The sequence below is a fragment of the Theropithecus gelada genome, chromosome 4 (assembly GCF_003255815.1).
Source record: "Theropithecus gelada isolate Dixy chromosome 4, Tgel_1.0, whole genome shotgun sequence".
In the NCBI taxonomy this organism is placed as follows: Eukaryota; Metazoa; Chordata; class Mammalia; order Primates; family Cercopithecidae; genus Theropithecus; species Theropithecus gelada.
Window position 1 is genome coordinate 97,699,895 of NC_037671.1, and position 72,089 is coordinate 97,771,983.

Below are 72,089 nucleotides of genomic sequence, written 5' to 3' on the forward strand. Positions count from 1 at the left end.
TTGCTTGGTAAATCTTCCTCCATCCCTTTATTTTGAGCCTATGTATGTCTCTGCGTGTGAGATGGGTCTCCTGAATACAGCAGACTGATGGGTCTTGACTCTTTATCCAGTTTGCCAGTCTGTGTCTCTTAATTGGAGCATTTAGTCCATTTACATTTAAGGTTAAGATTGTTATGTGTGAACTTGATCCTGCCATTATGATATTAACTGGTTATTTTGCTCATTAGTTGATGCAGTTTCTTCCTAGCCTCGATGGTCTTTACATTTTGGCATGTTTTTGAGATGGCTGGTACCGGTTGTTCCTTTCCATGTTGAGTGCTTCCTTCAGGGTCTCTTGTAAGGCAGGCCTAGTGGTGACAAAATCTCTAAGCATTTGCTTATCTGTAAAGGATTTTATTTCTCCTTCACTTATGAAACTTAGTTTGGCTGGATATGAAATTCTGGGTTTAAAATTCTTTTCTTTAAGAATGTTGAATATTGGCCCCCACTCTCTTCTGGCTTGGAGAGTTTCTGCCGAGAGATCTGCTGTGAGTCTGATGGGCTTCCCTTTGTGGGTAACCCGACCTTTCTCTCTGGCTGCCCTTAAGATTTTTTCCTTCATTTCAACTTTGGTGAATCTGGCAATTATGTGTCTTGGAGTTGCTCTTCTCGAGGAGTATCTTTGTGGCGTTCTCTGTATTTCCTGGATTTGAATGTTGGCCTGCCCTACTAGGTTGGGGAAGTTCTCCTGGATGATATCCTGAAGAGTGTTTTCCAACTTGGTTCCATTTTCCCCCTCACTTTCAGGCACCCCAATCAGACGTAGATTTGGTCTTTTTACATAATCCCATACTTCTTGCAGGCTTTGTTCATTTCTTTTTCTTCTTTTTTCTTTTGGTTTCTCTTCTCGCTTCATTTCATTCATTTGATCCTCAATTGCTGATACTCTTTCTTCCAGTTGATCGAGTCGGTTACTGAAGCTTGTGCATTTGTCACGTATTTCTCGTGTCATGGTTTTCATCTCTTTCATTTCGTTTATGACCTTCTCTGCATTAATTAGTCTAGCCGTCAATTCTTCCACTTTTTTTTCAAGATTTTTAGTTTCTTTGCGCTGGGTACGTAATTCCTCCTTTAGCTCTGAGAAATTTGATGGACTGAAGCCTTCTTCTCTCATCTCGTCAAAGTCATTCTCCGTCCAGCTTTGATCCGTTGCTGGCGATGAGCTGCGCTCCTTTGCCGGGGGAGATGCGCTCTTGTTTTTTGAATTTCCAGCTTTTCTGCCCTGCTTTTTCCCCATCTTTGTGGTTTTATCTGCCTCTGGTCTTTGATGATGGTGATGTACTGATGGGGTTTTGGTGTAGGTGTCCTTCCTGTTTGATAGTTTTCCTTCTAACAGTCAGGACCCTCAGCTGTAGGTCTGTTGGAGATTGCTTGAGGTCCACTCCAGACCCTGTTTGCCTGGGTAACAGCAGCAGAGGCTGCAGAAGATAGAATATTTCTGAACAGCAAGTGTACCTGTCTGATTCTTGCTTTGGAAGCTTCCTCTCAGGGGTGTACTCCACCCTGTGAGGTGTGGGGTGTCAGACTGCCCCTAGTGGGGGATGTCTCCCAGTTAGGCTACTCAGGGGTCAGGGACCCGCTTGATCAGGGAGTCTGTCCCTTCTCAGATCTCAGCCTCCGTGTTGGGAGATCCACTGCTCTCTCCAAAGCTGTCAGACAGAGTCGTTTGCGTCTGCAGAGGTGTCTGCTGCTTTGTTATTGTTTTCTGTGCCCTGCCCCCAGAGGTGGAGTCTACAGAGACAGGCAGGTTTCCTTGAGCTGCTGTGAGCTCCACCCAGTTCGAGCTTCCCAGCAGCTTTGTTTACCTACTTAAGCCTCAGCAATGGCGGGCGCCCCTCCCCCAGCCTCGCTGCTGCCTTGCCGGTAGATCACAGACTGCTGTAATAGCAATGAGGGAGGCTCCGTGGGTGTGGGACCCTCCCGGCCAGGTGTGGGATATGATCTCCTGGTGTGCCTGTTTGCTCAAAGCGCAGTATTGGGGTGGGAGTTACCCAATTCTCCAGGTGTTGTGTGTCTCAGTTCCCCTGGCTAGGAAAAGGGATTCCCTTCCCCCTTGCGCTTCTCAGGTGAGGCAATGCCTCGCCCTGCTTCAGCTCTCGCTGGTCGGGCTGCAGCAGCTGACCAGTACCGATCGTCCGGCACTCCCCAGTGAGATGAACCCAGTACCTCAGTTGAAAATGCCGAAATCACCGGTCTTCTGTGTCGCTGGCGCTGGGAGTTGAAGACTGGAGCTGCTCCTATTCGGCCATCTTGCTCCAATAATTATTCTTTTTATCAATATGTTTATATTATATGTATATAATCAGAAATATATATTTTTTAATCTTAATGGAGCAATTACTTACATCAGTCATTGTGATAACTAGTAAAACCATACTATAATGTGAGCAGGATAATCTTCCTCTATGGCAGATGCAAGAAAGATGTGAAGTTTGGGGGACGAAAATGTATTTTGCGAATAGCTCCTGGGTATGTGGGCCAATCCCAGCCAATTAGAGGCTATTCATTAAGGCCCAAAAAGTGTTGCCTGGGTAGCAGATTAATAATGGCATAGACCTCTTTCAGGTTTCGTGACAGGGCCTATTCTTTGCCAAATGTATCACATTTGAGAGTTTGTAGCCTGTTAAGTGTACTCATTAGGAAAAAATAATTATAATTTCTCAAGTTTTTTGGATTAGTTCTTTGAAATTCTCTACAATATCTAATAAACTCCAACATCCCAATAACTTTAGAATACACAATAATGGTTTAAGTTTACTAAACTAGAAACTGTTTAAAAATATTTGCTATCCATACATTGGCAAATAGTTTGGTAAATTTGGAACACTGATTGCACTCTCAGGCATAATGTATGCTCTTCTACTTTCTGAATTTCCCTCCTCTCTTGCTTTTCATCTCCCCTTTGACTAAAGCAAGGGAAAAGTTTGAGTTAATACAAGGGCAAAGCTAGACCCAAGCTTGATTCTCTGCACTAGATTTTCCTTTTTTGTTGTTGTTTTTGTCTCTCTCCTCTCTTCTATTTCCTCCCTGGCTTCATCTCTTCTCTTGGTCTCTCCTCTCCATAGTAGTTATTGTCACTATCAAATGTATGCTGTCACTCTACCACATAATCTGTCACAGCAGGACACCAGGTGCCAGGGGCAAGGCAACAAAAGTGTAGCATGCCTTCTCTGCCCTCCAGGAGCTGGTTGCTTTTTCAGGAGACCAAATATATACACATATCCTTCACGCTTTCATTCCTTTACCCTACAAACATTTATTGAGCATTTACTATATGTCAGACTCTGTACTTTGTGATAAATAAAACAGAGCTCCCCTTACAACAACCATCAAAATAAAGTAGCTAACACAACAAAATATAACAACTGCCAAATGTCTCATAGATCAGAAGTGTTATGGACGTCCAAAAGAAAAGAGATTTCCAACTGAAGGGATCATAGAAGCTAAATAGAAAATATACATTAGAAAATGGAGTCCTAAGCCCGCAAATATTAAAATATGCTTTATATAGGTTTCAATAACTCTGTCCTTTCTTTACCATGCATCAGATAGCAAACACATTTGTGTGCTTGATTTGGAGTTGTGGATAAAGAACTGGACGTTTCAGTCCTAACTCTGCTTACTTCACTAGAATTAAATATAATTAGAAATTTTAAATTGCATTATAGGTGTATTTATTATTTGTTCCTTAAATGCTAAGTGATTTTGCAAAATTTCATTTATTTTCACTTTAAAAATAATACATATTGCTCTTTGAAAAAAGAATTATTGAGAGAGAAAGTAAATGCATTATTTTCAGGGGTTCCCCTAGTACAAGAAAGTTAAAGATCCTGTATTTACAATAACTAAAAGATATAGAAAAGAAACTCAAACTGTGAGTATACTTCATGACATTTTTCTTTCTCACAGATAGGTAGAAGACTACGTTAAATGACACATTCTTAAATTTCACGAGACATGTACACATTTGATCTGTGGGTACATCGCCAGACACCATTTTCTTGATGTAAAGATAAGTTAGTTTGTTTTTTAAAATCCTGACTCAGCTTCCTTCCGGTATTTTATAAGAGTCCTTGTGTAGTTTTCAATCTAATTATTTACCAAATAGAAGTTGGAGAGGATTCACTCTGGAAGAAATCCATTTTAATGTAATTGTTCTGGCATTTAGCACATCCTAATATTTGTCATCTGTTGCTCTTGCTGTGCATTCAAAGGGCTTGGATATGATGCCCTTTAAAAAAAAAAAAAAAGAAAGAAAGAAACCCTCGGTATTGTGTAATACAGCACCATTTCATTATAATGCAGAATGCATAGCTTCAAGTGTTTGCAACACTCTCCAGCCAGTTCCTTTCACACTGAAAATAGACATAGGGCCAATGTGAATGCAGGCTTTTTTTTTTTTTTTTTTTCCAGCTCCACTAATCTTGCAGCTGACATCTTAGCAAACAATTAAGCATTCAAGAAAGTTTACAAAAATTAAAGCCAAATTGCCAGCCACTCCCTACTGATAATCTTAAAGTCATATATTTTGCCAAAAACAAAATGCACCAAGGAAATATAGTCACTTTAAAGGGACATACTCAATCATTACTCAGCAGCAGAACCACCTGGACTAGCTACTTAATTAACCCAGGCTAGCTACTTAATTTATTCCAATTTTTTTTGCTGTTGTTACTATTACTGTTCTTAGAAACAAGGACATTTTGGGGAACCTTAGCAGGGCTTCATCTGAAATCTTTGTCATTTATAAACATTATGTATTTACTTTAAAATGATCTGTAAAAGCCACAGTGAATCCCCACACAGCTTTCTTTATAAAATTACAGGGAAAGAATGTTAAGTATAAAAGATTACTCTTCTAATTCTAGAATTTTGCATTCCCTAAAGGTTGTAAAGAGATTGTTACCAAATCCCAGCTTAGAAGAAGGGAAGAAATATCCTGTATCCGCTGTTTTCTTCCTAGACATGATGTATCCTGAAAGTGTTACACAAAACATGCCTTTTTGGATCACAATCTGGCCAGTCTTCAGCCACCCCAAGTGGTCCTAAAGACCATTGATGGGGATCTTTGGGATGTTGGGGGAAGCTCTTCTGACATTTATCTTAAGTGGTGGAAAAATAACAGTTCTCACTTCCTTCTCCTGCAATATTGAACTATATGCCTCACTTCTGCCTTCAGTCATTTGGCCATTTTCAATGATTGTGTCCAAGTCAGCCGAAGACAGTCCACCATTGCTGACAACCCTTCAGTGACTCCGCTGCCGCTAGCATAAAAGCACAAATCACAATTTGGGAATTCTGGTTCCAACCCTTCTGCATTAGATAAACAGGTTTACTCAGCATCAAAACTGCAATAGGAGAGTGAAGCCCTCTCTAGATGTTGCTGTGCAGATGGGAGTGTCTTTGTATAAGGTGCATACTGGGTTTTAACCACCTTTGCCATCTCTAACATGCCTTTGCCCTTTGCTCACTCGGGCTCTATTTTGCTTGCTTCGTCTATCAGGACATTCTCCAGAAGGTTCTTTTTATCTACTCAAGTTTTTGATATCGCCTCAGAATTTCAGCAGCATGCTACCTTAAATGCTAATTACATTTGTAAACATTTTTTTTCTAACTAAACTGTAATGCAGGACAAGGATCTATAAGTAGTTTGTATTACAATGTTCAGTAAAGTACATTCTTGGTATTTCAGAGAGCGTTATTAATAATATTTTCTAAAAGTGACATCCAAATAGAATAACAAATACATTGATTCAAAACTGATGATCTTGTAGTAACCCTAAAGTTTTCAGATGGAAATCACATAAAAATGTGTGGCATATGGAATGAGAAAAGCTCCTTCCTGGTTCTTGTTTTCCTGGAGTGTGTGGTCCTAAATTAACACCAATGCCCAAGTCATCATCATTCCTCAATCTTGATTCTCTCTGTCTGTGGTATTGGGGAAGTTGGTTTATCTTTACTTTATTTCAGTTTGCCCTTTTTCAGAAAAAAGAATGAAAGTGTACTTTTCTTGGAACTGTGGTGGCACATTATGGTTTTGGAGAAGTATTTAATGAAAATCAGGCTAAAAAAATGTTCATTGTGATTTTCAGAGAATATTTAAACAGAAACAAAATTGACTTATTCTTATTGAATTGACTTTACCCTGTGACTTCTTGTCTACCAAAATTCAAAGTTCTCAATCTTTTGAAATGAGTCTGAATCCCTGTCAGTTGCTTAGTTCTCCTTCACATTGTCACCGAGAGTCTGTTACAAGCGATCTAGCTGCTGCCAGGGCATTAAAAGATTTTATCTTTGTAAATCATTCTCTACATTCTGCATGTAACAATTTATTTTTTTTCACAAAATACTTACAGAGCTCTAATGGCATTAGGTATCTGACATTCAATAGGTTGGATGGCACTTGGTGGCACTGGCCTCTGAGTATTCAATGAGAATACTGTTTGGTTCTTTTTCATTTTAATTGCTGGAATGGCTGTGGATATAAGTTGTTTTGCACAAAAGGGTGACAAATAATGATGAAAGACACCAGAGTGCTCTCATGTGTGGCTTCGTCAAGAAGGAGAAAAGAGATTATTGCAGCTGAACTGATCACATGGAATTTGCTGGGCCTTCCTTTGCCCCCCACCCCCACCCCCATCACCACCATGTCCCTCTACTAAAATGCAGTTCTTACAGTCTATGAGCGATCCAGCTGAATAACACACAAAAATTGATCCTATTAACAATGATCTTTAGAATGTTCAAGGACATAACGCCGCTTTTGTAAGGCTCCAACGTAAGCGTTCTCAAATCCTTTAAGGAGCAAATTGTTTCTGGTTTTGCCATTTTCTTCCTAGCGAACTGTTGCCTTAAAACAGAGCTTCTGTGGGGTAGGGGGAGCCGCACAAGCCTCCAGTTTAAAACAATGTTCTCACTGGCCTTCCCAGCAACTGAGATGTCACTTATATTTTTAATAAACGTTTTAGTCCCCTAAAATCATTTAATACTAAGCAAATATGTTAATGATGTAAAAATCAATGCTAAGAAAAGTGACAGAAGAGATAATAGGTAAAATTAATTATTTTATGATAAACGGGGTTTTCAATGGTTCTTTTGTTTAAAAAAGAAAAAAAAACTTCATTACTCTTACAGGGAGTATTAGTGATCTTTAAGGAAAGAATGAGTCTGTGTCCCAAATTACTGAACATTTATGTGCCTGTGTAAGTCTGGATTTTTCACTCCCTTTTCTAGCATCTAAGTGGCTTTTATGTTCAGCAGCACTGAGGAAACTGTGGACTTCCTCCTCCTCCTGGTGAGGTTACTCCTTTTTCTTCTCTTCTTTCTGTTTTAGGGAATTGCCTCTGCTACCTCAAAGGCCGTTTTCCAAATAGCTACATCCCATGCCCTCTCTGAGCCTCGTGACTCGGCTTCACCTACTCTTTTCAACCAGCCCTTAGGCAATGAAGTCTGTGGTCCTAACTGCTGGCCCTTACCTCAAAGTTTCTTTGGTAGTTTTCTTACTTAAGCTGTGAGACACATCCAATGAAAGACTGTAATGCATAACTGTGTGCGTAATTGTGCAGACATTTCAGCAAGAGGATGCTGGCTGTTTCATACTCTGCTTTAGATCTTTCAAAATAGAAACTCTCTCTCTCTACTCTCCCCTCTGCCCGCCCCCAACTCGCCACCCCACTTCATTTCTAATCAAGCTGTTACTTGCAGGCATTTTCATTATTACACGAGGAGTGTAATACACAAAAACTTGGCCTTTGTAGTCATAATATGCTGCCAGTGGTTACAGAATCCAGAGAAAATTCACTGATGACTACAGATAAAGGTTGCGGTTTTGAACTTCTCACAATGGGCACTTTATGAATAACACCAGTGGTGACAATTCTACATTAAAAGAGAATGACTATAATTAGGCCTTGGACACACATGTTAATAAGTGAGGAATAGCTATGTCTTCCCACAATAGAGCCTGATCATTTCCATGAGGGACTGAGAGTCAGAAAAATGTTTTCCTTCATTAAGTTCTACTCATTCTGTGTTCGCTTTTTAAGTTCTTCAAAATCAAGGCAGGAGAAAATGTATCTGGAAGAAGAGCAGCCTCTCTATTCCCCTCCCCAAGTTAAATTCTGAGAGTAAAACGATGGGCCTTAACTTCTTTCTTTAACCTCCAAGTCCCTTTGTGTAGCAATATGGCTTTCTATTGAAAGTTCCAACAGTGGGGAAGGATTCAGATCTGTGTACAGACGAAGCCCCAGTGGCAGACAAAATGAAGTTTAGTATCATAGAATTGCAAGAATTTGAAAAAAAAAAAAAAGATGGAAGGCAGATAATGAAGATGAATCTGGTTAGAATTGAGAAGGGAGCTCTCAGATCTAAGAAAGCACCTTCCCATCACACCCATCTCCTCCTCATTGTGCTGCCACCTACATGACATAAAAGTCCTCAGGTGGAAGCCCCTATTTATCCTGAATGGCAACAGTTCACGTTTGAGATGACCACCTTCAGGGTCTGTAATCAGCCACTGTAAATAATATTTTATGTTTAAAAAGTATCTACACGTAGTTGTTGATAACGAGTTAGTTGAGAGGTTTCCTTGTTCGTTTTGTAATATCTTCAAAGAAAAAAGTTTAAGAATTAAAAATTTGATTTCATTAATCAGACTTGCCCCATTTCCATCTTTTGAAAAAGAAAATATAGAAAGACTTTGTAAGCTGAAAACAACTATAGAACAATGTAAGATGTCATCAGCATCCACCCTCCTATTGCTTTGGTCAGGCTCTTCTCTTTTCAGAAAAGAAAACCTGGTTTACTTGATGTTGTTGCTGTAGTTTTTAACAGAAGCTTTCAACACATGAACACTAAATGAAGTCAGTGAAACACTTCTAGTAATAATTTCTTTATCTGTTTAAATATAAATTTTCTTCTCCAGAAAAAAAGTGATTGATTTCAATAGTTTCAAAAAATTTTATTGAAAGTGGGAGGAGGGGCTCTTCCTGTCAAGAAAAGGTATTTTCTGAAGCCTCTGAAGAGTCCAGTATTTTATTCTTATGCCTCATGTACAGTGGGAGGGAAATTGAGAAGTTTGAATGGGGACTGAAAGAACTGTTCTTTGTGCAGCTCACTCTCTCCTGATGTGGTATGTGTTCCAGGAAAGAGGACAGGCACTGAGACTAAACACAAAAATCAAAATGGATTTTACTCCGCCTCCAGTAAACAGCATGGCACAAAAGTCCATTGTGCTATGAGATAACTGCTAAGATGAATGGAGTTGGCTGTCACGGAGGTGATTGTGGGGCCGGTCTCTATTGGATCACAGTCCAGGACTGAATTCCTTTCTGGTTCATCAGGGTCTGTTGGTACCACAGGAAGTGTCATGATCCTTTTTTTCACTAGGGCCAGATGGTGTCCTTTTTGAGGCCTTACTAATGCCCAGTTTTCCACATGTAAAACTCCTGGGAAAATGACCTAACTCACAGCTGCTTAGTGAGGCTTGAGCAGGTCTTTAGAAAGACTTCTGTCAAGAACAAGGAGATTGTACCACTACCAGAGTAAAGGGGGAGGCTCTGGCCAGAAATGTATCAATTACAAACTATTTTTAAACGACCATCATAATTTGAATTGTGATTTGCACAATGTATGTCTTCATAGGCAGTGGCTAAAGGATATTTCACAAAAGCAACTAATGGCTAGGGATGCTGATTGTTTTCCTAGCAGAAGTTTTACCTTCCTTGAGAGCAGATGGCCTGAATAAGAAGAGAAAATGTGGTCCAGAAGGGTCGGGAAAGGACAAAAAGTGAAAGAGTCCCTAGATAGCTGCAAGGAGCCTGGGGAGAGGGGAGGGACCCTAGTGTTAAAAAGAGCTGGAAAAACTGGAAACTTTTGATGCATGTGGGTTGTGTTTACCAATGAATTGAATGATTCCCAAGGGTGGACAACTGCAGGTGTGATATTTAGAACACAGGATGCCTTTTCTTTTAGCTGAGTTATAGTGAGAACACATCAAAGATGTTATAGGGGTCAGTGAGATTCATACTGAAAGTTACTGTAGGATATTTTCCCACCCTAAAAAGCATTAGCAATAATTACCTTTGGGATAAAGCTACTCTTAATAGCTTTATTCCTGCTTTTGAATCTTTGCTTATTTGTGTGCATTGAGCAGCAATTGGTCCTTACTTATTTGTGCGTGCATTTTATTTTATACAGGAATTTTTTTAATCCTGATTGTTTTCACCTTGTTTAAAGTGTTCTTTTTCTAGCTATAAGAGTTCTTAACTTTTTGATTAATTAATTTGTAACAAATGACAGATTTTTCATGTCATTTTTGGATAGTTTGTTCAAATTAAAAAAAAAAAAAAAGCCTAAAGCCATATAAAAGGAAGTTTGTATTTTTTTCATCCAAACTATAGCCAAAAAAAAAATTGCAAACAAGTGAAGCATCAGAATAATTACTGTGAGGATCTCTTTCTATAAGGTTACTTTTCTTTTTTAACCTACTTACAAATTTGCATAACTTTCAGGTCACAAAAATCTTACATTACTGGAGGGAGGAAGGAAAATTAATGTAAAACATTTGACTCATGTTTTCACTCAAGTGCTTAACATTAAGTCTATTGAAAGAAATGTTTCATCTCACATATTTAAACCTAACAATTGCTGTGTAGCAAATGAAAGATCAGCAACATAAGATGAAAGCAATACCTTCACAATTTTCATTGTCTAGGATTTTTGATAAAAAGACATAAGACAGTGATTAGCTATTTTTATTACTCTGATCCTAAAAAGCATCAATGTCCATAATTTGCAGATTATTGACTTTATTGTTTGTGATTGTTTCACAGAACCTTGCTTCCCATATCTAACTGATCACAGCTTATGCCAGAATGAGAATTGTCATAAAGTAAGGTAACATTTCATAAAAATATATCATTGAGAGGCTGCCAACTTCAAAGGGTGATTGATATTTTGCTCAAGTGGTGCCAGTTTAATTCACACTTTAAAATGCCTAGCTCCATGGGGAACTTGGAAATGTACATGTAGGACACTAATCTGAGAGGATAGGAAAGGAGGAAGTACATTCTCCTCTGGTTAGCAACCAGCAGCATTACAACAAAGATGCAACAATTTATTAAAGGCATAATTTTTTTATTTGCTTGTCATTATTTTTAAACAATAATAGAACCCAGTAGAAACAGTTTTAAATATAATTCTGCTGATTGGTAGTTATTTTCCTTTTGTTTTAAAAATGTGCCCCACTCAGAGCAAGACTCCGTCTCAAAAAAAAAAAAAAAAAATGTGCCCCACTGCTGGGACCCCAAGTCAGCAGAACAAACACAGGTATCTTGCATACCTGTATGATCCACATAGTGCAGCTAAGGAGCCCCAGAGACAGAACCAGGATTTCCTCCACTGGGTCAGTTACATGCAGTCTGGCTTTTAGCAGAAACTATCCTGTCTCCTTCTTTTCATGGGCAGGGTTACGTTTTGTTGTGGCACAAAGAAATCCTTTCCTCCCTTGTTCACAAAGCCGCACAGCACTGGCTCTCCTTTATCAACTGCTCTTTTCTTCCTCTGAATCTATATTTTTTATTTACATAAGAATTCTTGTAGATGTTTTATTCACATATGTATTCACTCATTTCAGATGAATGGAAGGAAGTGATGAAACCCTAAACCCAAATGCACATTTTTACAAGGACTAAAAACCATCTCTGTAGCTGTCACTGTGCCAGAAAGTAACTCTAATCTTGCTTTTATCTGTCTTAATTGTTGACAATTGTCTTAATTGTCTTACTCTTCAGTGCTTGGGCAGAAATTCATAGAGTTTGCAGTGCCTTTCCAAGAGTCAAGTTTGATGCCTAGTAGTTTCGTTGTGAGACAAAGAGGAAGGAAAAGGTACCATCTGAAGAAAGCCTCTCTGATTTGGGAGATGCTGTTCAGTTATTAGAATGGATCATCAAAGAAAGAAAGAACCATCTTGAGCCACATATGAGTAATCAGAATACATTTATGAATTTTTTCACATGACGACTAAAGAGCAAAGAATATTCTTTTAAAACATTCACAAATTAGTCTTTGACATTACTTATTTAAATAAAATTTTTTCAAGAATATCCATTCATACAGAGAGTAAAAATTCAAACTGACCAGTTCAATATTTATTTGTGGCAGAAACTAGAACTTTTGTATTTTTTCCATATTGTAACTTCTGGCAGTGGGAAGGGAGACTTTCTTGTTGAAAATTTTAATGTCATTTCCCAAACAAAAGACTTGGTTAATTTTGAAAATAAAAATCCTTCAGTTATCAGTTAGTTTTCTCATTGTGGGAATATATGTGAAATACGCTCTTCATACTTTTAAAACTGTACTAAATGAGAAATAATCCTTATTATTCCCTGAGGCTTCCTGCATGTTTGAAACTTGTGATATCTCAGAATTTATCCTATAAATTGTTGACATCTTCCAAAGTTTTACTCCTGTTTTTAGGGTTGTTATCAACAAATATTCATTGAAGTGTCTCCTTCATCCAAGTAATGAGGCTGGACACGAGCAGTTTAAAAAAAAAAAAAAAAGAAGGAATCAGACATAGACTTCTTCTATAAGATGTTTGTAAGAACCTTAAGTTCATTAGAACTTAAGTTCATTAGAAACAGGCAGTATGTGTGTTGGAGGATCTAGAAGGACCTCTTAGAAGGACTCTTAGATATTAGCATCCAAATCCCATCACATTCTTTTCCTGTCCTTTGATTTCTCGAAGACTGTATATACAATAGGAGCTCAACAAATGTTACTGTTGTTAAGACCTAGCTATTGTCAGCCAATCTACCACTATAAAAAATTTCACTTGACTCATTCTTTACAATATTTCTGGAAGACAAGGTTGCTATTGTGGCTGCTATTGTTTAATCTGTTTTCTTGGATTATTTGGATTACTCCAAAATCTTTTCATTAATTAAAATTGTAAAACTACTTTCAGTTAATTAAAGCCACAGATTTGTTAGTTCAGTCTGTGGTATGAAAGAGTCTGAACCCAGGTCACAGGGTTAGTTTTTGGCTCATGCATCTCTCGTTCAAAACATTCACTCACTGCAAGGTTTTAAGAAAGACCAGTTGACCATGTAGGTATCCCCATGACATGAGCATATATTAAGAAAGAAGTGGTTATAAATCCATAGATTTTGCAACTAGAAGGAAACTTGTAGACCATCCAACAATTTCATTCTTCATAGAAGAAAAGTCAAAGTGGAGAAGGGACTTTGTCTTACTCATCTATGGTACCTGAAGCACAGCAACATTACAATAAATTATAAATCTTAGTGCTTAGTATGGTGCTAAGTATTTGTATGCACTGTCTCATTCTCAACATAAAATCTGAAGGTGGTGCAAATTTCTAGATTTTTGTGAACGACAAAACTGAAACTTTTAGAGATGAAGTAATATGCTCAGGTTCCATAGCTAATAGAGTAAAATCACAGTGAATCTTACTCTGAAGCCTAAATTCCCTTCCTCACCCATTATTATAGGTGATTTTACGATTTTGTATTAGGTACTAAACAATGGTGTCGAATTTGTACTATTAAAATTTCGTGGTCAATAGATACAATGAATGGAAACAGAGAGAGAGAGAGAGAGAGAAGTGGGGAAGGGAAGAAGGGAGTAGAATGGAGCATAGGAAAAAGAAAGAAACCTCAGTACTGTAACTTTATGATTTTTGCATTTGTGTCCTTTGATTTCAGTCCAATATTATAATTCTTAAAACCAAGTTCTACCAGATTATTAGTCAATGACTCTTAATTAGTAAACTCAGATAAAGTAAACAATATTAGATCAGTAGGGTAAAAGTTACTACGTAATATAAGAAGCTTCTTAATATCAATCTAAAAGCATTAACATTACTGCCTCACCAAGCCCTGAAAAAAAATCACATTAAAACCTCTGCCGTTACATAAACATTACAAACTTTAAAATTCAGTAACCTGGATATAGTTTGAAAATCAGATATGGTTTTTTGTTTGTTTTTTTGTTGTTGTTTATTTTGGGTTTTGTTTTTGAAACAGTCTCCCCTGTCGCCCAGGCTGGAGTACAGTCGCGCGATCTCAGTTCACTGCAACCTCTGCCTTCCTGCCTCAAGAGATCCTTTCACCTCAGCCTCCCCAGTAGCTGGGACTACAGGCGCTTACCATGCCGAGATAATTTTTTTTATTTTTTGTAGAGGGGGGCCTCGTCATATTGCCCAAGCTGGTCTCACTCCTGAGCTCCAGCGATCAGTCCATCTCAGCCTCCCAAAGTGCTGGGAATACAGGCATGAGCCGCCACGCTCGGCCTTAATAAACTGCTTCTTTAAATGTACTGTTGTTGTTCATATTTAATAATTAATTCTATACCATGCATTAAGTAGTTACTATGTGCCTGACCCTGAGCCAGGTATTATAACATAGTTGAATAAAAGTCTTTATAAAAATGAACAATTCTGTTTTTTCCTTTGAGTTTTATTTGCTGATTCATTAAGTTTTCAATATTTTAAGGGTATAGTGTTTTAAGGACAAAAATGACAAAAACTAACAACCAATCTTTTGTTATTTGTTTCAGTTCAGTCTTTATCTCAAGCTAGATTTTTTACATTTTCCTTAGTGAGTGCACCTAACTAACTTGGCTTTCTAGACTTGGTTTAGAATGCTTTCTTGAAAAAGAGGAAATATGCTGCTTTGAATTAAGATAATTTTGAAACACCTGGTCCACAATGGTATGACTTTAGAAAGCATTTTATGAAGTTAGATCAATACTCTTGATTAATTTCTAGCTGCATTCATACTTTAGTCATATATTCTCCACATAAATTTTTGCATTCTTGTGAAAGCAAAACAACTATTTTTCTTTTAAATCACTTAGACAACCCTCTTTAACAAAATTAGAGAGACCTTAGCTCTAATTGTGGCAGTTTAAATGAGCAAGTCCATTATCAATTATACTCAGTCCAGAGAACCACATAACATGATGGAAACAAAAGCCATGCCTAAAGGTCAGTGGAATTGAGATGTCTTCACCTGAAAAAAGGGGGTCACTAAGGAAAAGGGCTACTGATTAATAATCTTCAGGAATATGCATACTTCTTCTCAAGTAAGGAAAAGATAAAGAGCAAATAGACTGGAGTTTCAAGAAAAGAAAATTTAATTAGAGATAAGATATAACATCTTGACTGTAAGATAATAAAATATTGCAGCAGATTAAGTTAAAAGGTATTTTGAAAACCTTCTATTAGTTAAGGCTTTGATCCACCCAAGAGCAGAGAAGTAAACCAGACAAGATCAATTCAACAAAATAATTATGTGAAATGTAGGTTACCTTTCCAATAAGTTTCTCTCTGGATAGAATTTCAGGGAAAATAGTTTTATTTTATATTAATGGTATCTATTACTTTGTTTTCTCTCATGTTGCATGTATTACTGTTAATGACAGTCTAGTCAAGTCATTTTTCATGGGTGACGAAGGACACAAAATTTGATCATAAATGTTTACCTTCCCCCTTGCCGTGTAAGTGAGAACTCCTTTGATGTGGATCTTATTTCCTCTTAGCCTATAAGTAATTGTAAACTCATCCCCAAAATCCCCATGCTAAAAGGTTTTTGTGGTTTAAAAGGGTCATGCCTTAGCAGGGGTTCTCAGACTTTTCCACTAATAAACCTTTGTATCAGTCAATGTCAGTCAAGAAAACAGAAACCACTCCAGGTATTTTGCACATCAGGATTTTAATACAGGGAATGGATCACAAACTAACCAGAAAAACTGAAAGAGCAAGAAGAGTATAGAAGAAAACTAGAAAAGCATAGGGCATAAGTGTGGTCTCATGGCCCACACTCACTGCTGAGCTCCCTGGAGGCATGACCTTTTCTGCCGCTGCTGCTATAGGAATCACACTATTGCCACAGTACAAGTAGCCAAGAACCCAAAATTACTGCTGTTGCTGCTGAAGCCCATGGCCAACTGCAGTCTCTCCTAATCATCCACACCTGCTACCACTGGACACTAGTAGAGGAGAAGGGGAATTTTTCCTTCTCCTCACCTTCTAGTTACCTGCAGTGCATCACATTAGTACTTAATAGCAAGTTAGATAGCAAAGGAACTGTGAACATAGAGTTTGCAGAATTCCAATCCTAGCAATACAAAGGACAGTATAAAATGGTGAGTGTGGATCTAAGCCTGCTAATGCCTAGCTAGGTACCTGTCGATCTGTGCAATCATACAGTTCAAATGAAGATAAAATAATACGACTCACTTAACAAGGAAGTCAAGACTGTTTTAGACCAAAGTTGTGTTACAATTAAGTCTTTAGATAGTTTATTTATGCCGGAAGTAGAATTGATAGATAAAATACAGAACACCAATTAAATTTGAAAATTATATGAAACTTCCTTATATTTCAAAATAGTGTATCTTTCTCTGAAATTAAAATTTAACTCTGTATCTATTTTTTTATCTGCTAAATTTGGCAACCCTTGGTCACGAATACCATATTTTCTTTTTTCTACTTTCTGATATTTAACATCACGAGATGGTGTACAGAACATATAGCAAGACTTATTACTAGTTCTGTATTACTAAACTAAATTCCTTTATTTGACTACAAAACCTTGGATCTCTGGATCCTTGGATATCTGAATCATTCCAAAGGGGAAAATATCATGATTCACATTTAATAGCATTTTACATTTTATAAATAATTTCTATATATTCTCATTTAATATTCATTGCAATCTTGTGAGATAAGCCTAATTATTGATATATTTCAAAATTTTTTTAAATGCCTGTCAGAATATTTAAGTAATTTGTCCAAGGTCACATGATTAACATACATGCTGCCACTTGAATATTCTTTCCCTTATCTCCATGAACTTTCTGCAGCCCAAAGACTTAGAAAACTCTAAAGCTAAAATTTGATTTCTATAAACATGAAAGATAAGCCCAGCAGAAAAAGAAAGCTAAGAGGGCAAACTGAACATTAAAGGAAAGAGAAGGAATTCTGCCTGCTTTGCCTTAGTAAACAACAGTAGTAGGGTTTATTGCCTGGTCACTTGGATGCCTTCAAGCCTATGTCTTTTTCAGAGCCAACAGGCATTGCACTACATGTTGAGAATGCAAAGACAGATAAGACATTATCTTTGAAGTTGTGACCATATGGTCTAAGGGCAAAGATGATGCTTATTGATGGAAAGTTGAATTATTCAGCCCTTCCATGTCATGTTGCTAGAGACATAAACTGAACATTGTTGATTAGTGTTGGTTGCATTGTTGCTCCCTAAGGGATCCTGTCTCCATAATTTCATTCATCAGTTCAGTATTCTTGTGTGTATAGAGCTAAAGACATTTTTTATTATGAAATATGTCATAATAGTAAATACATATGTAAATAAGCTCCTTTTCATTACTCAAGTATTTCAGAAACAGGATTAATACCCACTTTACAGCCCAACTGTATAATGATGGACTTTTTGTGTATGTAATTATTACAATTCTGATGGTGAAATTTCATCCATAGTATGTCAGAACAGTTTTATGATGAATCTCTACTGTACTTAGGATATTGCTACTAGGAATTAAAGTTCTCACAGGGACCTCACAGAGATCATCTCCTCTATTTTCCTGTCCTTAGGCAAAGCTAATTCTAATGAGTCAAGACTAAGGTTCTCTTCCCTGTGTTTAATAAATACCACACATAGTGATTTAGTCTACATCCTCCAAAGTAATCTCATATCGATACAGATCGTTTTGAAAATCCAGATTTGTTTTAAAAATATAAAAATGAGACAACTTTCAATCATTTAAAAGATGGGACATTTGTTGTCTTGAACAGCCATTTTAAACTCATGCTTAATCAAAACCTGTTCTAACACAAATGAACAAATGATCATGGTCAAATGTTTTTGAAAAAGTTGCCCTATTGTAATTCAATAAGAGTTAGCCATTTCAGGTTAGTTTTCTTTGGATGGTCCACTTGTGACTAAACAAACTACTTCTTCCTATTGCTACACTTCCTTTGTATTATATAATCATCTTGTGGTCACACAAGTTTATCTGAAAAAATTTATTGATTTAAAATTTTATAAGGTACTTATGTGTCAGTCACATTTTCCTGAGGTAAAGCAGCATTTTTTTTTTTTTTTTTGCTCATTTCCTAGGTAGATTGCAGCTGGTCTGAGGGTAAACACAGAGGAGTTTCTTTCTCTTCCCAGGCTCTATAATGAGAATACTCTGTCTGATCAGGTGCATGCACCCTGCTGTCATTTGCAGCCTGACCTGCAGGTCAGGGGTGATGTGAGCTGGCTCAGGGATGCATACAAATCACATCCTCTTGTCTGTCTATTTTGTTGACTGGTTCTCCTCAGGGTCGTGGCTATCTTAAGTAGCAGCCTGAAGGATAAAGTGTGCCCTGTCTGCGCTGTAAAACTTTGACTATGGACCAATCGTATCTGACATACAGCAGCATGAGGTTTGGTTTAGCCTTTGGATTCAGAACAAATCACTGGCTATCAATGGCTGATAGTGACATGCAGTTTACTGAAGCTCTCCTTTTTGACAGCTCTACGTGGGAAAGAAATGGATCGTTTTTAAGTTAGGGTGTTTGCGTTTCAAATTATGCTCTGCATGAATCATTTTTAACATGAAAATGAAACTATTAAATTACAAAATTTTAAAAAGTGAAGTATTTTGCTTCAGTGGTCTGGATTCAACATGCAATGTCTAGGCTACAAAAGATCACACATCTGGAAACATGAGGCTGTTAAACCTTCTCAGTGAGATTTTGCTATGTTGATGTGTATAAATTTATAACTTTTGCTGCTTTCACTAAAATGTATCTTTAATCACAGAATTTAACTAATAGACAAGTTTAATATCCTTTCAGTGTCATTCCACCTAGCATCAAAACTTGTTAATAGCAGATAAAATTAGAGTTTATCTATAATCTGCTTTAATATTTATAGAAGGTTTCTATAATTTGACTTTAAAACATTTGAACCTCTCACTCCTCATATAAAAAGGTATCCAATCAGTTGCTATGAGAAACACAGAAAAATAAATAAATGACATAATCAGGGCCCTCAAAAAGGTTACAATCTAGCAAGGGAGAAAAAGCATAAACATAAAGGAAAGCCTACTAACATAAATACTGTGAAAAAATATAAAAATTTCTGAGAGCTTAGAAGGGAGAATATTTACTCCTAGCTGGCCTTTGAGTAAATGGCAAGATTCCAAAAATGGAAATGAGAATGAGCAAGGAAAGGCATTCCAGAGAGAACAAGGTAAACAAACACTCTGGAGTAGATGAGGAGGTCAAGTATTAGGTGGGATACAGATACTGTCCTCCAGAAAAGATCATGTGGCCAAAATATGTAGGGTGAGTAATTGGCAGGAGAAACTGGAGCTTAAGAGACTTATTGCAAATAAGCCAAATATAAGGTAATATTTGACTAGGGTAACTGAAGCCATAGTAAAGAAGAAAGAATTATTTCCAAGAAGCATTTGAGAAATAGAGTGCTCTTTGTTTGAAAAGGGGAGTAAACATTTCCCGGAGTAATCTTCCTCAGACATGTACATACATAGGGTCCTTTAGTGTCTTTCCAGGATGACAGCAACTCACTGAGCAAAGATTTATTGTAAGACTTAGGGCACTGTTAGTTTTTCCATCGTACCTTCCAGTCTGAGGTCCTTCAGGAGGCCTACTCAGCCTCTTTGGTCTTTCTCTCCAGTATAATATATGCTTACATGATTATTGATTAAGTAAATGAATGAATACAAATACATCAATGTTTTCTTTCTAGATCATTAGAGAATTATGATATCTTTGATAAGAATTAAAAAAAAAAAAAAACAGAGGAAGAGGAGCAGGCTGTTCAACAGCATTGAGTTCAGTTATAGACCTCTTCACTCAGCTCAGAGCCCCACAAGCAGAGTCATTATGAAACCTCAAGGCAGCTTTCTGAGTCAGCTTTTTGTATTGTTTACAAAATCAATGTTGTAATCATGATATTCTAGTAACCCATTATTCTGAGATGTTTAGCTCAGTCTCCATATTCACAGGCGTTATAACTTCTCCATTGATATTTACAGTGAAATTAAATGACAATATCAATTATATGTGAAGGGTGAATTTGGATTAAAACATGCATCTTAGCTTCTAAAATTATATATTTCAAAAGCAAAAGCAAATAGAAAAACATTCAGCCCCAAAGGTTCTAGATTGAGTGCCTATGAATGTGGACTGGATTACAAGTTGGTTCCCAACTTTCCATGTCATCTAATTTTCTGATGTTTATATTTTCAGCAAACTACTCTGAAACTCATTTGTGTATACATGCTACATAGCAGGTTAGATTTTTATAAGAATATGAAGAATCCTTATAAGAGGAAATGCTTGATAGTTTATATTCATGATGGGATCATTAAGTCCTGTTGTTAAGTCCAATTTGTATCTTTAGAGTTTTATCAGCTTTGGTATCTGAGTTCTATTAAATAAACTTGCAAAGTTGTGTGAGTAATGCTAAAGGCATGCTCTATTTCTCATAGTCTAGAAAGTACTACAACCATGTTCACTCCAGAGCCATTTGTCAATTCTGGGAAAGGAGAAAGAATAAAAGAGAGAGATAAAACCTCCCTGTGAGATCACCATGGGCCTTTGTCAGCATCCAGCCCCTTAGTCTCTGGATTCTAGCAACTATTTCCTTCTTTTGCCCCTTCAGGCTTAGGGATTATAGCAATGCCTAAATCTCTAGCCCTAGGGCATGGCACTATCCTTTGTGTTTTCCTTGCCTTCCTCTTGATAAACTGCTTCTTCATTAAACTCTCCTTGAATTTTTTTCTTTTTGCTTTTTGGGTTTGTTTTTTTGTTGTTGTTGTTTTTGTTTTTGTCTTTGTTTTTAGACGGAGTCTTCTTCTGTTGCCCAGGCTGGAATGCAGTGCTATGATCTCAGCTCACTGCAACCTCCACCTCCCAGGTTCAAGCGATTCTCCTTGCCTCAGTCCCCTGAGTAGCTGGTACCACAGGCGCATTGCATGGCAACCAGCTAATTTTTGTATTTTTAGTAGAGATGAGGTTTCACCATGTTGTCCAGGCTAGTTTCGAATTCCTGACCTCAGGTGATCTGCCCACCTTGGCTTTCCAAAGTGCTGGGATTATAGGCAAGAGCCACGGTGCCTGGCCTTCTCCTTGAAATTTTTCAATTTGACCATCCTATCTCATTCCTACCAGGATACTAATCGATATAATAGTCATAGGAGATTAAATGTATTGGTTTCAAAAGCTTCCACAATTTTATTCATATTTAAATTCTACTCATATTAAAAGCATTTCTGCCTTTAACCCATGAATAAAATTGTTAACAAAATCACCTGTTTCAGTTCATCTGGGGTAGAAAAGGAAATTATTAGAAGAATCCCAGAAGAATCTGTGCCATCTGGAGTCCCATACTGAAATTGTTAATCAATTAATTGTTTGGAAAGAAAAAGTATAAATATTGGAAATATAACAAAAGTGGTAATAGGCAATTCAGTTGTAAAATATGGTCTTCTTAAGTACAATTTAATACCATACAGAATATGATTATTTTTCCTTGAATTTATGGATATCTTTCCATCTTTGGATCCTGCAGACTGCAGTATTCAATCTTCTCCTCTATTTCACTCACTCCTTTTTATATCTCAACCATTCTCATGACCTTAAATATTATCTGAACACTTCTTCCGGACAGCAAGGAGTGGATAGCAGAAGACCAACATTTTCACCAAGAACAACTGTGAAAACATTCACATTTAAATAAAGTTCACAAATAAAGTTCAAAAATTATCTGTTTAAGTCAGCACAGAGCTGCTGAGGCAGTAAGAACTGGAACTGCTTAACTTTGGAAGAGATATGAACTTACTGGAAGTGAGCTGACTTCTTTAGCCATTTTACTTGGCCCACTTATCTATTCCGGGCAAATAAAAGGTTTAGAATTCAGCCTGTCTACCTACAGGGGAGCTATTTCCAGGGACAAGGAAAACCAGCAGAGATTGTTTTTTTTGTTTTGTTTTTTTTTGTTTTTTTTGGGGTTTTTTGTTTTTGTTTTTGTTTTTTTTTTTTGAGACGGAGTCTTGCTCTGTCGCCTGGGCTGGAGTGCAGTGGCCGGATCTCAGCTCACTGCAAGGTCCGCCTCCCGGGTTTACGCCATTCTCCTGCCTCAGCCTCCGGAGTAGCTGGGACTACAGGCGCCCGCCACCTCGCTCGGCTAGTTTTTTGTTGTTTTTTTTTTTAGTAGAGACGGGGTTTCACCTTGTTAGCCAGGATGGTCTCGATCTCCTGACCTCGTGATCCGCCCGTCTCGGCCTCCCAAAGTGCTGGGATTACAGGCTTGAGCCACCAGGCCCGGCCCCAGCAGAGATTTGTAAGAGACTTGGGGTAACCTTATACACAGCTGGTTATTCTTTCAAGATATTTTCCAAGTCCTAGTGTTGAATGGGGCAAGGGACCCAAAACTTAAGCAGAAAGCCCCCCAAAGCAGAGGAAAGCTTTCAACGGACTCACAAGACAAAGACTGGAAATCAGGACCTATCAGGGAAAGGATTGGGGGTGAATTAGAGTTAGACTGAGCCTTACCAGTGGTGCAACCCAGCCTTATCAGTCATCATTCTATTGGCCTAGACAAAGGTGGGTTCAATCCTCTCTGGATAAATATATCATCTGCAGCCTCTGCAATGCTGACATTGTTGATGCTGTTCAATTCATATGTAGCATTCAACCAAAAATCACTAAAAATACCAAAAGAAAATACTACATTACTTTTATAAGGAGATAAATTTTTTTAAAAGACAATAGAAATAAATTCATAGAGGCTCTAGATATCTAGAAATAACTTCATAGAGGCTCTGGAGTTAGGTGAAAAATTATTTTAAAATAACTAAATATCATCTATATTGATTACTATTAAATTTTTACCACCAGTGTAGACTTCTGCCCTGGACTCCACACTTGTAGATAACTATCTACTCCATGTCTTCATTTAGATGACTAATACACATTTCAAACCCAAAAGTACAAATAAAATTCCTGATCCTACCACTCGAAACTCATTTTCTTTATAGACATTCACATTTCAGTAAATAGCAAGTTGTCGAAGCCAAAAAAAGTTGAAGTTATTCTTGCCTCTCTTCTTGCCCTCATACCCCATATCCAGCATATCAGTGAATTCTATATGCTCTCTTACAAATTATACCTACAATGCTAACATGTTTTACTACCTTACTTCTATTTCCTTGGTTGAGTCTTGCCTGGATAAGTGTAATAGTGTCCTTCTCATCTCTTGTATCTCTCTTTGCCCTCTGTGGACTATTCTTGACACAGAAGATGGAACAACGCACTTGTTATAGTAGTCAGATTATAACTCCTCTGCTCAAAAATTTCCAATGTTTTTCTATATAAATTAAAAGGAGCTCCATTATGCTACAGTAACAAACAGAGCCAAAATCTCAGTATCTTCAAACAACAGATTTATTTCTCATTCACATTATCTGTCCATTATAGGACAGATGAGCACTCCATTTCATATCATTTTACCTCAAACACCCCAGGAGTTAGGTCATTGTAAGAGCTACCAACTGTATCATTGTCAACTGCAGCTCAGAGGAAAAGAAGAGAACAGTGAGGAGCACATAGACTCTTTAGAATAACAGTCACTGCCACTTATATTCCATTGGCCAAAGCCAGTCATGTGGCAACCCAAATCCTATTTGATTGACAAGCCTCTGCATTATCCCATCTCTGTATCACCTTACCTTTCTCATCTTCTCCTGACTCACAGTGCTTCAGGCATACTAGTCTCTTTGATGCTCCTCAAACAGTCCATGCAAGCTCCAGCTTAGAACTTGCTGTTCCCTCTACTTAGAACAGTCTTCTCCCAGTTATCCCTCCCCTGGCTATTTTAGATCTTTGTTCAAAATTCACCATCTCACAAGACTTCCCTTACCATCCTATTTTAAATTTCAGCGCTTAATATGCACCTCTGTTGCTCTCTATCCCCCTTCTCATCTTCATTTTTCTCTGTTGGACTTATCATCATGAAATTCTATATTTTTACTTCTTTATTATCTGTTTCTCTTCACTAGACTATAAGCTTCATAAGGGCAGGTATTTTTTTTCCAACTGAGTTAGCTCCAATACCTACAGGAATTGCAAATACATAATGGGTGCTAAATAAATATCTGTTGCATAAATATAATGTCCTATCTTATTTTTATAGGACTTTAAAGTGTACAAACCATTCTGATATGCATCCTCTCATTCAATATTTACAACCACCAAGAGAAGGACTAGCATGTAAATATATCGACCCACCTTAATACAATGGCAAATGTGTAACTTGAGCAAGTATAGTCTGAAGTACCCACTGATAATCGCCAAGTTTAATACAATGAGAAGTGGATGAGAGGAGCAGCTCAAATCATCTACTGGAATGTAAACGCTTTACTGTCTGCACATCTCTAATAAGAATTGATGTGGTGTGTCATCTGTAATTTAATCACCAGCATTACATCTTGATAGTAAACAAGGATCACTAGACTATTCCCTATAAAGTTAGATTACCACACACACAAAATACACACTGAATTTGGGTAGTATTTCAGGTGTGACACAGATGATAAATGGAAGAAATTCAAACTAAATGTAGCAGTCTTATAGCTGATCCTATCATGCTTCTAAATTTTAGTGCTTGCTGCACTGTATCACCTGTCCAGTCCAACCTCACCCCAACTGTCTGAACACAGAGGAATAAATTAATTCCTGAGTTATATTTATGGATTTAAACTTATTTTTATTGCTGGGCATGTTGTTTTCATTGAGGAAACATTGTATTGCAGATTTTTTTCAGGAATTGTGATGTAATGGCAGTTGAAACAATTTATTTAAACAACACTACTATGAAGAGATCCAACACATATATGCATATATATGGGATGCTTTGGGCTTTTTAAAATATTTTTAAAGAAGTTAGTTTTTTACGAAGTTGACAAATTTTGCATGTGTGTTGTATGTAGAGCCTTTTATTGCCAATTATTTCATAGACTACTGGTATACAACAGAGTAAAAGAATCCATCTGAAAGCATAAGCTAGAGAAAAATATGAGCATCTCTCTCTACCTCTCACAGATACACATGCCCCAGATATTTACCATGCTATCATATTTACTAAATTATTAAATCATCAGAAGATGATTAATCTTAATCTTAATCATCTTCTGATGATTTCATAATTTATTTTATTGTTTTACAATTACACAAAGTTTATTTTTTAGCTATATAAAACTAGACAGCAAAATATATGACATTAAACAGTGTAAAAGGGGTTAATGGTTTACAGTCTATACAGGCCACAACTTTATATGCAAATGAATAAATAAAAAATTAAGCAAAATGTTCCTTCTTGAATCAAGTGGAAAAATAACTGATTATAAGAAGTTACTGCGCAGTGAAAGCTTCCTCTTGAGATTCTTAAATCTAGGATTTTGCTGCTCCAGTGTTATGCAAGCATAAGGACCATGGACAGCGTCTTGGGTTTACATATGAATACATGTTTCCATGGTAGGAAATAACAGTGGATTCTTAAAAATGCATTATAGAAAATGCCATTTGATGTTTCTTCCATTTCTAATAAATTAAAAATCAGTTGTTATTGAAAGGCTTCACAAATTCACAGAGGACCTTGAAGACTAACATATTAGATTCTTTTTTTGAAGACATGTCAAACCACATTTTACATGTTCCCATTTACAATAATGATCAAATAACCATTTTTAGAAGAAGATTATTTAATTTTCAACAAAAGAAAAGTCTGGACCATCAGTTGTTTGTTAGCTTGGTTTATGGGAGAGGAGGAGTGAAGAGAACGTGGTCACACATTATTTCCTCTGCTTCTTTCACCACCACTTCATTGTATTAACACATATTCTTAGACATAAAATGATCTCAGGCCACTTCTTCTCAAATTGTATGTCTATTACACTTTTTCTTACATTGATCTTATGATGTAGTCTTCTGATCTTGGTTCAAATAAGAAAAACGAACTTATTCTGAACTTACAGAATCAGGCATTCTAATCACAAGTCTTGTGCAGGGAACCTGATGTTTGATAATCTTCACCACAGAGCTGGTGGTGTTTGCTTGAGAGCATGTTAGCATTAATGTATTTGTCCTCACATTTAATTTAAAGCATCTTACACAGACACCATTAATGGTATTTTGCTAGCACTTTCAAATGACTTCTAATGTAATTTAAATCAATTCAATTTAACAGCCATTTATTGTGCAAAGATCTGCACTTTGTGTGTTTTAGGTGATACAAAAGCAAAGTCCCTATCCTAAAGGATATTGTGGTCTATAGAGGAGAATGAATGTGGACATCACTCACATGACACAATGAAGATTATAAAGAGTGCTATAATGGAGGCTCAGCACAGTTCTAGGTGAGCACAAAGGAGATGGATGGATTTTTATGGGTATAAAATAAAATAGTAAATGTTTCAAGGAACTGATTAAAGACTTGAAGCAAAAATAGACTTTCAAGAGCCACAGTCATTGTGGTGGATAAATTACTTACAAGGAAGGTTTCAAGTTTGAGATATGGAATGAAAGTTTTAACACAGTGATGTATGTAATGTGGAGGAAATAAAGTCATCTTGTGTAGGGCACATTGGGTGGAAACATGACTATCCTGGAAGATACACCTGGAGAGGTAAACTGGGACAAAGGAAAGCTTCAAACACTCGACTAGGGTATGAATCCTAGTACTTAGGTGATGCTGTTATTGGTGGGTTTTGAAGGACATTTTGATAACAAAAAAATAATCCTAGCATTGCATGATGGATGTACTGAGGAGGCAGGAAAGAATTTTGATTTAGAAGCTGAAGGAGACATTTTGAAAGATGCCTGTGATTTTGCTTCCAGGAGATTGGGATGATAGTACTGCAATTTTTAGATGTAAGGAATGCTGGAAGAGGAGCACATATAGACAGAAAGACGATGACTTCAATTTCAAACTCTGTGAGTTTGACCTTGCAGCCTGACATCTATGCAAAAATAACTATTGGGCATTACAAAATAATCATCAGTTTGGGGAAAAAAAACTGCTAAAACTATTTTTAGGTAGATTTGGTTTATTTCTTAAGAAAAAAAGGATTTTTTTACCATTTCTGGAATTTACCAATAACATTTACCAATTAAAAAATAATTATTTGAAGTCAATATTTAGGGAGAGGCCTTTTGTTAATTAAAGAAAACCTACTTCTTTCTTGTTATTTTTATAACTTGTTATTTTTATAACTTGTTATTTTATTTCTTGTTATTTTTATAATTTCTTGTTATTTTATAAAAATAACAAGAAAGAAGTAGGCATGCAAGTCTCACTGTAAAGTTTTGGAAAATTCAAATAAAAAATTAAAAAATTCATTTCATTCTATACCACAGACACAATGACTACTGACCTTCTGAGTTAGATGTTCACATCTTTGTTCATGAGTAAATATATGTGTGTGTGTGAGTATGTGCACAAGTACATGAATATGTATGGTAAATAAAATGGGATCATAGAATTCTGTGATCTGCTTTATTTAATCAATAAAGTGGGAGCATTTTTTCATGATATTAAATAATCTTTTATAACTTCATCAAAAAAATCTAATAGGCTTTTTAAAGAGTAGTTTTACATTTACATAAAAGTTGAGTAACATGAACATTATATAGGAGCTCTCCTATATACCCCTTCTCCCTAGACACACGTTTTTTTCTATTATTATCTTGTGTTAATATGATACATTTGTTACAAATGATGGACCAATTTTTTTGCTTTTATTACTTAGTTACGTATTAATACTTTTACCTTTGATGTTAGATCCAGGGGGATACATATGCAGGTTTGTTTCCTGGGTATATTGTGTGATGCTAAAGTTTGGGGCATGATTGATCCCATCCCCCAGGTACTGAGCATAGTACCCAATAGTTAGTTTTTCAACCCACACCTCTCTCCCCGTATCCCCTGTCTAGTAGTCCCCAGTTTCTATTGTTGCCATCTTTATATCCATGAGTACCCAATTATTACTTCCCACTTATAAGTAAAAACATGCGGTATTTGTTTTTCTGTTTCTGTGTTAATTCGCTTAGAATAAGGGCCTCCAGCTGCATCCCATGTCACTGCGAAGAATATTATTTCATTCTTTTTATGGCTCTGTAGTATTCCATAGTGTACACATACCATATTTTCCTTTTTCTTTTAACTTTTATTTTAGTTTCAGGGCTACATGTACAGGCTTGTTATACAGGCAAATTGCATGTTTCAGGTGTTTAATGTACAGATAATTTTGTCATCCTAGTAATAAGCATAGCACCTGATATTCCTATCCAGTTTTTCAATCCTCACCCTCCTTCCACCCTCCACCATTGCAGTGTTTGTTGTTCCCTTCTTTGTGTCCATGTGTACTCGATGTTTAGCTCCCATTTATAAGTGAGAACATGCAGTATTTGGTTTTCTGTTCCTGCATTAGTTCACTTAGGATAATGGCCTCCAGCTCCATCCATGTTACTGCAAAGGACAAGATCTTACTCACTTTTATGGCTGCATAGTATTCCATGGTGTATACGTACCACATTTTCTTTATCAAGTGTATTGTTGATGAGCATCTAGGTAGATTCCATGCCTTTGCTATTGCGAATAATGCTGTGATGAACATACGTGTGCACATTATGTTAAAAAATGTTATATTCCTTTGGGTATATATCCAATAATAGCCAATAATGGCATTGCTGGGTTGAATGGTAGTTCTGTTTTAAGTTCTTTGATAAATCTCCAAATTGCTTTCCACAATGGCCACATTCCTATCAGAAGTGTAAAAGCATTCCCTTTTGTCCACAACCTTGCCAGCATCTGGTATTTTTTGACTTTTCAATGATAGTCATTCTGAGTGATATAAGATGATATCTCATTGTGGTTTTGATTTGCATGTCTCTAATGATTTAAGTGGTGTTGAGCATTTTTTCAAGTTTGTTGGCCACATATATCTCTTCTTTTAAAAGTGTCTGTTCTTTTAAAAGTGTCCTTTGCCAACTTTTTAATGGAGTTGTTTGTTTTTCGCTTGTACATTTTTTGAAGTCCCTTACAGATTCTGGATATTAGACCTCTGTCAGATGCATAGTTTGCAAATAGTTTCTCCCATTCTGTGGGCTATTTACTCTGTTGATAGTTTCTTTTTACTGTCCAGATCTTTCGTTTAATTAGATCCCATTTGACATTTTTGTTTTTGTGGCAATTGCTTTTGGAATCTTCGTCATGAAATATTTGCCAGGACCTACATCTGGAAAGGTATTTCCCAGGTTTTCTTCAAGGATTTTTTTTATGGTTTTAGGTTTTACATTTAAATCTTTAATCTATCTCAAGTTGATTTTTGTATATGGTACAAGGAAGGGGTCCAGTGTGAATCTTCTGCATATAGCTAGTCAGTTATCTGAGCACCATTATTGAAAAGGGAGTCCTTTCTTTATTGCTTATTTTTGTCAATTTTGTCAAAGATCAAATGGTTGTAGGTGTGTGGCTTTATTTCCGGCCTCTCTATTCTGTCCCATTGTGCTATGTGTCTGTGTTTGCACTAGTACCATGATGTTTTGGTTACTACAGCCTTGTAGTGTAGTTTGAAGCTGGGTAATGTGTTGCCTTCAACTTTGTTCTTTTTGTTTAGGAATGCCTTTGCTATTCAGGCTTTTCTTGTCGTTCCATGTGAATTTTAGGATAGCTTATTCTATTTTTGTGGAAAATGACGTTGGTAGTTGGATAGGATTAGTGTTGAATTTCTTGGTTGATTTGGGCAGTATGGCCATTTAAATGATAGTGATTCTTCTAATCCATTAGCACAGAATGTTTTTCCATTTGTTTGTCTCATCTATGATATTTTTGAGCAGTGTCTTTTAGCTCTCCTTGTAGACATCTTTCACCTCTTTTGTTAGATGTATTCCTCGGTATTTCCTTTTTCTTCTTCTTCTTACTTGAGGCTATTGTAAATGGAATTGCATTCTGATTTGTCTCTGAGTTTGAATGTTATTGGTGTATAGAAATGCTACTGATTTTTGTACATTGATTTTGCATCCAGAAACTTTACTGAAGTCATTTATCAGTTCTAGGAGCCTTTTGGCAAAGTTTTTAGGGATTTTTAGACATAGAATCATATCATGAGTGAAGAGAGATAATTTAACTTTTTATTTTCCTATTCATATTCCTTTAATTATTTCCTTTTCCTGGTTTTTCTGGCAAGGACTTCCAGCACTGTGTTGAATAGGAGTGGGGATAATAGGCATCCTTGTGTTGCTCCAGTTCTCAATGGGAATGTTTCCAGCTTTTGCCCATTCAGTATGACATTGGCTGTGAGTTTGTCATAGATGGCTCTTATGATTTTAAGGTATATTCCTTTAATGCCTAGTTTCTTGAGAGTTTCTATCATGAAGGATGTTGGATTTCATTGGAAATCTTTATTTGTTGGAAAGTTTTTTCCACATCTATTGAGATGATCATATGGTTTTTATTTTTAATTCTGTTTATGAAGTGACTCACACTTATTGATTTGCATATGTTGAACCAACCTTGCATCCCATGAATGAAACCTACTTGAGCATGGTGAATTAACTTTTTGATATGCTGGATTTGGTTTGATAGTATTGCATTGAGGATTTTTGCATTAATGATTACCATGGATATTGGCCTGTAATTTTCTTTTTGCATTGCGTCTTTGCCAGGCTTTGGCATTAGATTGATGCTGACCTCAGGGATGAGTTAGGAAGGAGTCTCTCCTCCTCAATTTTTTGAAATAGTTTTAGGATGATTGATGCTAGCTCTTCTTTGTATGTCTGGTAGGATTCACCTGAGAATCCATCTGGGATGAACCAATATTTATAAATCATCATTAACTAAAGGCCATAGTTTAAGCTTCACTATCTCTCTTTTTGTTACAGTTCTAAGGATTTTGACAAATGAATAGTGTCATATTTCTACCATTAAAGTATTATGCAAAATAGTTTCACTGCCCTAAAAATCTCCTGTACTTCGTCTGTTCATTTCTGTCCCCTTGTCCCCCAACCAGCCCTGACTTTTTACTGTGCTGTAGAATAACATCTAGTTGAAAGTACATAGTATTTTCAAAGTGGCTTCCTTCACTTCATAATATGGACTTAAGTTTCCCCCATGTCTGTTTATAGCTTGACAGCTCATTTCTTTTTTCACTGAATAACATCCCATTGTCCAGATGTGCCACAGTTTGCTTATCCATTTATCAATGGGACATGTTAGTTAATTCCAATTTTTGGCAATTATGAATAAAGCTGCTATGAACATTTATGTACAGGTATTTGTGTAAATATGAGTTTTCAACACATTGGATAAATACTTAGAAGAGTAATTGCTGGATCCCATATTAAGACTTTTCAGCTTTGTAAGAAACTGCCAAACAGTCTTCCAGAGTGGCTGTACTGTTTTACATTTCCACCAGCAATGAATAAGAGCTCCTCTTATTCCATGTCTCTGTAAGCGCTAGCTGTTGTCGTTTGGTATTTTAGCCTTTCTGAATGTGTGTGTAGTTATATTTCATTGTTGTTTCAGCATGCAGTACCCTAATGATATTTGATGTGAAATGTATTTTCATATGCTTATTTGCTGTCTGTATGTCATTTTAGGTGAGATGTCTGTTAGGCTCTTTGGCCCAGTTTTTCATTGGGTTGTTTTCCTATTGTTGAGTTTTAATAGTTCTTTGAACGGTTTTGGTATAAGTCCTTTATCAGATATGTCTTTTGGAAATATTTTCTTTCAGTCTACAGCTTTTGTTTTCATTCTGTTAGCACTGTCTTTTATAGCACAGAAGTTATTAATTTCAATAAAGTCCAACATGAATTTTTTTCATGAATTGTCTTTTTGGTGTTATATCTAAAAACTCACTGCAAGGATGCCATCTAGATTTTCTCCTGTAATCTCATTTTCAATGGTTCTACAATAGTCTGTAACTAATATAAATGCTCTGGTTTTGGTCACTTAAATTGTTTCCAATATTCCACTATTATAAACAATACTGCAATGAATTTTCTTTGAGCTATGTATTTGAGCATACCCATAATTTCTTTAGAAGTATAATTACTAAGTGTGGTGGAATTGAGGGTTGGCTCATCAATATCTACTCCAATCTTCTTTTTCAATGCCTTCTTGAACAGCAAAAGCTGAAAAGTTGTAACTTACATCACCAGAACCCAACTCAGCTAGAATTCCAGATGTCAAAATTAAAGCTAGATGAGAGGAATACATTTCATGGTTCTATAGTGCTGTAGGATGACTATAGTTATAGTCATAGTCATAGTTACAATAACTATATTACATAGTTTCAGATAGCTAGAAGGAAAATATTGAACGTTCCTAACACAAAGAAATGATAAATATTTGAGATGATGAATACGTTAATTACCCTGATCTGATCACTACACATTATATGTATCACAACATTATTTGGTACTCCACAAATACATATATAATTATTACATGTCAAAACATTTTTTAAAAATCTGCTATGAAATGTACTTCTGTGAATCTTGAAGTCAGAACTGGAGAGAAAAAATGGGCTTGAAGCATCTATTTAGTATCAGTTGTAGCAGAAGTAGCAAGGTTCTGGAGCTAGCACAAACACCAGTAGTTCCCAGTTTAACAGACGGTGTCAGTGGCTTGCCCTGGGTGACCGGTTGTGCAGGTATCTTTAGAAGTCATTCCCAGAAGTTCAGACTTGATCTCTTTGCTGTCTTAGTGAATCCATATGTTGCTTAATACCCTGTAATAAATCTCTTTCTGCTAAAGATAGGTAGAATGTATTCTGGACTCTCCATGCTATATTCTGTACTCTGTATATGGGGTCATAATGTAATCATATTTTATATAATTTTGTACACATTGCCAAACTGCCCTCCAGTAGAGCAGTCTGTTATATCAATTCTTTTTCAACCACCTAAGTACAGGCATGCCCACATCCTCAAGCCCATGCCAGTATTAGCATTATAATCTTAAACAGGTTTTTTTTTTAATTTATAAGTTGGAAATTATACGCTTACTTTATTCTTATTTTTTAAATTTACCAGTGAAATTAAACTTGTTCTACATATTTTTCAAATTCCTTTCTTTGTCTTTTGTCCATTTTTCTGTTGGAAAGGCAAGTAGGTTTTTTAAACCAAAGTTATGAATAGAGGCACAACATGAGTAACAACGAAATTATTCCCAAGTAGTTCTCTATCCCTTGTTTTAGAAGGAAAAACTGAATGAAATTAGAAAGCTTCTTTTTAATTTTTTAAAAAGTCAAAATAACAAAGTGAAAATGAAACGAATGTCTGTATAATTAGAGGGTACATAAATGTGAAAAAAAAATTAACATAGACATTCAACATAAGATAAATTTCATCACGAGTAAGTATCTTTAATATTTTTGATTAGGCATATGCTCACTGGTGGCATAAGATCATAATTTTTATCTGTCTTCTTTCATGTTTTTCAGGGTGGTAAAGTGGAAAGGGATCCCAGATTTTAAAGATGACTTGACTTAGTTTGAATCCCAGCTCAGTTCCTTATCAACTGTACAGTTGTAGCAAGATGCTTAATTTCTCCAAATTTCTGTTTTCTTATCTATAAAGTGGAGGTCACATGATAGTTTTTGGATGAAGAGACATAGTGGGAATAAAATTCCTAGTACATAATAGGTACTCACTTAATTAATATCAATTGTGCCCCCTTGTTTTCTTCCTTCTTGATTGTAACTTATTTCTATTTCAAATAATCATTAATATCTCAATAGCATGTCTTTTAAAATAACTTAAATTTGTTTTTCTCTTTTTTTCAATATCCTTCACTAAAAAGAAATATTTGCCTGTCATTTGTTTAGGCAATAATTAGCATATCATTCTGTGAGATCATTGTATTGACATTTTATGACATCTTTACATTATTCATATCACATTATTTTTGAGGTATTGATTTAAGAGCTTAAAGCCCTCACATGACAGACAAAGAGAATGACCCTTCAACTCTAAACACAGGTAATCAGTATGCCTTAATTAGTGTTCCCATAGAGCCCAGACATTCTGCATTCTTTGCAATATTGAGACAATAACTGCTTTTTTTGCCACATTTATCTCAGGTAACAAGCCTTTAAAAAATTAACTGGATCCCGGGCCATTGAGGACTATTTTGTTGAAGCAAATATTACTCAGAGTAAAAGCAACATAGTCTTAATTTTTTCTTAGCTCTGCAGCCCACACTTCAAACCACACAGTTACAGAACAAACATAGTTTTGCAATTTCAGCAACAAATTGTATTTCTCCAGCACAGCTCTGGCCCTACCTTCTATAGTGAAATTTCCAGCTACTTTTATTTAGTTTCCCAAATACTTTGAGGAACCCACAGAGGGCATCGTACATACATCCAGGAGTATAAAAAATAGTAATTTACCATAGTCAGAATGTATTTATCCCAGGGAATTTTAGGGTAAGTTAACATTAAAAAATTGGTAAATGTCATTCTCCAGTATAATAGATTTTTTAAAAACTATAAAATCACCTCAATAAACACAGAAAAGGCATTTGATAAGTTTCAACACTTCTTTATTTTTAATTTTACTTTAAGTTCTGGGATACATGTGCAGAACCTGCAGGTTTTTTACATAGGTATACACGTGCCATGATGGTTTGCTGCACCCATCACCCCATAATCTAGGTTTTAAGCCCTGCACGCATTAGGTATTTGTCCTAATGCTCTCCCTCCCCTTTCCCCCCACCCCTCCAACAGACCCCAGTATGTGATGTTCCCCTCCCTGTGTCCATGTGCTTCCATTGTTCAACACTTTTTAACATTAAAAAATGTTTACTATTATAGGAAGAGAATTACCTGAAAGTGGATATTTATCTTTTTTAAAAAGCCTTTGTAAACATTGAATGTTGGAAAGTCTCTCCTAAAAGTCAGAAAACAATACAAAACTGTCCTAGATCACCATTTTAATCAATGTTGCTTTGGAGATTTTAGGCAACAGTACATACAAGAAAATAATTTAAAGGTATAAGAAATTGAAAGAAAGAATTGAAACTATTAATATGCTGTATTATATGATTATCTATGTGGAAAATTATAAATTATCTATAACCTGTCTATTAGAAATAAGGAATTTAGCAAGGAAGCTAGTAATCAAAAAAATATTTATTGTAAAAAAGATACCAACTTTCACCTGGCAAAGACCTGTAAAATGGTAATGCCCTGTGATAGCTGGAGTGTAAGAAAAAGGATAAACTCATGAATAGATGCTGAGAAAGCTATTACTGCAACATTTTTTGTGGGTGACTTGACAATATATATAAAAAGATTTAAACCAAATAAATTTTACCTAAGAATTCCATTTCTAGAAATTTAAATTAGGGACCCAATTAAAGATATGCACAAGTAAGTTTGTTCAGGAATAAGATTATGGTAACATAATAAGAAAATTATAACTAACAAGAACGATCAAAACTATGACAATGTGGCAGACGGTATTGGGTGCTTAACACTAATAGAACCGTAATTTAATTCATGTGTAGGGCAGCCATGGGCCTCAGTCAGGATGAGTCCTCTCTAGCCCAGGATTTGTGAAGCCTGTCAGAATAATGACACTCCCATAGCATGCTTTGGAATAAGCATGCAGCATATTTGTATCCAATGAAATATGAAGGCAAGTTGGCCTCGGGCAGTTTCCCTTACTTTTGTAGAGGGCATTAGTTGGAGACCTTCTGTTTTCTTCTTGTCAGCATTGATGTGTCCATATGCAACAGCTGTAACTGGGCCAGTGTCTTGGAGCCATGAGAGCATCTAGCCTAGTACAATAAATCCATATGCTAAGAATAGAACAGTAGAGAGATGGGAAGAACATGAGCCCTTGATGCTATTGTTGAGTATCTAGATTAATCCACTCTGAAACAAACCTTGGCTGAAGACCTCTTGGTATGTGAGATTTAAAAAAAAAAAAAAATCATTACTGTTAAGACCACTTTTAATTGGCTTTTCCGTTACCTAGCATGAAAAGCAAATGAACTGGAGCAAATGGTTAATTTATAGTGTAACCATAAAAAATATGCTTCTATTAAAACCAATGTTTCAAAAGTTGTTTAATAATAGATCTTTATTAGACAGTAGAACTGTGAGTATTAGAGGTTGAGAAGGGTAGAGGGGAGGGGAGGATAGAGAGAGGTTGGTTAGTGGATATAAAATTACAGCTAGATGAGAGAAATGAGTTTTGGTATTCTGCAGCACTTTAGGATGAATATGGTTAACTGTAATTTATTGTGTAGTTTCGAAAAGCTAGAAGCAAGGATATTGAATGTTCACAACACAAAGAAATGATAAATGTTTGAGGTGATGAATATGTTAATTATCCTGATTTGATTGTTACACATTGTATATACATATTGAATATCGCTTTGTAATTCACAAATATGTAAAATAAAAAATAGACCTTCATGATGTATTGTTAAAAATAGTAAAAAGCTATTATTGAAGCATGTTAAGTAATCCTTACAACAATGCTTTAGTATCATATAATCACCATTTATAGATAAGGAAAATGAGATTAAGAGATGATAAGTGATTCATTTATGTTCAGATCACTGTTAAATGATAGAGCCAGGATTTGAACTCTAGCAGTGTGATTCTGACTCTCCACTCATAATCTCTGAGTTTCCCTGCCTCTCACTATCACGTAGGTGCTTAAAAGTAGGTGTGGTGATCCTAATTATCTTTTAGTTTATGAATGTGATACATACAGATACATACACACATGCATGCAGTAAAGGCCTGGAAGTAAACACACTGAAATTTGAAAAATGACTATTTCTGGATATTGGGATTGTAGGTGTTTTCCGTTTGATTCTTTGAGCTTTTCTTTATTTTTCCAAATATAACAAGTGTCAGACTAAAGGTTACATTAAAAAAAATTTAGGTAGCAGATGAGGGGTTCATATTTAAATGAAAAAGCACTTTAAATAAAATTAATCTTTCATAACATTGAGTATGATAGACTTTTAAAATATTACATAAAACTTATAATTAATTTCAAATAAAAATTACCAGAAACTTATTTACAAACTGAAAATAATGATGTCATATCTAGAAATTATAAAGGTGGGAAAAACACATTGTAAATTGCCATACACAAAATATACATTTTTCATTTTAATTTTGGTTTGTTTATTTTATCTTGGTGAAGAATATTTGGAAAAACTTTGATGTGCATACTTTTAAGAAAGCAAAGAATCTGGGTAAGTCTTTGGGAATAATATTCACCACCTAAACCACAAGGATGCCTATATTTTCACAATGAAATGTCTATTTAAGAACTTTTAACTTACAATAATGATTATAATAGCCAGCATCAAATGGTGCTTACTATGTGCAGAGACTGTCCTAAAGCTTTCCATTTATTAACTCATTTACTACTATTAATTCTATCAGATAGGTACTACTATTACCCCTATTTTACAGATGATGAAACTGAGGCACAGAAGTTAAGTAACTTCATCAACATCACTTATTTAGTAAATGGCAAGTCCACGTTTTGAATCTAGGCAGTTTAGATCCAGAGTCCCTGCTTGTAACTACTGTATATTGTTTCCTCTTCCAATAAATTAATACATTGAACTTTAATTCATTTCAAAATTCAAACGACTAGTTTTCATAATCATCTAGATTTATTAGCAACCTTCTTGTAGCCTTTTGTTTCTAAATAGCATGGTGCAAAGCAAAGGACCGAAAATAGTAGTGTGCTAGAAATCTGTAACTTCAGATTGATATGACGTGCTGACTATCAAGGGGTTAAGCTACATACTGAACATTCAGTGTCCTTGTAACAGTATAGTGCTACCATGAAACAAATGCAGATTTTTACTTACAAGCCTTTTGCAAATTAAAGAGATCGATTTTTTAAAGTAGTACTATGTTATTTATGTATATCATTGTTTTAGAAATCAATTTATTTCAGACACCAGCTAGAGCTGGGGCAGAGGAATGAATGGATATATATATATATATATATATATATATATTAGTATAATGTTTTTCTGTGCCCAGGAATAAGCACACATTCAAATGTGCAAAGAACTGCTATTTGAATGTCACTTTCTGTATACTGGATTAGCCTCTCAGCTCTTTAACTGGAGCTGTAAATTTAGATGTCTTTGTTCAGTTTGCTTTTTGGTTCAGCACACACAGACCGGCCATGCCAGGCTGGTGGAAGGTTCTTTCTCCACCCCTTTGAGAGCTACAGGACTGATTCCATATGCTCCAAGCCAGAGGTAGTGTAATGTCCAGAGCTTTATTCACTGAGTCAGTCAACCGTCTTTTCAGTCTTTGACTTCCTGGCTGCTGCTAATCTGTAGACCTCACAGAAGTCTCTAGACAAGGGAGATGTTGAACATGTGCTCCAGCATCAGCAAAAGGGCCAGTCGTGTGTGCAGCCAGGCGAGGGCCCAGACCTCTAATTTATAAGGGGCGTGCTCCTCGGGTGTAAGCCAATCCAAAGGCAGAACTGACTATAAAAGTCAGAAGTAACCACAGTTCCATTAAAAACTGCAAATAAAACATTTTTATAACTTTTCCCTAATGTTGCAAACAAGCAATTGTCCCACAGCACAAATATTTTCCAGTCCCTAATAAATGTAACCTATTTTCTTCTTTTTTGCTCAAGGGGACAAGAAGCTTATGCACATACAACCACTTCAAAGAATTGCCTCTATTCTTTTTTTTTTTTTTAACCAGCTTCAGAGTGTTAAACTGTTCAATTTAAGCTACAAATGCAGTGCATGTGATGATCTTATTGCACTATTTTCTCTAGACTTATTTACTGCCCAAAAGGTATGTAAAAATATATATGCATTCATTATCCTTTAGAAATACATGGAATTGCAGAAATAACTTTTTTATCCTTTTTATTTTTCCTATCACTAATGAGGCCTTTAAACAATATATCCTAGAACATTACCCTTCAAAAAATATATTTAAGCCACTCTATTTGATATAAATGGTGAAGTTTGTCATTTAAGGGAAAGAAATCACCATTGCCAGAGTATCCTACTCTATAACTTAGAATCTTTAGTCAGAAAAAATAGCTCAATTATAGCACTTTGGGAGTCCAAGGTGGGAGGATCATTTGAGGCCACAAGTTCAAGATCAACCTGGGCAACCAAGTGAGACCCTATCTCTACAAAAAATAAAATAAAATAAATTAGCTGGCCGTGGTGGTGTGTGCCTATAGTCCCAGCGACTCAGGAGGCTGAGGCGGGAGGAATGCTTGAGCCCAGGAGATCGAGGCTGCAGTGAGCTGTAAGTGCACCACTGTCCTACAGTCTGGGCAACAGAATGAGATGCTGTCTCAAAACAAAACAAAACAAAAAGGAAGTAAGAAAAGAAAGAAAGAAAATCATTCAATTCAAATTCAACAAATGTCTATTTGGTAGCAACACTGAGAAGGAAAAAGTAGATGGGATACAAAATAAGTTTATGTCAAAGCTCCTGCCTTCATTAACTCACAGTCTCACAGATAAAGCACAGATAACAGTGTGAGACAAAAGGATGATAAAAGTCCAGCTTAAAATGAGAAGGCTATTGTGACGATTTCTATAAGTAAATATTTTGATCTGTACAGTAAATGAAAAAAGGTAAATCTGCAGGCTGAATATATATTAGGAAAATCTACCTTCTGGCAATGTCTCTGCCATTACAGATGTTCATGCTTTGTGAGGGAGTGGTGTGGGAATTGAACCACCACTGTCTCACCAACAGAAAAGCCTTCAAAACAGGACTTCTAACAGAGCTTTCTATGATGATGCAAATGTTCTATGTCTCCTCCGCACTGTCCCACAAGGGGAACCACACACTGTCTGTGGCAATGGAGAACGTGAAATGTGCCTTTTATAACTGAGGAACTGGATTTTACATTTTATTTAATTTTTATTAATTTTAATTAAAATTGCCACATTTGGCTAGTGGCTACTGTACTGGGCAGTGCAGCTCCATAGGATGTGTTCAATATCTGAGCAAGATATTGCATTGCTGCTCCAGTGCCGGAAAGTTTCTGAGAAGGGCACAGTTCTAGAACTTCTCATTGGAAAATAATCTCAAACTTGCCCTGTCAATATAGAGGATATAATGTATCCTCCTGATCAATGTTCCTCTTTCTCTAAAGAAGAATGATAAACGTTAATTTTCTACTTCTTAGGTGGGAAATAGTAAAGCAAATTAGTAAGTAGAAAATTTCCAAAAGGTACTAATGACTTCATAGGTTTTTATTGATGAATATAAAACCTTTCTTTTTGTGTAAAGCACATTAAGAAAATAAGACTATGAAATGTGATTATAATCACGCTTACAAAAATATTTTCTTTGAAAGCATAATTATACTAACATTTCTGTGATAAAAATAAAGAAATTTTAAAATGAAAGGATATAATATAAAATCACAGATAACACTTAGCTAGAGCCTGGGCATTTAAGGCAAATCAATGACAAAGATACTGCTTCCTATTTGAGGACTCTGAAGTAATCAGAGGAGTGTTTGCCAGGTCTTCAAGTTCAAAGAATTGTTCTAGGCATTGTAGGTAAAGTACAAGAACCTGGCTCTTGAAGTCTGGAGGAAAAACACAATGATGCAAATCTCTAGCCTTGCTTTGAAGTGCTCTCTAAAAGCCTGTCCTAATGAGCCAAGCAAGGATAGCTGTGGCCTGCTCAGTTCCTGTATGCACAGAAGACAATGCTAATGAATTGGGCCATTTTTTTTTCTGTTGATTGTCTCAACACAAGGCCCTACTAACAGTCTATTGGGATTGGCACTTGAGCTGAAACCTGTTTTTCAACATCTATGCTTCTAAACATATCTTGGTCTTTCTGAAGTGTGTCATAAAAATGGTAAGCAGGTAATAGGGACTCATGATGTGTTAAATTGTGGGTAAAAAGCTCCTTAGAGAATCCGGGCACACAGAATCAAAAAAACTTTGAAAGCAAAGTTTTATTGTTGTTTTCCACAAATTGTTTCTTAAGCAGGCACCTCATCTAAGCTCCAGAAAGAGCAAAAACTGTAAGTTGAATCCAGGAATTTCCAACCAATGGGGGAAAAATAATCTATGACGTGACATATTTAGAATCAGTAAAACAGAAAAGTTCTTTCACTTAAATCTCTGGTGCCTGTAAGCTTGGAGAACTTCAGGATAATATTACTTTAACAATTTTTTTACAGTAGGAATTATAATTGAAATTTGCTGCATGTGACGATAACTAAAACTCAATCATTTCACTCTCCCATATATGCCTGAGGATACTTGGGGGTAAATAGACTTCTTGCAAGCAGTTACTGAATATGGCTGAATTACATCTTACCAAGTAAACTCATTGACTTTTTAATTACTCTGCTGATGCCCACATGCTGTCACCACTATCTCATGCTGAAGTGATATAGATTTAATTTTTAACTTTGATGCACCAAGGAGAAAAAAGTGGTGATTATATTTTATTAATTTTTTGGTCTGTACTTCTTAAGCACCAATTTTCTAAAGCATGAATATATGTTTATCTTTTATAATCTGTCTCTGCTGTAAATTATGAACATCTGATATTTGCTTTAAATGGCTCTGTTTGTGTACAAGTATGCGAGTAAGGTTCATGTGATCATTGTCCTCTACAGAGCCTTCACAAATGAGAGGCACATCTCCAGAGGCTACAGCAGAAACCAAATGTTTAAGCAAAGAAAACTTTCATACTAGAAGTACCCATGCACAAAACTATATTAGGAAACACAATTGAGGGAAAAGAAAGCTATCCTTATTTGGTATGAAGTAATTTTTAAATTGCAGCAATTTAAGCATAACTAAGATGATTGATTTTTCTTAAAATAAGGAATAATTTTACCTTAGGTCAAAAGCATTAAAAATAAAGTTCTGTTTTTTCCTTTGGAATTCACCCCATAAATACTATTCCCCTGCTTGTTAGGTGCCCTTTGAAATTGTTTCTGATCATCTTTCCAGAAAACTTCCTTTCCTTTTCGGTGGCCTATTTATTCATGATGTTGTAGTATGCTGGCAAAGCAAAATGGAGAATTGGTGGCAACTAATCACATCATTAAAGCCAAAAACCTCAGGTCAACAGGGGTACTGGGTGTCAATTATTTAGGTGGTTATCTCAACACATTTCAATAAAGAGATCCTGTTCTTTAATTATCCTCAATTAATACTAGTGCCAGACCTATTAGTTACAACTTTTTAATTTGCTTCTATATGTTCTATATCATTCTAATTATTCAAGTTTCAGTTTTTAAAAAGCCAAATTCTTGGATACTCACCATTATGATTTCACATAATTAAACAATAAATAATTTTATATCAGTGGATTGCATGCTTATTACCTGAGTCTTATGCATAATGAAGCAGTCTCCTAGAAAGAACTAGCACTGGCACAATATTCAGGGGTCAAGTTATTGTTGCACAACCATTAACAAGTTAAATTCAAAACTAAGTTTCTTTCTCAATGTAGCATAAAACTTCCTTCACAACTTGGTCAAAGCTCTTACCCTCAAAAACCTTAAACTCTATTACTCAATAGAAGCATCTTACTATTTTCTAAACAACCCATTATGTGGTTTCACATGTGTTGTCCCTTCAACTTGGAGTATTCCACCCCTTCTTCTCCACCTAGTAAACTTGTCTTGATGCCTTGACATCAGTACTCCTGTGACCCTCCCTTCTTAGCACTTTGTCCACATCTCTTTTATCTGCCTCAACATACTCTATTATTTAAGTAGTTAAGTCCTTCTCCTCCACTGCACTGTGCATACTTTAAAGGATACCAAGGTATGTAAAGCTTTGAGGGAACATTTGAAGAGGAAATCTAAGATGAAAATATTACTTTAAAACTGTGGAACATACATTCTTGAGTTGTAGTGAGAAACTGGGTTATTTGGCACATTAAGGTTCTCAGATTTGCCTAATGCAGAACGTAGGATAGTTAGTTGCTGAATCCCCCAGCTTTGCAGTGCAGATACTTCCCAAACTTCCTTGTCAGAGCTTAATTACAATGTTCCTGGTAACTTAGATTCTTCTTGCACAGGCACAGTAAACTGAAAAGTGATATTAAGGAATCCACACCTATTTAGAAGAGCATTATTAAGCAAAGCAAGGAGAAAACATAAGTTGAACTTTAAAAAATGAAAGACTTTATTAGCCTACTGTAGACCTACTACTCTGTGCCAGAGGTAAAAGTCTAGATCATGGAAAATAAGTTTTCCTTCCTCAGTTCTCGGTATAGCAGCCAGAATCTAAAGCACTTTTTACTCTGATCCTTCTCTGTCTAAGTTCTACTATAAGACTTTATACAAGCTATTGTTTTTCTACATTTTAATAGACCCTATTTTAAAAGGTGGTAACAAGGGGAAAGTATAATTCACTGATTATAATATTTGTGATTTTATGGCAGTATGTATTATATATACACATGACTCAGATACCTATTTTCTATGGCGCCAATAAATGTGGAGTATATCAACAAGGACTTCAAATATAGGTAAATTTTACTGTACAATAAATTTTACTGTACAATAAATAAATTTTACTGTACAATAAATTAAAGAAATTAAAGAATATATAGCATGAACTAATTCAGTTTAAGTTATGTATAATTTTGTCTGCTAACTGGAAACAAGAAATGCATGTAATTATGCAGGACACCTCCAGAACTGAATTATGACTTACTTAACCAGCATTTCACTGATGCCCATTCAAAAGTGAATTGCAGAAGTATAGGATTATGTGGAAAGTTTGGGTGTTGCTGTAATTAATCTATTACTTCTTCTCTATATTTGTGGTCCAATCCTTATTTATTACTTTCTCTCTTCTTCACACTTCCTCTCAGTAAGACAAGTTCTAAAATCCTAAGTGGTGTATGAGCTATTACATAATTGTTCTTTTAGGGCCTGCAGAGACACTACCCTCCAGTACATTCCTTTGTGAAGTAATTTGGGTTACCTTGGATATGAAAAGCAGCTCAATCAAAGCACATTCCACAGTACAGCCAAGACCCAACAAAGAAATACAGAGTACTGGGATGGCCTCTATCGTAGACTAAACTTCAAGGATCCTTTATGAAATGATGAAGTTCTCCAGTCAGCTAGATGGTTTTAGGAAAGATCAGTACAAAGTGTTTGGAAAAATAAAAATTGAAAGTAATCTTTAGGATAAGTTACAGAGTTGGTTATTTCTCATACAACAAATTTAGTGTTTCATTGGTGTTTCAGTTGTCTTTCTAACCCCAACACTTAGTAGTTTAACACCCAAACACTTTGTTATTTCTCATTATTCTGTGGGTTGATTGAATGACTCTTCTGCTGATCTTGGCTGGGCTCATTTGTGCAGTTACAGCCAAGTGGCAGCTAGTCTAAACTGGAAATTTTAAAGTGGCCTCGCTCCCATACCTGGCAGTCAGTCAGTGTTGGCTGTTGGCTGGGAAGATCGGAACTCCTTTTGCCATATGATCTTTCATTTCAGATTTCTATTCAGCAGGATGGTCTCTGGGTTCCACGGAAGTGAAGAAAAATCTTCAAAGTATCTTGAGGCTCTGGAATTCATACAACTGTCACTTCTGCTACATTCTATTGGTCAAAGCAAATCACACACCAGCCCACATTCAACAGAGTAGAGAGATAAACTCTACCTCTTCATAGTGGGAGCAGCAGCAACACATTACAAAAGGGCATGGACACAGGGTGAAATAACTCGTTAAAGGACATTATTATAACAATCTACTACAACAGGAAATGTTATGAAGGGAATCCATCTTTATTCTGTTTGGTAAGAATTGCACCTACCCTGTCCCTACAGAGAAGAATGTTAGGTGTTTTTTTGTTTGTTTGTTCATTTGTTTTTGTTTTTGTTTTTGAGACAGCGTCTCACTGGGTCGCCCAGACTGGAGTGCAGTGGCATGATCTCAGCTCACTGCAACCTCCACCTCCCAGGTTCAAGCAATTCACCTGCCTCAGCCTCCCAAGTAGCTGGAACTACAGGCACATGACACCATGCACAGCTAATATTTTCTATTTTTAGTAGAGACAGGGTTTCACTACGTTGCCCAGGCTGGTCTTGAACTCCTGGGCTCAAGCTATCCATTGACCTTGGCATCCCAACATGCTGGGATTACAGGAGTGAGCCACCATGCATGGCTAGAATGTTAGCTTTGATTTCAAAAAGAACTAATATGAAATAAGACAGCAATCTTTATGTGCACGTTTTTGCCTAATGTTCTCCGAAATTCATATTTAAACCACGACACTTAGAATTGCCCTCAAAAGGACTAGAACAGTTCTACCTTCAATGAGTAGAACGTAAGATGGTGTGCAATGATCCCTTATCTTGTAGGTTATAGAAATCTGTATCATTGGATAAGAAGATTCATATGGCTTCAGTTAGATGGTGTTAAGAGACATGAGGGAGAGACATCTTACCATAAAGAATCAAATGAAAGTGGCAGAGGCAAACTTTCAAAATTCAAAGGTTTAATGATTTTCTCCATATGACATTTATATATAATGTTTAACTTTAGGAGGGTAGATTTTTAATAAATTGTGCCAGCAAGTCTAGTGAGAAATCTTCAAATGATGGATAAAAGTTGCAATTTTTGTACCCACCTCTTTTGGTGTCAACAATGACATGTAACATGACATGAACATAATCTTTAGAAGAATGAACTGACAAAATTTCTGCAACAAATATTTTCCAGAAATGACCAGGTTTTATCTGTGTAAAAAGTAACTGATCAGAATTCTGTACAAACCATATACAGAACATGTTTTAAAGAAGATCACTTAAATAAGATAAAATCAAATCTAGTCTTCCAAATTACATGGCTTTACTAATATATAATATTTAAACAAATAATATTTCATTTATCATGCACTAATTATAAATCCTTTGAAAAATATTAATACATTAATGTATTTGCTTAAAAGCATAAAATATAGTTTTATACAGATTTTAAAACTTTTTTAAAAAAGGAAAGGCTAATCCTAGTTAATCATAGCAAATGTCCATCTTTAACCTTTGGTGACTTAAAAGAAAACAGGTTGCTGATGGCTAGCATTTAGATTTATATTTGATTTGCCTTATTTTCCATTTTCTTTATTTCAAATGGTCAAATAATTATAAATGCCAAATTAACAGCTACAATGAAAATCTCCCTTTTCAATCATTTAATTATTCAATAAATCAATTTTATTGGATACCACCCTTGCAAAACAAGACAATGGGATAATGAACATCACCATATCAGAGTTTGGCACTGGACAACTTACAGATGCATTATATTTGAAATTGCCCAGTAACATTTTTTAAGTATTAATAATTAAGTTCAATTAAGAAATTCAATAGAGTTGAGTTGCTGAACAAAATTCAGTTGCTATCTTCCTCCTATTATCCTGGAGTTTTGAAGATTTATTTCCTATGCTTGTTGCCCTATATTTTCTTTCTCAGAAGTCAGATCTTAAAGGAAAGTTCAGACATGAAATCTGGAAAGAATCAATCAAATTGGCAACTCACTACGTCATCTTAAAAAGTAACTGATGCAGAACTCATGGAGAAACTTTGGGGATTTCAAATTATTTTCTAGACTAATAAATTCAGGCTCCAAAAATAAAAGTGGATTTCTGTATACCCATCTGATGTTACTGGCCAGTTCTCTCTTCTTGCCACTCTCAAGGCATCAAGAAGTACATACTTTGAGTAGTGATGAGGACTGCTGCAGTAAGCCATCTGGATCCCTTTAAAAGGCCCTTGTAGGGTTATATATAAGTCTAGGAGTAAAATCTCCCTGTACAGAACTACAGTTTCATCTCTGTGAGGTTAAATGGCCTATACAAGGAAATGTTGCCTTAATAATATGATTTAAATAACTGAATTAGCCAGCCAAAACCAAAAGAAGATTGTATCATTTAATAAGTGCTTGGCATTTTTTTTAAAATTAAGTAAATCAGAATTTATGAAGCATGAGTGCCATATAAAAACTAAGTTGGGGGAGGGAGGTGGTTACATGACTTGATTTTAAGGATACTGAAAGATTTATACTATTAGCAAATAAAATTCAACAATATATAAAAAGTTATAGGTCATGACCAAGTGGGATTTATCCCAGGTATGCAAGCCTGGTTCAACATTTGAAAACCAATTAATGTAATCCATTGTATCCAAAGGCTGAAAAAGAAAAATTACATGTCCACACCAATAGACAGAGAAAAAGCATTTGACAAAATGTAACACCTTTTCATGACAAAAACTCTCAGTAAACTAGGAATAGAGGGGAACTTTCTCAATGATAAAGAATACAAAATCCTACAGCTATCATCATACCTAATGGCGAGAAACTCAAAGCTATCCCACTGTGATCAGTAGCAAGGCAAAAATGTCCCCTTTCACTACTTCTTTTCAACATTGCACCAGAAAAGGAAATAACAAGTACATAGGTTGGGAAGGAAAAAATAAAACTGTATTTGTTCACGAATGACATGATCATCTATGTAGAAAGTCTGGAAGAATCAACAAAAAACTAGACATAATAAGAGATTACAGTAAAGTCTTAGTCTACAAGGTCAATATATAAAAGTCAATTGCTTTCCTATCTACCAGCAACAAACAAATGGAATTTGAAATTTAAAACACGATATCATTTACATTAATACCCAAAAAGCTGAAACACATAGGTATAAATCTAACAAAATATGTTAAAGAGTCATGTGAGGAAAACAAAAGTCTGATGAACAAAAACAAAAATCTAAATACATGGAGTGATATTCCATGTTCATGGATAGGAAGACTCAATATTGTCAAGATGTCGGTTCCTCCAACTTGATATATAGATTCAGTGCAATTCAAATCAAAATCCCAGCAAGATATTTTGGGGATATCAGCAATGTGATTCTAAAGATTATATGGAGAGATAAAAGACCTAGAATAGCCAACACAATAATGAAAGAGAAAAACAAAGTTGGATAACTGACACTACCCAAATTGAAGACTTAATATAAAGCTGCCATAATTAAGATAGTGTGGTATTGGAAAGAGAATAGACAAATAGATCAATAAAACAGAATGAGAGTCCAGAAATCAAACCACATTTCAGCAGTTAACTGATACCTGACAAAGAAGCAAAGGCAACACAATGAGCCAAAGGTGGCCTTTTAAACAAATGGTGCTGGTACAACTGAATATCCACATGTGAAAAAAATAAAACTAGACACAGTTTTATTTTTCACAAAAATAACTCAAAATGGATTACAGGCCTAAATGTAAAATGCAAATCCATAAAACTCCTAGAACATATCATAAGAGAAAACCTAGAACACCTTGGGTATGGCAATGACTTTTTAGTATAACACCAAAGGCATGATCCATAAAAGAATTGATATGCTGGACATTATTAAAATTAAAAATGTCTGGTCTTTGAAGGAAATTGACAAGGGAATGAAAAAGCAAGACACAAACTGGGAGAAAATATTTGCAAAAGCCATATATGATAAAGGACGATTATCTCAAATATAAAAAAGCTCAAAACCCAATAATAAGCAAATAAACAACCCAAGTAAAACTGAGCCACAACCGTAATAAACACCTCACCAAAGAAGATATATAAATAGCAAATAGGCATATGCAAAGATGCTCTACATCATAGGCATCAGGAAAATGCAAATTAAAACGACAATGAGATACCACTACACACTTATTAGAAGGGCCAAAATCCAGAACACTGACAACACCAAATGCTGGTGAGGATATGGAGCAACAGGAACTCTTACTAAGAAGTTCCTGGTAGGAATGGAAAATGGCACAGCCACTTTGAAAGACAGTTTGGCAGTTTCTTTTTTACAAAGCTAAACATACTGTTACTAAATGATTCAGCAATTTCACTCATTAATATTTGTTTACCCAGAGGAGTTGAAAACTTATGTCCACACCAAAACCTTCACGTGGATGTTTATAGCAGCTTTATTCATTATTGTCAAAATTTGGAAGCAACCAAGATATTCTTCAGAAGGTAAATAGATAAATAAACTGTAATACGTCCAGACAATGGTACATTATTGAGTACTAAAAATAAATGAGTTACCGAACATTAAAAAGGAATGGAGGAAACTCAAATGCATCTTGAAAGAAGCCAATCTAAACAGGCTATATACTGTATGATGCCAACTACATGACGTTCTGAAAAAGGCAAAACTCTGGAGATAGTAAAAGGATCAGTGGCTGCCAGGGACTATGAATAAGCAGATAACAGAGGATCTTTAGGGCAGGCAACATAATCTGGATAATTGTATAACAATGATTACATATCATTAAACATTTGTCCAAATCCATATAATATATGCAACACCATGAGTGAACGTTAATATAAACTATTGACTTTGAATGGTTGTGGCATGTCAGTGTAGTTTCATCAATTACAATAAATGTACCACTCTGGTGGGGGGATGTTGATAATTGGGGAGGCTGTGAATATGTGCGGGCAGAGAGTATAATGAAAAATCTCTGTACTTTCCTCTTAATTTTGCTGTGAGCTAAAACTTCTCTAAAATAATAAAGTCCTTTTAAAAAAAGACTTATTTAACAAAAGAATATCAAAATATTCACCAAAAGAAGGAAAGCAATGTTGTCTCCAAGGTCAGTAGTGCCAGATGCTATTCTTTTTAATGTATACTAAACTGTTGGCAGAACCTCAGAGATTATAACCTTCAAGACATGAGACTAAGTAAGCTAGGCTGAAATAAAGCAAAACAAAGAGATGACTGTGCAGCCATAGCCAGAGCAAAACTACCAACTCATGGGAAAAACCCAGGAGTGATAAAGGAGAGATGTCAAAGACTAACTTGCATGTTTCACTAATTTGTCTAGAACCAGCTCTGTGTGCCAAAAGGAGTCTTTCCCTCTGCAAACGAGGCATTTTCTCCAACACTCAAGATCCAGAAGCTGGGTTCCACTTCTTTTTTTTTTTTATTTTTTTTTATTTTTTATTTTATTTTATTTTTTAAATTTATTTATTTTTTATTATTATACTTTAAGTTCAAGGGTACATGTGCATACCGTGCAGGTTTGTTACATACGTATACTTGTGCCATGTTGCTGTGCTGCAGCCATCAACTCGTCAGCACCCATCAACTCGTCATTTACATCAGGTATAACTCCCAATGCAATCCCTCCGCCCTCCCCCCTCCCCATGATAGGCCCCGGTGTGTGATGTTCCCCTTCCCGAGTCCAAGTAATCTCATTGTTCAGTTCCCACCTATGAATGAGAACACGCGGTGTTTGGTTTTCTGTTCTTGTGATAGTTTGCTAAGAATGATGGTTTCCAGTTGCATCCATGTCCCTACAAAGGACACAAACTCATCCTTTTTTATGGCTGCATAGTATTCCATGGTGTATATGTGCCACATTTTCTTAATCCAGTCTGTCACTGATGGACATTTGGGTTGATTCCAAGTCTTTGCTATTGTGAATAGTGCTGCAATAAACATACGTGTGCATGTGTCTTTATAGCAGCATGATTTATAATCCTTTGGGTATATACCCAGTAATGGGATGGCTGGGTCATATGATACATCTAGTTCTAGATCCTTGAGGAATCGCCATACTGTTTTCCATAATGGTTGAACTAGTTTACAATCCCACCAACAGTGTAAAAGTGTTCCTATTTCTCCACATCCTCTCCAGCACCTGTTGTTTCCTGACTTTTTAATGATCGCCATTCTAACTGGTGTGAGATGGTATCTCATTGTGGTTTTGATTTGCATTTCTCTGATGGCCAGTGATGATGAGCATTTTTTCATGTGTCTGTTGGCTGTATGAATGTCTTCTTTTGAGAAATGTCTGTTCATATCCTTTGCCCACTTTTTGATGGGGTTGTTTGTTTTTTTCTTGTAAATTTGCTTGAGTTCTTTGTAGGTTCTGGATATTAGCCCTTTGTCAGATGAGTAGATTGCAAAAATTTTCTCCCATTCTGTAGGTTGCCTGTTCACTCTGATGGTAGTTTCTTTTGCTGTGCAGAAGCTCTTTAGTTTAATGAGATGCTGGGTTCCACTTCTATACCTCCATTGGTTCCTAGTCTGCTTAATGGGACTCCCAGGGGGCCCATTAACCCCTTCCTGGTCAGCAACAGCAAGATACAGAACTCAGCATTTAATCTGTGATCCTTCTCACTAATCCCAAATATCAGGCCACCGACTCAATTTATCTTGTGTTCATTTGCTTTGTTCTTCAGCTCCTGCCTCATCCGTTGGTCCTCCCTGTGCCCCTGAAAACACCATGTTCATTCCCCTTAGTATACCTTTGTGCCTAGTTTTACCTCTCTGCATCCAAATTCAGTCTTTCCTTTAAAGTCCAGGTGAAGGACCATCTGTCAGACAAAGTCTTTCGCAACCAGTCCAGGCTATGATACTTTCTCTGCACACTGTAAACTCAGTGCTGTCAATCACCGCTATACCATTAACTCTTAAATTGCTTTATGACTGCTAGTTTTATCTTCTATTATTGTAATCCTGAGGCATAGGGCCATGACGTAAGACTCTTTTCCATATGCCACCATGCTTTACACAGGCTTATACCTAACGAAGTCATTTATTAAACATTTATTGGTTTTTAGAGTGACTCTTAACCTCGACTTCAGTTTCCATCGCAATTTCCCCTCAAAGAATCCTTCATAATCAGAGCAATGAAGTTTAGAATCAGACTCCTTTATTTTCCATCTATGTAAGTATAAACAGCTAATTGAAAATTTAAATAACAGAATGCAGCCCTGAAAGCTTTCACATGCCAACTAAATAAATGCTTATGATGCGCATACATACCTATGTGCTCCAAAGGGTTAATGTTCAATGAGGGGTTTTTAAAGCTCATTAATTGTTATATTGCATCCTTTTATCTAAATTGTTAGTGGCCTGCTTAGTCGATTGAAACATATTGCTTTGATATTAAAGCTACAATCCAGGCCTTTATTTCTGGTGTATGTTCTATTCAGAAATGCAAGTCCTTCTGCACAAGGCAGTGAAGACTGCTCTGGTGAGCTTCACAACTCACTATGCCACATGCTCAAGAACAGGAATGACAAATCCAGGCCAACAATTAACAATCAGAAACTTTGCAATAAAATACACTAGTCACAAGGGCATACAGTTGGGAAGCAAAGTTTATTATTTCCTTACTAATGTGACTTTGATTTCTAATTGAACATGACATCCACACTCTTAAATACTGGGTTTTTTTAAGAAAAAAAAAAATAACTATTGAAGAAAATGAGAAAGGAGGGGGAATTAATTAGTATAGCCAGATTATTGTTGATCAAGGTTAAGTCACGTTTCAGCAAGCTAAGTTTTCCGTCTGAAAAAGAAACCCATGGCATTTTACATTAACACTTAATCTTCAGCTAATGAGCACTACAGTGAGAGTAATGGTTCAAAGGGTAGGGTTTGTTTTCAGGTTTACAACAGAAATTTAAAAATTGATTCATTTAACTCCCAATAAGTAAGTAATATAACTTACAAGGCATTGTCTCTTTGCCTTTAGAAGTGCTACTGCCTTTAGGAGTGCTACTCATTCAAACACTCTTACTTTCTATTGTTACCCACAGTTTGCGTCCGCAAAGAAAACACAAACCATATAAAGATGGTTCAGCCAGTCTGACCAGCTTATAGCTAATTTATCATTATATGATCTGGCAAGATCCCAACTGCATCATTACTTAGATACCATGCAACTAACCTAGGAGGATCCTAAAGTAGGTCAGAAAATAAACATGTCATAGAATCACTGATCTTGTCATATTATATGAAGAAAACCTCAAAGTTTCCTTATGAACCCAAAGTCTTTAATGAGCATTTATGAGAGAACAAAGATTTTAAAGAAAATATATTTCATTGCTCAGTGGGTATGCTGCCTAACTTTAAAAATCTACCCTAATTTCTTTTAAATACTGGGAAATAGTCTAAGCCAATTTAGCAAATAAGTGAACAGACCCATAGATGCTAAGAATGTGTTCCTAAGAATGCCTAGGAAGCAAAGGAGACTTGAATAGAATTCGGAAAAAATAAATAAATCAGAGGAAAGAAGACAGTGAGTTCTTTCAAAATTAACTTATTTAGAGCATTTTGGTCCCCCCTGAAGAGAAGAGAGTAATGGCCTAGGAAGACCAGGGGTAGGGGAACTACACACCAGCAAGAAGTAATCACTAAAGGCAAACTGAAGGTTTTGGTCAAGGAAGAGTCAAAGTAAGGATACATTCTAACATCATCTCTAAGGCAAATGGTTCTTTCTTCCTTTGTATATTCTTATTTGTAAGCAAAAGCAAGAAACGGTGACAAGATTTCTGACCTTGGAGGTGGTGTACCAAGAAAGCTCCTCAGGGAGTGCTAATCCACCCACGCCTTCCCTCATCAATGTACACAGGCCCAGTGAAAGCAAGCATGCTGGGCACACATTTGACCTCCTTGGGGTCAGGAAAGAAGGTTTGTTTTTCTCACTGACATCTTTTTTAATTTGAGGCTCCTCCTAAAGTCTATGAAGGCTTTGAAACAAGGCTATCACATTTTTTTGCTCATGTTTTACATTTTTTTCCAGAGGCATTGGTAATAAAAGTCATAGACAGAAAAAAAATATGGTTTGTAAAGAAATATTTTAAAGTAGTGTGGATGGCTCAGTGTATGTGGATAGTGTACATGGGTTAAAGAAATAAACAAAACACTATGCCATTTCATAAGAACACATCCGGAGCACAGTCCTGATATAACCTATACCATTCTGAAATAAGTCAATAAATAAAAAAGCAATGGCATTTTTAACCACATATGCTAACTAGGTCATCTAATAATGATGACATGATTCCAGTCATGTAAGATATCATCTACTCATTACAATTCAAGTTATGGTTGATGACATTGATATAACTTAGAATAGTATAAGATAGAGGGAATATTTCATAGTAAATAGACCAAGAATGATTCCCCTTGGAATAGTAAAGGTACAAATTGCTTTAGTTTTCATTTCTATGGTACTAAATTTGTATTTCATGTGAGGGCCTATAATTGATGACTGCTTACTTGTCTGGGTGAAAAGGGAAAAAAAATAAGATTGTAATAGTCAAGGTTGTTTGTGTTAGTAGCTAAAATGGCAAGAAGTCTTTGTAAACAGCACACAAGTACGTCTCTTTTCAAGGAAATCAAGAAAGTGTTGGCCAAATTGTTGCAAGCCAAAATACCCTGTATCATCCGGCTGACATGGTTCACAGTTTTTCCCGGAACGATTATTGTATAAACTACCAGTCATACAAACTCCAGTTCATCCACCCAGGATTGGTCCTAGATTTTGTCTAGAGCTTTACAGGATTGCAGTTTGTTTTTGCTGTTGTTGTTGTTGTTTAACGAATACAAAATACTTGCAGCTGTTCTACATTTTTATATTCTGATTTTTTAAAAAATTCTAAGTTGGCTAATAAAAACATCTCAATGTTGCTATACTTAGCAAATAATTTAAAATTCATGATAATTACTTCTATACGTCAAATTATCTTCTTCTCCAAATTCCCACTTGCCTCTCATTATCTTACATAGTCCTATTTCTAAATTTCTCTTGATGTGTTATAGACACTATTATGTCCTACTTCTGAGAATAATTCATTAACATTCTGTGTATTGAAGTATTAATTTATATAAGCAAAGGGGCAATCATATTTAGTTAAGGGGAAAAAAAGGAGTCATTGTCCCAGTAAGTATTCATTTTGGTTCCTAATCACATAAGGTGTGTGTGTGTGTGTGTACATGAACTAAAATACTAACAAATCCTCACTTATCCAAATATTCAGTAGGTTTGTTTCTCATAGCATTGGAATACTATTGTTAAACAAGGTTAATTTTCAAAATATTTACAAACTCTATAGTGACATTTTACACTACCTGATAATTACTCATCACAGCCGTGCTTCTCAAACATCTATTTTTTAAAAAAAAAAAAAAAAAGGAGAAACAAAAGAGGAGAAATTCTTTCAAATTTCCAATTCAAAATGGACTAATACTTTTGTAAAATACATAAAAATGAATGTTTTAGTCACATCAAATTGTTATGAAAGTTTCTAAATGCTTACTCTCCATGTCTGCATCATTTCACTGCAGTTCAGCAACTAACCACAGCAGTGCTTTAGAACACAGTGCCAGTACCTAAGAGGCAACCTCAAAGTGTTCGGTAAATGGAAGACAAAGGATTCTGATTTTATAAAACTGGATTAAATATTATAGAAATATTTAAATGTATTTTTTCTGAGAACAGATTATCAATCTTTTATTCCTTCTGCTATGCAAGAATAGAGGTTAATGGTGAGGAGATAATTCTGTCTGGGATGACATCAATTATAGGGTGATATCTGGGGTGACATCAAATATGAAAAACAAAGATGAATAAAATTTGGTAGTGGCAAAAGGTAAAGAGAATGCAAAGGAGGGGAACCCACAAGATTCTGGAAACTACTTAATGTAGCAGGGCATGTGGGGCATGAGGAGGGGTGTTTTGTATCATATGACATAGTTTACTGACACCAGTAATATACATTTACAGGGAAGCTTTTTGAGTAGTCAATAATATTCCTAACAGAACTTTTTTTAAAAGTCACATTTAATACTAAGTTTAATCTCCATATTAAAGGTAGATTAGATTAGTTGCAACAACTGTTAGTAACAGAAAATCTGGTTCTGCAATCTTTTAAGCAAATTAGAAGCTTTTGTTTTTCCTGATGTAGAAGTCATCCTGATAAAATAATTGCTATTATTGGTTCAGTGGTACAAAGATATCTGTGCTGACACATCTGAACTTCTTGTTGATTTCTTCATGGACACAAAATGATTGCCAGACCTCCAGCCATCATATCTGCATACCAGGTAGGGAGAAAATCGGACGTAAGAAGGAAAAAGAGGTGGCAATTTTTTCAGCAAAGTGGATGACTTCCCTTTATGTCACATTAAACAGAACATGTTAAATGGCTCTCATAGCCACGGAGAGCTGGAAAATATAGATTTCTTTAACTGAATTTTGTGGCCTGAACAAAATCAAAGCTCTATTAGCAAGAAAAAAGGAAAGGGGGTAATTGGAAAGGCAACTATCAATACCTGCCAGACATGCCAACTCTGACCCAACCCAGGAGGAGGGTAAGTAAAAAATTTTTAGCAATAATTCTTTTTTTTTTTTTCCAGAAACTCTACTTGGTGCTTTGGTTACATAATCTTAGTCTAAAAACCCTACAGAATAGGTATCTGATCTCCATTTAACATGGAAACACTAAGCCTCCAAGAGGTTAAATGATAATTGCATCAGTTAACTGGCACACCTGCAAGAGGCAGCACTGGCACTCAAAACCTGTGTTTTACCCACTGTACCAGAGTTCATCAGATTTTACATGAGCAGAGTTCAGAATGAAATTAGTTAGTAGCATTTCCCCTGATTTAACTGATAGATACTGCTCATTCCCTTAGCTTCTTAATCTGATGATACAAAAATATATTGAGGATTATGTGAATCTAAATGCACACCTTAGGTTACATTATAAGTAACATTTGCTAGAAATATAAATTATACATAGACAACTAAAGTAATTATTAAAATCTGATATGTCACAATATAATTATATAGATAAATACAAATATAAGTTTTATTTGGAGCTACTTAGGTTGTACCATTCTATATCCCAGCTGTCCTAGGTCTTGGTTTGATTCATACATGCCTGCAGGGTTGCAAAACATCTCCAGTTCCCTCACCTAAAGAGATGGAAGTATCTTAAAATCATTTCTCATGTGTATTATAGGGGGCTTACAAATGCCTATTGAACATTCTTTGTTGTCCAGCCATGACTACAGCTGCCAAGAAGACTTTGATTGAACTTCATATGGACACACTTATATACAAAAATTAATTCAAAATGGAGCCAAGGCCAGTGGTCACACCTGTGAGAAGTGTGAGCCAGCACTGTGGGAGGCCAAAGTGGAAGGATCGCTTGAGCCTAGGAGTTGGAGACCAGACTGGGCAACAAAGCAAGACCTCATCTCTATCACCAAACAAAGAAATAAATGAATTTTTAAAATCATGGCCAGGGCCGGGCACTGTGGCTCACACCTTTAATACAAGCACTTTGGAAGGCCAAGACAGGTGGATCGCCTGTGTGTATATATATATATACTGATGTGGCTAGGTCACTGCACCCAATACCTGGTCAAGCATTATTGTAGATGTTTCTGTGAAGGTATTTTTCAGATGAAATTAATATTTAAATCAGTAGACATTCAGTAAAACTGATTATTCTCCATAATGAGGATAGGTGTCATCCAAACAGTTGAAGGCCTTAATAGATAAAAGACTGACTTCCTGGAGAAAGAGGGAATTCTGGGTAAGGACTACCTTCAGACTCCAGCTGCAATGCCAGCTCTTCCCTGGGTCTTCAGCCTGCTGGCCTGCCCTGCAAATTTTGGACTTGCCAGCCAACACAATCATACAGAGCAAATTCCTTAAAATAAATTGAAAGAAATAGAGAGAGAGAGATTTATTTTAATGAATTGACTCACACGATTATGGACATATATATATGTGTATGTACATGTGTGTATGTGTGTGTGTGTGTGTGTCATATTGATTATATTGATTCTGTCTCTGTCTCTCTGGATAATCGTGACTAACAACACCCAATGTTTCACTTTTCTATCTCTCTCTGTCTCTATCTCCTTCTCTTTATTTTACCTTTAATTTTTTTCATTTGGGCACTTCATACATTGCAGTACATGGTCTATTTTCTCACAAGGTAGGAAGGTATTTACATCTCCAGTGGGAAAGAATTAACCTAACACCAGAAAAATCACTTTATACATTTTCAGGAGACCAAAGATAAACACACGCTAACACATATAGTCTTACACACACACTAATTTACCCTTTTTTGCATTGTGTTCTAGCTCATGTCCTGGAAGCAGAACTAGTAAGATTTTCCCCATAAAGAACATGCCACGACAAGGAGCAGCCTATCCCCTGCCTAACAACAGCAATGTTGCCCAAAGTTTCTCACCCGTGGCTGGGCGCAGTGACTCATGCCTGTAATCCTAGTACTTTGGGAGGCCGAGGCAGATAGATCACTTGAGGTCAGGAGTTTGAGACCAGCTTGGCCAACATGGTGAAACCCTGTCTCTACCAAAAGTATTATATATACACACACACACGTGTGTGTGTGTGTGTGTGTGTGTGTATATATATATATATATATATATATATATATATATATATATATATGAAGTCGAGCGTGGTGGCACGTGCCTGTAATGCCAGTTACTTGGGAGGCTGAGGTGAGAGAATCGCTTGAACCTGGGAGGCAGGGGTTGCAGTAAGCTGAGATTGTGCCACTACTGCACTCCAGCCTTGGTGACAGAGTGGAACTCCGAACTCCATCCCCCCGCCCAAAAGAAAAAAAAAAATTCTCACCCCCTTACTACATTACCTGAAGACTTCTGATTTCCATAGTAACTTATTTTCAATATCAGGAAAAACAGGAATAAAATGGCCTTTGGTCTCCCTCTGACATACAGGAGCTAAAAAATGTGGTCGGAGTGCATGTCCCTCTGGCGTCTCTACCAAAAACTAGCAGCTTCATTCAGCTGTCACACGCACTCTTCAAGACCTGCCCCTGAACAGTACTGTGTGCCTCAAACAGTCTCTTGCTCACATTTCCCAGCACTCCAGACCTCTTCTGCCCCGAAGGAGCTCACAAGAGCTCATCTCTTTCACAAAAGCCATCTGAACTAAATAAAGCATGCCTAACAAAAAAGAAAAATTTTTAATGCGTATTGCCAGTTTCTGAAAGCCAGGTGTCAAGTACTTAGAGTACTAACACTGCCTTTGTGCTACCAAGCTTGAAGTCTCAGAGCTGTGTCAAACACCCAGTTAAAGGGATATATGTGCATATGTATGTATATATACACACATATATATGTGTGTGTGTATATATACACACAGAGATCACACACACACATTTACATACTCATATATACATACATATATCCATTCATACATATATATTTATATATTAACTCCAAGCATATTTATCCTCTACTATGACCAACACTGGGGTGTTATTTCTCTGTGTTGCCTTGTACACTAACATCCTGTAAAATGAAAGAATGATCTGCTTTTCAGAGGTGCCAAAAGGAATAAGCATGTAAAATAGGGACTTCTTACAATTATTCAAAGTATTTTCACAAGGCAATTAAGTAAAGAATTTTTTAGTCCATGCTTTCATCTCTAAAAGAGCTTTATTCCACTATTTTGTTCACAAAAAATATTGAACATCTATACACCAGAAACTGGGCTGAGCACTCAGGAAACAGAGAAAATTGGTGTGTTCTCTACCCACAAGTTCCTCCCAATCCATTTTATTTCTCCAACTGAAGTTCTACAGCAGGATGATCTTTCATAGATTCCCAGCTTTGAGAACTGCAGTGTATTACATGGTCATTGATAGCTACAGAAAAACTTATACAGGTGCTGCGAACATCATGAAGCATCCTCCTCTTTCATTCTTTTTAAAAACTATATATACATATATATATATCACCTCTTCTGAACCATCTTTGAGATGTTTTTGTTTCATGAGCTGTACAAGTGTGAGGGTAGGCATAAATCTTTTTTTTAAATCCAAACTGAGTCATAAAAAGATGTTAGAAAAATTTCATGATTAAAAAGGCCTCCTGTGAAAGCATGTCCTTTGCAGCAACATGGATGTAGCTGGAGGCCATTATCACAGGAACAGAAGGCCAAATACTGCATGTTCTCACAAGCGGAAGCTAAATAGTGAGTACACATGGACACAAAGAAGGGAACAATAGACTCTGGAGACTAGTTGAGGTGGGAAGGGGACATCTGTTGAAAAACTACCTATCAAATACTATGCTCACTTCCCTAGGTGATAGGATCATTTGTATATCAAACTTCAGTGACGGGCGATTTACCCATGTTACAAACCTGTGCATGTACCCCCTGAAATGAAAATAAAAGTTGAAATTTTTAAAAAATAAATAAAAATAAATAAAATTGCCTTCTGCTTAATTGAGTCATCCACTCATGAATTACATAACAACCTACCATATTAAAATCATTTTGTGGTTGGAGGAGGGGATAGGAAACGAAAAAAAATAATAATAATAAAACCTGACCCCTTCCCTCAAGCAACTTGCTTTCTATCAGAGGAGCTTACACAGTATCTTTCATGTACTTTGTATCTTCTTCCATTTGTTGGCTTTCTGCTTTGTTATATTCTGATAGTGATTAACATGTAGTCAAGACTGGGGGTGATGCAAAACTCAGTTAAGAAAGGTCTGCTGGGATGCTGCCCATAGTGAGTTGCCTGTGGTCGAGGTGTGAGTGGGGCAGGATTGGAATATTTTGATTGTTCAGCTGCTCTCTACCCAGTGAATTTATGACATAAGTATTTCTAAATTTGACATCTTTCAAGATCATTTTTTCCATAAAAAATAACAGTTTTTACATTAAATCATCACAGGCATGGAACATGAGCAAGAATGTGGAATTCTGTCATAATCTCACATAAAATTTTGCCCCATAAATTCCTACAGTTTTAAAGGCAGGAATTTGCTTTATCGAGATGATATTGCCATGAACTTTCCTTCTGATTCATAGAATTGGATACGCACAGGATAGAAAGGGCCTAATGCATCTTTATGCACCATGCTCATTGTTCAGCTGTGAGTTGAACAGCACTGGCTCTGGACTCACACTTGCCAGGCAAGGTTGCCCCTTGGCCAGCCATTTCTTCTTTTGAATCTCCAAGGAAGAGATTCACAACTTCCCTAGGTATTTGTGACACCATCTGGCAATTCTTGTAGTTGACGCTAGCTCTAGGCAAAATATTAGAATGTTTCTCTTTACCCCCTGTCACTCCTCTTTCCTAGAAGTTTCTCAATCCTTCACACCTTTCCTTTCAAAACTAAACTCCCCTCCCCAAAAGCTGTATCTTGAAAATAGTTTAAGATGTTATATACCAGAAATATTTCCATTTGCATAGGGCAGGCTGGAATATCTGAAAGCCTGCACAGGACTCAGAAATAAATCTCTGATAGTGGAATATGAAACACTGGAAAAGATATTTTGAAGAAGGACATGGCATTTCCTCCATGCCCCTCAAGTCACGTTGATGACTATGTACTATACCTATGCCATCTGTACAAGATATTTCTAGGACAGTCATAATCCAAAATATTCCATCCATCTGTCAGATTACGTGTTAGACTATGTAACTCAATTTCTAGTTAAGAAAATATAGCCCCCTACAGTTACATCAGTTCAGTTTACAGTCACTTCTAACCCAAATGTCATCGGTTTGGGTTTGGGGGGGATTGTTTGTTTGTTTGTTGCCTATCCTTAATGAACATAAAGAAAGCCATTCACCACCATCTCGCAGGCATCTCATCCCTCTCATCTTAGACATAAAGGCTAGTGTTAACTTTCTCTTTATGGCTTTCTTTCTTCCTTGGCTAAATGACAGTTCACCTGGGCTTCCACATTGAGCCAGGAGTCTCTGGCATTTAAAGGCACTTCATAAATCTCTCTTACACAAATAAGGTTCAGTGTCCTCTCCCTTGCCCTCTCTTCCATTGCCCCCCTGGAAGTAGAAATTCTAACTGAGCTCCAGAACTTAATAGTATCTGTAAGCACAAGTAATCAGGAAGCTTCCAGTGAGAAAAGAAAGGTGAAGAGCCCTCCCATCCACATGACCCCAATATCTGAATCCTCTGACCGAGATGAGGCCTCTGAATGAGTGAAGGCTTTGCTCATTGGACAACAGTTATGCCCATTGCTACCAAAGGCCATTCAGAATTATGAAAGCTGATCCCAATTTGAGTCAGGATTAGGTTAGCATAAACTGTGTGCTTGTAACTTCACTTAATTACCTACAGATATTTGTTATTATGTCCGTGCATTGAACTCACTTCCCTGGAAACAGATGTTTTGAAAGTGTGCAGAGATTATGAACTCGGCCACTTCTAAGTATTAGTGTGTCCTGTGCCCATATCCAGATGCTGCGTGGCTGTGAATGGTCATGTCAACACTACCTGTCTTGATAATTTCTGGCATTTTGTAAAGGTTTTAACTAAGTGAACATTTAGTGCTGTCAAAAATTCGTCATGAATCTGTTCGTTTATGAATTAAAACATGCCATTAGTGAACGCCTACTATGTGCCAAATACTATTTTTCCTGGTGAGGATAAAGTGGTGAACAAGGTAGATGGGGCCACTGCTCTCATATAATTCACAACCTAATACAAAAAGCACACTTTAAACATAGAAGCAAAGAAATCAATCAAATTATGTCAGGCAGTGAAAAGAAAAATAAAGAAACAAGGGAGGACCAGGGAAGTCTATCCTGGGCTGACTCTAAATTCTCTTTTATTCACCTTCCCGCCTTGAAGTTGGGGGACAAAACAAGGCCAGGCTGAAGCCAGAAGACTTTTCTTGAGTTTAGAGCAACTAAGGGCCACAGTGACCCCTGGAACCTGCTCTGCTGAGGGCCTCAGGGTAAAAAGCCCCTTTACCTTCTACCTCAGTCTTCTCTCACACTATGGCAGCCAAACCCAGGAACTGGATAATGAGACAATAAAGTCCTCACAGTTCACTTGCAACACAGCCAATCACTCTGGATAGGAGCAGAGAGCAACGGTTCCTTATCACCTGTTAGTACCTGTTCTCTCCAAGAAAGTAATGACAGCCATGGGTCATCTCCTCAAGAGGGGAGGTAACGATTAGGAACTCCTGCTGTCACACCGTCTGGAGTGATGGTGTGTGTTTAGCATCCCACAGCTTGTCCTCAAGGAGTCCTCCTGAGTCCACCCCAACAACAGAGGGTGCTGACCACTTGGTGAGAGAGCCTAATCTGGCTACCTCAGTTACAGTGAGCACCATTCAAAAATTAAAACAAAAGCCTCACCAAACACAAAATCACAAAGGAAAACGTCGACTTTTATAACCAATGTCACATCACCCTCATTATCAAGAGACGCTTTCTGAAGGTCCACCAGGATTGGCTCTGTGCAGGGTCTCAGGGTAACAAGGACACCATTCCTGACCTCTAGGAGCTTAGGAAAGAAATTACAGAGACAGACATACATGTGAAAATTATTAACATGGAAGCTCTAAAGTAAAGCAGTGCAACTATAAAAGTATAAGAAAGAAAATAGAGATACACATTTTTGAATCTCAAATTCATGAAGGTCTTTCTAAGCATGCCATCAAAGACAGAAACCACTACTAATAATATTTATAATGATGATTTATATATTAATAATAGCAATAATAATAATTGTAGACTATCACTTCCCTACTCTGAGAAGACACAGGCCTTCAGATGAGAGCAAAGGGAAGCCTAGGTCATCCAAATCCTGAGTCAACCCCTTATGCATCTGGATAATTTCTCTGCCTTGTCCAGCCCCAAGTTTCTGATATAACAATGTCAGCTGGGCAGAAAATTGGTAAGAGGAATCATGAGTATTCAGCACCCCAGAAACTCTCACCCTGCCTGCTTGATTTACACATTTATTCCAAACCAAATGCACCCCCTGTTCTTGCTTTTGACTCTACTCCCCTTCAACCTTGGCGTATCCCCCTTGCAGCAACCTCTACCAGCCTGGGCAGTCCCCCAAGTGCTACCTGTTGCCTTGCCCCAAGTTGGCTGTTACGGCCTCCTCTATAGATGATCTTTTCATCATAACAAAGGCATATTCTGTTGTCCCAGATTTTCTTTTATGAAGCCTGGACAGTTCGCCCTTAGAGACTCTCCTAGCTGGTTTTCTTTCAAGTATGTACACATCACATTTTGCTTCTGTGATTAAAATGTTCAAAGTACCAGAGGTTTAATTTCTAATACTGCCTATAGATGGTATTAAGCTGACCTCAATGTTTTCCACTCTCCTTGTACTTTTTGGTCCTGGTATTCTGTGCAGCTTTTGTTTCCCCAGATGGTTAATTCTACTTATTTCTAAAATTCTCTTTGAAGTTGAACTTACAAATATATTTTAATTGCCATTTTCTTTGTCATATTTACCCCCTAACAACAATAATTGTTAATACTTATTGACTTATATATATATGGTGCCTGGCACTATTTTCAAGATTTTATGTGTATTAAGTTATTAAATGTCCATAATGAGATAGGTGTAACTGTAATTTCTATATTACAGGAAAGGGAATTAAACAAAAATAAGTTAAATAACTTGCCCATCACCACACAGGAAATAAGTGGTAGAGACAGATTCAAACCTAGGCAGCATGATTTGAAAACTTGAGCTCTTAAACACTGCACTGTACATAAAGAAAAATATTGATAACTAAAATTATGTAAATATCTAAAACTCTCCTAATGGCCAAATATAGTAACAACAACTCCAACTTGTTAAAAAGCAACAAACTGAAAAAATAATATAATATTATATTTGAAAAAATGTGTTAGCATATAAAGAGCCCTTATAAATCAATGAAAAAGAAAATGGCAATATCCCTACAGGAGGTGCGCAAAAATGGCAATTGGCAACCCCCACAAGAGTTAAAAGAAAATTTACACATACACACATGAAAAGGTTCTCCTAATTCTACCCTCTTCCCAGGCGATCTCCTCCTCACCCACACATCATTAACCAGCTATATACAGATAACTTTCAGAGGTTTATCTCCAACCTCATGCTTTCTCTATGCCCCCTACACCCAGCTATCCAATTACCTACTCAACATTCCCACCCATACATCCCAAAGAAATCCATAACCTGGATCTCTTTCAAGGGTTGCTTATTCTCTGGGAGGGGACTATCATCCATCTTGCTGCATGCACTGAAAACTATAGACTTACTTTTGACGTTGCCTCCCTCTCACCTTTCATACCCTGTCTATCAGCAAATACTGAAACTTCTTTGCCTCCCTCTTCCTTCTCAAGTCTGTCCTTTTGCCTCTTCTCCACAGCCACCACTCTTGTCCAAACAACCATCTTTCACCCAAAGCTTGTAATCCCTTCCATTGACTCTGACATCCACTCAGACCCTTTCTCACAGTGAGGCCACAGTGACCGTTTTAGAAGCACAAATCCAACCCTGTCATCCTCTCCCCTACCACAGACAACAATCACCTCGGTAGATTCCCATTGCTCTCAGGATCATGTTCATACACCTGACCTTACCTACCTTTGCAGTCTCACCTCACACACCTGGCCCTGGCGCTCTGCACTCTGATCACACTGGTCCTCAGTCCCCAAACTGCCCATCTCTGCCCCTAGACACCTTTGGGATCCTGCTGGCTGTTCATTTCCCACACCTTCCTCTTTCCTTCAACCCTTTCTCTCATAGGCCCCTTACCACCTCATGACAATGACCCAGATGTAATTTTCTTTCTTTCTCTTTTTTTTTTTTTTTTTTTGGTTGAGATGGAGTCTCTCTCTGTCACCTAGGTTAGAGTGCAGTGGCACAATCTCGGCTCACTGCAACCCCCACCTCCCGGGTTCAAGCAATTCTCCTGCTTCAGCCTCCTGAGTAGCTGGGACTACAAGCACACACCACCACACCCCGGTAATTTTTGTATTTTCACCATATTGGTAAGTCTGCTCTCGAACTCCTGACCTCAGGTGATCCACCCACCTCAGCCTCCCAAAGTGCTGGGATTACAGGTGTCAGCCACCACGCCCAGCCTAGACAATGACCCAGATATACTTTTCTATTTATTTGGCTAATTACTTAATTAATGTCTAGGTGTCTGTTATGGGTTGATTGTGCTCATCAAAAAAGGTATGTTGCATTATTCCTGATCCCCAGTATAGCAGAATTTGATCTTACTTGGAAACAAGGCCATTGCAGATATCATTGGTTAAAATGAGGTCATACTGGCGTAGGGTGGGGTCCTAATACAATATGACTAATGCCCTTTTAAGACATTAAGAAGACATTCATGTGAAGACATCCATGTGAGACAGACCGAGAACACAATGTAGAAACAGACGATTTGAGTGTGCATCTACAAGCCAAGACATGAAAAGATTGCTGGCAAAGCAATGGACACTAGAAATAGGCAAGGAAAGATTCCCCCGCAGGTTTTGGAGGGAGCATGGCCCTGCCAACACCTTGATGTCAGACTTCTGGCCTCCAGAACCGAGACAATAAATTTCTGTTGTTTTAAGCCAGGCAGTTGTGTTACTTCGTTATGGCAGCCCTAGGAAACTAATAGTCTCCCCGCAAACTCTAAACTCCATGGAGAAGAAAACTCTTTTTTTCTCCGTACTCTTTCCTCAGGTCATACCACATGCCTGGCACACACTAGGCATTTAAAAGACATTTGAAAATGAGTGGAACAAGTAAACTAATAAATAAATGCATGACAAAAACTTCAATGCCACTTGTAATCAACAAAAGTGAAATAAAACAACAATTCATTTGTAAAGATCAAAATATTGTCAATACCTTAGTTTTCATCAGAATGGGGAAAAGCACACTCACAGAGTTGTGGTGAGAGTTGGATAAACGGACATTCATATACCGCTGCTGGAAGAATAAACTGGTACAACCTCTCTGGAAACTATAATATGTATTGCAGGCCTTTAAAAGGCTTACACGCTTTGACCCAGGAGTTACATTTCTAGGAGTTTATCAAAAGGAAAAATGTACAAGTATATAAGATGTATGTATAAGAATGTCCCCTGGAGCTGTATTTATATAAGAGCAAAACTCTTTAAAAATTAAAAATAACCCAAATATCCACTAATGATGCATAGCTTGAGTCAATTATGGTCATCTATATTATGAAATACTATAAGGCCACATCAAAAAATAATTAAGATCTATATTTGTTGATATAGAAAACATAAAGGGGTTTACTAAACAGTTTGCATAGTATAGCCAAATTTTTGACAAACGAATATATGTGTATCAACATAAAGTTAAATCTAGAAGAATAAATGCAAAAACATTAACAGTGGCTTTCTCTAGGTAATGAAATTATAAACGACTTCTAATTTGTCCTTTATTACATATGCATGTGTATGTATGTGTGCATATATATATACACATATATATGTGTGTGTACATATGTATATATATATGAAGGATGAATTTCTGTAATTCCCCTCACCGTTCCCTATCAGCAAATATGACTTTTTTGCCTCCCTCTCCCCTTCCAAGTCTGTTTCTTGCCTCCTCTTCTCTCTGTATTATAAAAAGAATATAGGCTTACTGAAAAATCTTAGACCATACACACGAAAATAATGTATAATTGAAAGTGTTATGGAAATTATTGTATAATTTCTATAATTCATCCTTCATTATTTTTGTGTATATGGTATAAGATTTTTCAGTAAGCCTGTAGTCTTTCTAAAATCAAGAAAAAAAATCATTTCAGACAGGTAAGTAATAGCACAAAGTATTACACATGAAATGTTAAATGATGACATAGTTCATGATTCGCAAGCATTGTCTTCTGTGCTTTCTGGATTTCAGTGTTAAATAGGCTAAAATGTTTATGCATTTTCCTAACGCAGGACTATTATCCTCAGTCAATTGAAAAGGGCTCAGAAGCAAAGATCTGGGTTCAGTGCCTTCCTGGGGGATTTATAGCAACTCCCCAGGCTAGCAGTGGGGGAGAACCAGAAAAGAGATGGGCCAACCCCCGAGAGAAAGCAGCTTATATAGCACGTGGCTCTCGAGAGAGAGAGAACTGGGATGCATGCTTTTCCAACCCAGGGAGCCAAGGCTAGGAATGGGAATCAGGCCAGAGAGAGACCCAGAAACGTCCATTTGTCCAAAGTTTTATTGTTAATTTTATTGCCAGTTTGTCATTATGTACTTTTCAGGCCCCCAGTTGGTCTTCTTGTTCATACCAAAAGGTCAGAGATGATTCTTATTGCTTCACTAATGCGGAATTCAACAAATGGACAGTGGTGAACTGTCAAAAGCCTATAAACCCCAGAGACTTCTTATTTACATGTGTATCTTTGTTATCCCGGGCACGTTCTCCCAGTCCTCAAAGGAACTATAGTGTCACCGCAGCTGGCAATAGCCAAAGCTCCTGGATGTGGAGCCCAGGCCTTGCCAAGATTTAGCCTGGGACAGCAGGAGAATCTGGCACTCCTACTAACATGCCTGCTGCTTTTCTGGTTCCCCCATTTCCTCTAGTATGGCTTTCTGCAGTACAGAGAAATTATTTTCTCCTTATATTTGCTGAAATTGGAAATGACACAACTGTGAAGTAAATGCTGTCAGAGGGGCATTTCAGCTATGCTTAAATTAACACAAAGCCAGAGAAACAGCTTCATTTGTGGACCTTCTCAAGTGAGGACTGCAACAAAGATTGACTCACATACAGAATAACTGGGGATGAGTTACCTGAAACTTGGATTTTTCCTTCTGAAGGAAAGGGATGGTCTGCTCTTGATTATTGCTTGTCATCTCTTATCTACCAGCATGCTCAGATCCAGAAGCAGTGTCTGGTATAATAGTGCTCAAAAAATATTTGCAGCATTGAATTGAAACTCACTTCTGGAATTTCTTTCTTGCTTTGATGTGAAGTGTACCTTGTACTTCATACAAAATTAAAAGAAGAAAAAAAATTGACTTGATGATCCAGAAGCATCATTTTCCCTTTAACAGACAAAGTCCAAGCACCAGGGCCAATTTCTGTCTTGCTTCTGATTCATGGTGAGCAAAACTGCCATGACATGATCCTGCTCTTGTCTTCCTCACACTTACTCTCTGCTCCACCCTCAAGAGCAGCCAAGTTGCTCGTGGCCACTAACAACATAAGGGCTTTGATCTCTTGGTCCTTTCTATGAATCGAATTATCCTCAACTCTGTCTCCAATTTTCAATTTCATCAAAACCCATCGAGCCATAGTGGGCTGTTCAGTGCGTGTGAACAGCAGGCTTGGCAAAGCTGACGCGGGCTGGTATATGACTGTCAAATATACCTGAAATGCTCTGATGACTTTTCTTATTTTTAATATCAGATTTTCAGAGTAAGCTATTTAAGATTCATCTCCCTATTTATGCCATAAACATTTTCATTCCTGACACCTTTCCAGAGGATGGTTCTATGCAGTGCCCTTTGAGCAGAAGGCCCTGCAGCCTAAGCAATTTTGGTCACAATATCAACTGTTCTGATTCAATTAAAAGGACACCTGTGAGGAGTTTGGGTTCCCCCCACCCTTTGTTTCTTACAAAATGCTCCAATAAGTAGGTTAAATTATCTGTGTCTGAAAGAGAAGGTAAAACTCTCTTGTTGGCCTCTTCCTCTATTAAACTGCTTTAATAGAAACCAACTTTCATTCTATGTAATGTCCTTCATCCAATTAACAACCTCACACCATCAAAATGCTTCTCGTAATTAACCAATAGCTGTTACTTCCCCAAAAAGTCACCCAATTTACTTACTGGTCCTGTGTACTTCTACACTCTTCTTAGACCTCATCTAAATCAGTATCAGAGAGCATAAAAGGTTGTTTTCCGAAGCACTGGGTTATTTATTGGTCGTTCTTTCTGGCAACTTCCTGTAGCTTGTCGGAGTGCAGGCCTGAACTCGGCCAATTACCACAGGTGAAACAGACCAATGCTCCTAAAGAAAATTTGATAAGCTTGGTTTCTCCTTTCTATTACCTTTTGGTTAGAATTTCACAGGGCTTAAATCAAGCAGCATCTCTTAGGCATTTCAGAGCTGTTCTTTTTTTATGAGCACAGGGGAAAGGGCAGGGAAATGACACTCTAATCAAATTCAGACTTCATGCAATTGACGATCGGTGGGTTTTCACATTTGGGTCTGGACTGTTTGTTCAGCTTCAGTGTCAGGCCCGTGGATAACAGTGGCCAATAAAGCGTAAAAGCATATGTCCTGTAACATTGCTTCTACTTGTTATCCAGAGGACCCTGGAGAATCACGGAGAATAATGTAATTAGTAGGAATGTGCCATTTTACAGGAAGGATCAGAGGAAAGAAGACAAGTTTATTTCTGCATATAAGTAACTTAAGTACAGCTTAATCCAGCTGCCTAGTGGACCATCGAAAACCCTTTCACTCCAAAATCAGGAGCAGTGGAGTCAAGAATGAAAGCTAATTGAGGGGCAGAAAAATGGAAAAGTTTTTTGTGGCTTAACCAGCATATCTGGGTAAACACTGCATCCCTGCCAAAACATTTTCATCTGTGGCCTGTTGGAAGTGTTTCATTAGCATCAGCATATCAGGCAAAAAAAATATATACATTTGGTTTTACAGTCAGAGAGTACATTTTTGGGGGACAGGAGGAACTTAATATAGAAGAAAGTTGAAATGTGCTATCATTACTAATAGCAGTGGAGTAATAATAATACCAGCTACTATGTGCTGAGGTTGTACATTTGTGTGCCCAGATTTTGCACACATATTCCATTTAATCTTCACGGGAGCCAAATAAGGCATGTTCTGTTGCTGTGCCCATTTTATAGATAAGGAAACTGAAGCTGAGTAAAGATAAATAACGTGTTCAGGCCACAGCACTGGTATGGGCAGAGGCAGGAATGGACTCCAAAGCTACACAATGAATCACGACTTCTCATTTTCTTGGTTACATCTTAATTTATAGAGAGTTTGTTTGTTTGTTTGTTTGTTTGTTTGACACAGAGTCTTGCTCTGTCACCAGGCTGGAATGCAGTCCTGCAATCTCAGTTCACTGCAACCTCCACCTCCCGGGGTCAAGTGATTCTCCTGCCTCAGCCTCCCAAGTAGCTGGGACTGCAGGTGTGTGCCATTATGCCCAGCTAATTTTTGTATTTTTAGTAGAGATGGGGTTTCACCATGTTGACCAGGAGGGTCTCGATCTCTTGACCTCGTGATCTGCCTGCCTTGGCCTCCCCAAGTGCTGGGATTACAGGCGTGAGCCATCGCCTGGCCTTATAGGGAGTTTTTAGAAATTAATCTCCTGCAATGAAAAATTTTTCTTGAAGTACGAGCATTTCCACAATCCTACCAGAGAAAATATTGGCATGAGAAAAGTGAGGACGAGCCCAATTCATAAAGTTTTTGCTTTCAAGCTACCACAGGAGAACAAATTGCCCTCAACCCTCTCCCTAAATCACTGCGACTATGATATTTATCCCAAGATTCCCCCCGACATTCTCATCTTCTCTCCACTTCTATCTCTCAGAAAAATTACTATTATAAACTTTATCTTTTATGTTCACCATTAAATGCAAAGAAACATGTTTGGTAGCAATTGTATTTTCCTCCAGAAGAGCAACCTCTTTGTAGATTTCTCTCAACTTCCCGATACTCCCTCCTTCTCTTATCCCTTTATTATTTTCTCTGCCACACTGTTTCTTGCTGTTTCTCTTATTTTTCTCTTGTGAAACCATGACCCCAAAAGACTGGATACACAATCGATTTATTAAGTTGATCTTTATTCTATCCAGTCTCCTGGGACCATCCACAGTTGATTGCTTGATTTTTAAAATTACACTCTTGGTATAAATTTTTACCGGGGTTAAGGTGTCTGGGAACTGTAAATGTATGAGGTCACCCTGTCTTTAGGTATATTATTTTTGTTGTTGTATTTATTGTTTTTCTTTTTGTGATTATTATTATTCAAATTTCAAAAGAGGAGGGGAAGTGAGAAAGAAGTCTATGAAGAAAAGAGACAGGGTAATTTCTAGAGGGTTGGAAAGATAATCTCTGGGACAGCACATTAAAATTCTGATTTTACCCATTTCTCCCTGCTCTTTGCATAACCCATCTGTCTGACATTCCACACACTCAGACAGAGTACTGAGGGTGGTACAAGGTGTCAACGAGCTGATTCATAAACAAACTCCTCTACAGTGAGATGTGAATGGATGTTACCAATAGACCATAGGTCAGAGAAATACCCCTCAGTTCTCTCTAT